Source organism: Cornus florida, unplaced genomic scaffold (assembly GCF_030987335.1).
Source record: "Cornus florida cultivar Cherokee Brave unplaced genomic scaffold, ASM3098733v1 CherokeeBrave_3.0.0_Hap2_Chr11, whole genome shotgun sequence".
Classification (NCBI taxonomy): domain Eukaryota; kingdom Viridiplantae; phylum Streptophyta; class Magnoliopsida; order Cornales; family Cornaceae; genus Cornus; species Cornus florida.
The window spans coordinates 89,267,442-89,339,530 of NW_026775581.1; the positions used below are offsets into that span (position 1 = coordinate 89,267,442).

Here is a 72,089-nt window from a genome sequence, read left to right on the forward strand (position 1 = left end):
GGAATGCATTTGATTGGTATATGGACCTCAAAGCTGGAGTTATTGACAGTTGGGAGGAGATGGAACGAGAATTTCTCAACCGTTTCTACAACACTCATCGTACTGTAAGTATGCTGGAGCTTACAAACACAAAACAGATGAAGGGTGAACCCGTGGTTAACTACATCAACCGTTGGCCAGCTCAAGTCTTGACTGCAATGATCGTTTGTCTGAAATTTCTGCAGTTGAGCATGTATGCAAGGCATGCGCTGGGAGCTTCTTTACATCCTACAAGGGATTAAGCCTCGCTCATTTGAAGAACTTATTACTCGAGCCCACGACATGGAGTTTAGTATGGAAAATCATGGTGCAAGGGAAGATGTTCCTGATATACCTGACAATCTCCAAAAAGATGAGGGAAGTGAGTCCAAAGAAGAAGACAAATATACTTCCTAACTCGGATGACGAAGTAGCTTCATCTTTCATTATAAGCATCATCTCGAGAAACTTGCATCAAGAAACGCACCATGCTATAACAATGACTTCAACAGAAAGTGCTAAATCACAGGAGTCATTAAATCAAGGAAACCAAGAAGAAAATCCTCAAAGTGACGACGAGATGGTCCATGCCTTTCAGCATAAGTTTGGATTGTCGTCTAATTCTTGCAAAGTTGAAGAACGATTAAAGTTGAAGTGCTCCCCGATACGAGCATAAATTGTCGATGACACTCTTTAATATGAGTATAAACTGTTAATTTGGGAAAAAAAAAAATCAAGAACTCCTTGATACGAGTTTAAACTGTCTCAAAAAAAAAAAAAAGAAAAAAAAAAGAAGAAGAAAGAACTACGTGATGACTTGATCGCTATTCAGGGTATGTAGGCATCTTGGAGGTCTATTCCAAGTTTAGTCAACCCAACCAAATAATAATAATAATAATCTCAACAACGCTACTTGATACTAGCATAAACTATTTTCAAATTTCAAATTGGTCTATGTCAAACTTAAACTTGGATTACATCCAAGCCTTTAAAAAAATTAGAGAAGGTAAAATCAACAACGCTTCTTGATATGAGTTTAAATTACCTTCAAATTTTAGTCCAATCAACACCGAACTCAAGTTTGGACTACATAAGGCTTTGCCAAGATAAGGTGAAGCTCCATCTTTAAAGAGCATTACACTAGTGCAAGCCGTCAACTCCAAATCAAGCTTTGTCTTCGAAACTAATGCATAAGTGCACTTGTACACAGTCAAGTTCTTATGAAGATTATGTTTAAGCCCCCTTGCGTAAGCTGTTAACTTTAAGTCAAATTTCACATTCGAGAGTGATGTCTAGATGCACAAGAACATAAAGTCAATTTCTGGTGGAGTTTTGTACTCAAAGGCGGATGCACAAGCATACTTGTGCAACATGTCAAGATTCTGATCGAGTTTTGTTGAAAGGTTTGTCAAGTTTGCTTTATTTAGGATCTTGGTCAGAACTTGATTGCCTTCACCATTCACTTCACTCGACTTTTATCAAAGTGGATTCCTCTGCATAAAATAAAAATAAAAATAAAATAAAATTTGCAGCGAAACTCATTGGTCCAAAGGGACAAACAAAAAAATGATGGGTCCTGAAAAGACAAAAGATGTATTCTAACGGAACAATGGGTCCTTAAAGGACAAATGAAGATGTGTTCCAACGGAACAATGGGTCCTCAAAGGACAAATGAAGATGTGTTCCAACGGAACAATGGGTCCTCAAAGGATAAATGAAGATGCGTTCCAACGGAACAATAAGTCCTGAACGGACGAATAAAAAATGCGTTCCAACGGAAAAATGGGTCCTACAGGGACTAGTAAAGATGTGTTCTAACGAAACAGTGGATCTAGTGGGACAAGTGAAGATATATTCCAATGGAGAAGATATATTCCAAAGGAATGATGGATTAAAAAAAAAAAATCAGAAAAGACAAAGCAGAAAAAGACGAAGCAGAAAAGGACAAAAAAAAAAAAAAAAAATACCAAAAGTCTTCAGAGGCTGCAAACTAATAAGTCTTCAAAGGTTATTAGAATTAATGGTAAACCATATAACATTGGTGGTATATATAGGCAACAAAATACCTCCTATTTGTATTAGGATTTGTATAATTCAATTCAAATTGGAAAGGGAAGTCTTACAGTCCAAAGTTGGATAGAAAAAAAAAAAAAAAAACAAGTTGGATACTTCAAGTCCCACTTGAAATAAGAGACAAGTCCGGTCAAACGTGGGACTCGAAGTGGGAGCAATTTATAGACATTAAAATTTTATGAAATTTTGTTTAAACAAATTGATCCATTAAATATGGGTCTCATGTTTAATTAAATTATTTAATTGGCCCAAACTTGGTCCACTTAAATTATTTAATTAACCCAGCCCAGATGATTAAATAAAAAGATAATTGTTCCTAATAAAATATATTTGGAATAATTATTTTATAAATAATCATCACAATATAATTAGCTCGGCCCAGTTATAATTTTGTCCTTATTAGGAGAGAACACGTGTCATCATCCTATTAATTCAAGAAGCCTATAAATAGAGACCTGGAGGAAGAAGGAACGGGTCCAGAAATGTAAAAACTCATAAATCTAGAGGGCCAGAAATCCAAAGAGGAGGATTCTAGAAATCCAGAAAATCTGTCGACATTCATCCCCAACACCTAAACCTGAAGGTGAGTCGTGCCATTCTTCATCAAAATTCTATGGCGATCAACAAGAAGTACATCAAATCGTGCCGTTCTTCATCAGCATTCCACGGTGATTAACAACAAGCACAACCAAAGTCGTACCATTCTTCCTCAAATTCAACAAAGAACAACAAGCACATCACAATCGTGCCGTTCTTTTTCCGTGATTCAACAAGTTTGACAAATCACCAGACAACACTGTTCGAGATCAAGTTTCATCAGCCCTCGATCAGAAATCATCGGCAATCTTTTTCAACTACAAAATACTTGAAGAAGATTGTAAACAACCCGATTCAAGATCATGCTCCAACAGCCTTTGAATCCAACCAACAAATGAGATCGATTCAGAGGATATTTTCTTTCTTTTGTAAAAAATATCTCAGAGGATTGTACTTATCAGTTTTCATAAATTAATAAATTATTTTTTCACTCCCTTTTTGTTTTTTATTTGCAGACTACGAAATTTGTGTGTACACTCATTCTTTGGAAAATGAAATGGTTATGTGAGACCGTCTTCTTCTTCTTCTTTATTATTATTATTATTTTTTTTTAATGACTTTCTCTCAATATTAGTTAGACAAATCCAGTTGCATTTGGACCAAAAAAAAAAAAAAAAAAATCTAATCCGACAGTAGGAGAAAAGTTGAAAGAAATTATTTATTTTTAATTTTTACTTTTATATATTAGTTTTAATTAAAATCCTTTTGAGAACATTCATAAATATGGTACTATAGTATTTGAATTTCTTAGGTGCAAGAGTCGACTTGGGCTTAGATAACATTGTTCTGGTTAATATATTATGTAGGAATGGTTTGTTAATTATCATGGAGATAGTTTATACCATTAAAAGGTAAAATAATAATAATAATAATAATAATAATTTCACAATTTTTACAACTGTTTTGACTTGAAAAGAACCATTTACAGGTATAATTTAACAAACATCAATACACACTAATTTTGCTAGCAATGTATGTTGTTTTACGATCAAATTTCATCGTGTACATAAATGGAGTTTATGTATGTTGTTTTACGATCAAGTTTCATTAATACACACTAATTTTGCTAGAGATGGTGGTCTCGCGGTTCCTAGTGGGGTGTTACGGCAGAGGCTGTAATGATCAGCTCTGATTGTTTGTGAGATAATGCTCTACTCCATCAAGAGAAAAAAAAAAAGAAAAGAGAAATCAATCGAGTTAGACTCAACTAGTTTGAAATTTAACATTTAAATTTAATTTTTAGGCGAGATTATTACTATTCTGAACTTTAAATAATTTACTTGCCATTGTATGTGAGAGCATGAAAGTGGAGATGAGGATTTTGAATTGGAGAAAAACTATTTTCTACTTTACTCCAATTCATCTCCAAAACAGAAATTCCATATTATTAAAATATGCCTGAGTCGGATCCTACCAGAGAAGCTGCCGGGGCTTTATCATCAAATGTGTAGTTTGTACTGGGTTACAAATGAACTAAGATGTTCATAGTTCAAATTCCACTCTTTAAACCTAAATTTTAAGTCGGTCATTAAGAAGCTCATTTAATGCCAAGAATTTTAGCCTATTGAAAAAAAGGTGAATTTTTTTTTTTTTTTATGGAAGGGTAACAAAATGAAGATGTCCATTTTGTTCAAAACTGATAATAATAATAAAATAAAGAAACCCATTTCGAACCAAACTGGACTTAGCTCGTAAGGGCTCGTTAATACAAGCTCATGTAAACTCGCTTTTATAAAATTGTACATGCACACTGTTGGTTCCTCAAGACACTTTTTAGGAGACTCTACTTACAAGTAAACTTGATGAGTAAATTAATTGAAAATGTTTCATTGGTAATTTTTTAAACACGAGTTCAACCCAAGTCCAAATCGTACTTAAGTTTTTAAAATGTCACAATTTGGATGCGAGCCGGAGATGAGCCCATATACGAGCGAGACCGAATAATCCAAAGCTTGACCGGGGGGGGGGGGGGGGGGGGTTGGGGGGGGGGCCTGGCAAACCAACTTCAAGCAAGAATAAAGAGATAAAGATTTGAATATAACTTGAATATTATTAGATACACTTCTGCTAACAAAGGTTCTCTCCCCTACTATCACGGGGCATTTCATAAACAATAGAACCTGAAATTTGAATACAAAGAGAGTGAAGTGATATTGTACATATAGAGAGAGAATGGACAAAACTATCCTAAATGTATCTGTGTTTTCTGTATCCACCTCCAATGGCGTCAATCTCTTCTCCTATCATTTTTACTCTCTCCACGAGCGTCTTCTCTTGAAATGCCGGTCATCATCACTACTTGAACCATAATCTACAGCACCAAAACCACTACTCTTCCTGTGATGATGATGATGATCTTCGTGATAGACGACATTTTTAGTTGCCCTGTGATGATCCGACAAGAGCTTTCGTTTCTTAGAGGCCAAAGCTTCTTCCTTTGCAAAGCTGATGTTGGAGAAGACCCTAACCGTCTGTTGCTTTCGGTGGTCTTCTCTTCCTACTCTGGCACTTGAGTTGGGTGGTGTTGCTGATGGTGGTGGTCTTGCGATTCCTAGTGGGGTGTTACGGCGGCGGTTTTGATGATTAGCTTCACTTATTTGTGAGATAGTGCTCTACACCATGAAGAGAAAAAGGGAAAAAGAAATCAATCTACTATTTTGAAATTTAACATTGAAATTTAAGTTACGATATACATATTATTACTATTCTTGACTTGAAATAATTTACTTGCCATTGCATTTGCCATTGCATTTGAAAACACGATTTTCTACTTTTACTCCAATTCATGTTCAAAACCACCAATTCCATAGTATAAAAATTTGAAATATTTTTGTTCTTAATGAAGAGACAGTTGTATATCAGCGAACAACGAAACTACCCCTGGAACAAATCAAATTGAAGAATTCAGGGCGATTTTCTTGGCCACACCCAGAGCATTTGTTTCTAATTTATTTTATTTTTTTTGTAATGCAACATTCTTGGACAATATTCTTGTATCCAAACGTATCTAAACATTTACAACATAAAAATCTAAAAAGTAGAACAATATGATGGAGAGAGAATAGGAAAGAATGGGAAGGAAAGAATCAAAGTAATTTGTGCAGTAACAGTTGCAATGGAGAGGCCGAAGTGGCATCAACAAACTGATTAAGTTGTGCAATCCTAATTGAGTTGTAAATTCTTGTATATTCAGCCCTCCTTAAACTCCATTTTTCTACAGCTAAATTTGGAAATAATAATAATAATAATAATAATAATAATAATAATAATAATACTAATAATAATAAATTGCAGAAGAATTGAACTGGCTGTTATAAAATTCCAGGTTCTAAGCTCTTTTCCTGGAGCATGAAGCCAGAAAGAAAAAAAAAATTAATACAATTTTAAACGAATAATTACATCCAATCCCGAATTAGGAATGATACAGTATTCTTCTTCCATTTATTATGGAGAAGTAGGCAAGCATTCTAATTGTCATTCGGCCAAATGGTTCCTGCCAATTTTCGCTTCTAACTATGAGCCTTTATCTGCTCACAATACATGTATAAAGAGAGGAGATGGAAATTTGAGAAACAAAAGGACATACAGGTTTTGATTTCAATGAGGGAACATCAGGATGGCTGCTCACTTCCCTACTGAATTCCCAATCTCTGGACAGATCCCTGAAGAAAGAAGAAGGAATTGAATTTATAATCAAACAAAAGGAGTATAACAGTGATTCACTTGTACAAAACAAAAGATTTTTACGTTACAAAAAAACTAAAACCATAAACAAGTAACAAGAAGCAAATGGAGCTGGTACACACGAAAAAGAACGCTAAATCCACTTCCACAAAAAAAAAAATGGAACTACACAGCCTTTCAAGTTCATGGTTTCTTGTTCCAATATCTATATATATATTTAGGCATGGTTTTTCCTTTTTCAACTAGACTTCAACTATAATAACCACCTTAAACCGCAGTTGACTTGGCAGTAATCACAGCATGCCACCAAGTACGGACAAAGCTTAGTGTTGTGTCCTACCACTTGGCCGACTATATGAAAGGGAAGGGAAGACAATCTTAAAAAAACTATGAAGCATACCTCTGAGGTGGGACAAGAGGCAACATATAACCATGTGCTCCAAATGAATTTGGAGGTAAGACACCCCAGAATGGAACATTGAAAGAATTAAACCCATAGCCCATAGAATCAAAAGCGCAAGGAGCAACACAGCCTTCCATTCCAGCTTGCATGCCAGTCCAGTATGAATTATAACAGGCGGAATGGTCAAACATCATATAGTTCTCGGCAGCAAGATCTTGAGAGGTTCCCCACTGCATCTCTGCAGCTGCAAGACATCAAAGACTTGAATGTTATGACGTCCAATCACCAAGACCAGAAAACCTCACACCATTTGAACATATTATATTTTCCAAAAAAAAAAAAAAAAAAACATTCAGAAAGAACCTAACTATTCATGAAATCTCAAGAGGTATCGAAAAAAAATCACGAACGTACCATTAAAAGGTAAGCAAGTTTTCTTCGTTTTCTTTTTATTCCCTGAAAAATGAAAGCAAGAAATAAGAAGTTGCATGTGAAAACATGATTATTTGTTGTAAATGTCTCTTGTGCAAAGTCCAATTTGGCATGCTAGTACCACATCGGACTCCCTATGGAAAAACAACATAAAACCAGGGAACAATATTCCTTGGAATTTTCAGTCTAAGGAACAGATACTTAAAAAGCATTTTATGACAAAGCCGGAATCTGTAATCAGCTATAAAGTATCACAAGTATCAAACAAGTTTACCTGCCTCACCAGAAACTGGCTTCTGATGCACTTCCTCGTCAGCCGATGGGGCACTCCCCTTTGATCCTGATTCCCTCAGATTAATAGACTCAGGCATGGCTTTAGAAACATCTGCGACTCTAACAGCCCTCTCTTCCTCCAAAATTTGCAGCGATACACCAACAGTTGTACTCTTCTCTGCAGTGTCCTTAATATTTGGAGTTTCCTCGTTTTGAGTCGGTGACACTTTCTCTCCCTTTGAGGCCGACAGCACAGGGGATTTAATCTTAGGCTGTGGACAGAATGCAGGCTTCATATCTGAAATACAACCTCGAGCACTGCTGGTATTTTCTGTACTGCTGTTATTGGATTCCAAAATACGGTTGATAGTAACCCTGACTGTTTTGTTGGGCAAAAGATCATCTGCAAGTATATTTGTGGCCCCACAGACACATGTTGATTTGGAAATGACACGATCTCTTATACCTGAAGAGAAAAATCTAGTCATCAGAATTTGAATATCCAAACACTACAAATGTGCCAACAAACAGCAAAGATTCGTAAGGTCAAAATTCCTCATGGTAGTCAACCATTAATTCACTCGAAAATATTACAAAAGAGAACATCCAAATAATTTGAAAAAAAATTTAAAACTGTAGGGAACTGTAGACATGCCAATTTGCACGATCAGAACCCAAAGTATCATGTATGGAAAATATAATAGCATTAAATCTTACATTTATTACAATTTTTCCATATAATAGTATTAAATCTTACATTTATCACAAAAGCTTTTAAAGCAACACTTGCTCGTCAACACAGCATCTTTCATTACTTCTTTGCACAGTGGACAGTGAAGTTCTGGTGGAAGATTGACAATAGAACGAGAGGAAGGCAGCCCCTCAATTTCTTTTTCAAAAATAGCCCTGTACAAAATACAATGATTAAAGCAAATTTTCTGAGCCAAAAGCAAGTCTCTTTATAACAATACGAATAAAACAAGAGCAAAAGCAAAAGAAAGAAATCAGCTTACTCATTTGGCTTCAAAACAGCAACAGCACCACTTGGTAATGCATATGAACCATCTGGGGTTTCCATTAACATAGACCTTGGAATACCAGTAGGAGGTCTCACTCTTTTGATATCAAAATTATGATCACCATTGGTAGGGCAGTGCTGAATAAAATGCCCTGAATAAAAAAATAAAAAAATAAAAACATTTTTGTTGGACCTCCTAATATGGTATATTTTCACTACATAGTCAAATTCAAAACCAGAAAAAACATTTTTGTACCAGGCTCCTTGCATCTGTGACATATGTAGCCTTGAGGAGGAGTTTTCCGCTCCAACACACCTTAAGAAGCAAAGCACAATTTTAGTATTGAATGCATAATTATTAACTAAAATATTTACATGAAAGTATAATAGCAAAGATTTATTACTAAACAAAAATCCTAGATTTGATTTAATGGCTATTCCATCAACACAACCAAAAAGAGAAACCACCTTGAGAAAATAAAAACACCAGTAGAACAGCAAAGGCAATAGAGAAGAACATTGAGAATCATCATGTTATACATATTACATCATAAATAGAAGATTGACATAAAGAGACATGTACAAGAAAATCACCAGAACTATGTCCACCCCTCATTCTTCTGGCCATATCCCGTCCAAAACCTCTGCCAGGACCAAAGCCATTGGAAGCTTGACTGAAAAATCAGACGAAATACAACAGGTAAAGTATACTGTCATCAACGACAAAAAACCTTTCATCACAATATTTGGTACAACAACAAAAGCAAGAAATTAACTCACTGCTGCCAATCCAAGGCAGGAGTATCAACTAAAGCCTTGATCTTTTTGTCCTCATCAGCATCACTAAGAGGGGGAGCATCCTGAAAAGGGTTTTTGCACTGAACAAGCGGAAGACAGGGAGCATCCTGAAAAGGGTTGTTGCACTGAACAAGCGAAAGAGGGGGAGCATCCTGAATTGGGTTGCTGCACTGAACAAGTGGAACTGGCAGGACCTCAGGAATAGTATATAAATCGTCTCCATAATAGTCTCCATAATCGTACCATTCTGAATTGTCAGGCTACAAAAACCCACAACTGAATAAATTATTATGCACAGACAACAGAAGTAACTCTGAATTCCATAAAACAAATACATTATCCATGCAGATAACCAATAAGCAACTTAGACTTACACATCTCATGACAGATGAATGAATCCCTACAAAGTCACTCTTTACTGATGGAGCGTCCTCAGATTTATTTTCCATCTTTGGCCTGTAGGACACAACACACATTCCAAAATCAGCCAAGCAATCACATTTTGTCTTAAAATGAACGGTCACAAGACATAGAGGGGGCTTTTTCAGGCTTAAAGCACCACCAAACAGAGAAGAACAAAGCAATATTGAACTCAAAGGCGGATCCAGGATTTCTCAATGGGGTGGGCTAAATCAAAATATATCAACCAAAATCAACTGTTGTTTAATTCAATTTTAGTTAATTAACAATGTTTCTTTAGACAATTGACTGATTAAGGCATAGAAAATCCTATTTGGGTAATTAATAAAAAAAAATTACCAATTTATTTCTGAACAATTCACCACTCAGTAACAATTTAAATTTATTTCTTTTGACCAATTTACTAATCCTATTTGAGAATCTACTAGTGGAAGCAGAGTGTGAGGTAGTTCTTGGCAAGCCCCTTCCAACACTACGGAATTCACTCAAAAGCATGCTTTTTGTAAGTATTTTAATTTTCAAGAAGTAACTTTAAAGCTTTACCCTATATTAAGTACTTTTGCTTGTCAAAGTTCTTGTTATGATTTTTTTGTAGTTCTGAAAAGATTTCCATCTTCAAAAAGTATGGCATGTTGATAAAAATTGTTTCAGATTCAATCTCTGTAGATTTCTAGTCCAATTCAATCCAATAATTGACCGCAAATATTAAATATTAAAAAAAAAAAAAAAAAACTTCCTAATTTTCCTTATTGTCAGTACTGTTTTTATGATTTTAATATCTATATACTTGGAACACAACCATTTACACTTGGACATATAATTATATAAATAGCAATCCTAGCAATGCTGAGATCTTCATAATCAGAAAAAGAATGGAGGGTTTAGTCTGTACGGAAGATTGAATTCTTGATTATCCAATTTATCCTGCCTTTTTTGTTCTAAGCCTGTAATGTAAGGGGAAAATCTCCTATTTCAAGCGTCCCATAAATTTTCAAAATTCTATAATCAACCAGACCAATGAAATTAGATTCAAATTGATCAAAAAGGAGATAAAGGTTTCCATAAACACATGAAATCAAGAAGGGAAAAAAAAAAAAATCAATTTCAGATTGGAAAATGCCGAAAAGGAACCCAGTACCATAAATTGGAAGAGTTACTTACTTGTAGTCTTTTCGGCACTGCTCCTGATGAAACTGAAGCTAATCTCACAAACACAAACACAAACCCAAATCTTCTCCTTTGCCTTCGAGCCTTCGAGGAGCGACAGCTGACGGGAGCCCTAGAACACAGATCGTTTTTTCAATTTTTTTCTTGATTCGAAAAACATAAAAATGGGTAAAAATTTTACCCATAAGTGGGCCCGGGTAGATGTATTTATAGGAGGGGTAGGGGTCTACTTGCACGACACGCTAAGTAATCCTGATGGAAGCGGTAATTTCCTTTTTTTAAGTTTTTTTTTTTTACTTGTTTTTTCTTCTTCTTAAAATTCTTATGTACTTGCACTTATGTATTTGCAGTGTGTATATATATATATGACTTGATTTTTATTCGGACTTTTACAGTAAAGTGGTCTTAGTATAAGTATATTACCCATAACCATAACCAAACGTTGTTTACATATTTACAAATATATAAAGTAAGTTCTATTTTAGCCTTTTATTAAGCTAAATTTATATTTTCACCTCTAGGAGTTTAATTTATGCACAATTTACCCAAAGAACAACTTATTCAGGTATTAGAATTTTGTCAAACAGCACTTAGGAATTGCTACATAGCGCTAGAATTAGAAGACACAACACGTAATCTACAAAGAATAATTGAAGAATTTAGATCTAGAATTATATTAATACAAAATATTTTAGACAGTAACGATTTTAGTTTATGAATAGACTATACTTTAATAATTTAGATACTTCTATAAAACGATTAGGAGAAAATTTAGATTATATTAAAGAACAAGTAGTACAGAATTCTAGTCCAAATAATTTAGATAACAAAATAATATTAGTCGCAATTAAAGATATCAATAGTGATATTAAGAATATTGCTGAAAAGCAGAAAATAATCATAGACTCTTAATCCCTTAAAACCGATATCCAAAAATTATTACAATTGTTTTATGAGCACTAGTAGTCCTGATTATTTAATCACATTAGTTGAACTTTACAAAATTGATAAAGAACCAGACGTACAGTCAACTAATATACATATTAGACAAAATAACTTTTTAATCTAGTTATTACTCCAGTTATCTGATAAAATTAATAAACTTGAAGAGAAATTAGAAGTAATACAAAAAAGCATTCCCAGAGAATCTTCAAAAGAATTATCTGAATTATCAGATAAAATAAAAGAAATAAAATTGTCAACCAATAACCAGTCCTTTCCTACAACAGCCAAGCGTGTAAATTTATTACAACTTCAACCTCATAAGCAAATACCACAATGGCCATTATCCTTAGAAAAGCCAAAGAAATAATGGGAGTAGAAGATTTATATGATAATGAACATGATGCCAAAAAATATATAGAACAAGGAATGAAGAAGGTAAAAAATAAAATTAATCTTTATTCTAATAATTTATTAGATTTTCAGAGCAAGATATATAATCATTTTAGCCAAAGAAAAATAAGTGCAGTTAACAATCAAGTTATTTTAGACCTTATAACACCCGAAGCATGCCAAGAACTAAATGATAATAATTTAAAACTTATGCATTTAGGCGTCATAATGATATGATTAGTAGGATTAAACAGAGCAGAAATCGGAACTAGAGTACTTGCTTATATTTATGATGATCGATGGAATAACCATCAACAAGCACAAATAGCCAGCGCCGAAATAGACTTAGCCAACAATGCCGCAATAGTAGGATGTATTCCCAATTATACGATGACTACTAGAGAATTCAGTACACATATTAAGATAGCTATATCTACAAAAGGATATAATATGACAGGACAATTTGAAAATTTATTAGTTAATACTTTATTTATGGGAAAGGCAATTAATCAGTATAACTTAAAATTTAAAGCCCAATTTAGTGAAATAGTTAAACCTTTTAGTAGCAAATATGTCCAAATGATAGAAGCCAGAAAAGTAAGCAGTATTACCTATGAAGGAACCGAATGGAAATTACCTAAACTTACTACTACACCTAAAAAGATTCCCAAAAATAATATGATATATGTATCAAATAACGGAGATGCTAGCATAAGGTTTAGTATTTATAAAAGATAAGACAATTTAGTTAATGATACTTAAGAAGATTTCTTAACTACACTAATAGAGATAGAATCTCCTGAAGAAATAAATGTTCTTTATGATAGATTAGAAGATGAAATTCTAGATAAAATAATGTACGATTTTGATAATTTAGAATTTGAAGCATTGCAAGACAAGTATTCAGAACCTAAATACCAACTTATCGAAAGTATTTATTTAGGACAAGGAAATAATGATGATATTAAGAAAAATATTCTAAGTGTCGGATTTGAATCCTTCTATACAACATTAGAATTAAATACAGTAAAAGAAGAGTTAATTGTAATAGAGCATAGAGAAGGGAAAACACCAGAAGTATCAGACACTCAGTCAATTGACCAAGAAATGAGTGACCAAAGAAAGACTAACACCTCAGGTAGTAATACCCTAAGTGATGACTTTACTACTGGACAAAGATTAAATCCCTCACATGAAACTTATGTCGAAAATAGAAATATACCAGACATGTACACCTTAACACAATATCGTCGACAATATGAAAATATATCAGCACAACCATCAGGAACAATATTAGACATAGCAAGGCACGATCCCCAAGACTAGGCAAAGGTAATCTAAAATTGGGAATAAGATTGTATTCGGCAATCTATTCTAACCAATTTTGACAATAGAACTCAAGCCTTAACCTATTGTGAAACCCTACTAAGAGAAACCATTCATGACTGGTGGTAGGCTTATAAAGTAATTTATCCCAATGACTATGCCATCTTACGTGATAATTTTACCATTCAAGGCTTTACCAGCCTCATTAAAAAAGTATTAGTTGGTGAAGATAGATTATTAGATGACACCTTAATAAAACAAAACGAAGCTTTACGTAATTTAGAATTACTACAGATTTGTGATTTTAGATACATAAAAAACTATACCAATAAGTTTTTTGAGTATTTTGCAGCCACTGGTAAAACAGATGATAAAACATTACTTGATCGATATCTTCAGAAGTTACCCGGAAGTGTAGGAACTAAAATATGGGAAAAATGGTTAGAAAACCCTAGACGCGATACGCTAACCATAGGAGATAGAGTTAATCATGTGTATAACATGTTAAAAGCAGAATGTCGACAACGTAAAGAGTCTAAACAAATCAAAAAATAATTTTATTATACGTGTAGACAAATAGATTTTCCACCCTAGTATGGGTGTATGCCTCAGAAAAATTACAATTATAAGCATAATAAACCTAAAAAATATAATCTGCGTAAAAGCAAAACCTACAAGAACTTTCGTAATAAAAAACCTTATGTCAGAACTAACCCTAGGCAATTCAGAAAGCGGCCTTGGTATAAAAAGCAAAAGATAAAGAAAGATAAAAAAGACAACAAAGACAACGATAATAAGGTAAACACTTTACCCACAAAAGAAAGACACTGTAAATGTTTTATTTGTGGAGATCCAGGACACATTAGACCAAATTGCCCTCATCGATACAAACAGAATCCTATTAAAAGGATACAAGAAAATATTAACATACTTGAAGATATTGAAGAACAGATAGAAGAATTATATGAACTAAAAAGTATTTATGACTTTGACGATGATAATGAAAGTATATATAGTATCGAGAGCGTAGATAACAATTTTGATAATGATGAAGACTTTGAACAAGGGCTTCATTCAATAGAAGAGTTCGTTCACACTATAAGTAATCCCTCATGTCAGTATAACTTAGTTTTTAATTTTCTTCTTATAATTGTAAATAATGTAATACATCTATTAAAAAAGGTCATTACTGTGAAAACCATTGTAAAACTTTATTATGTCATAATTGCTATACAAAATATGAAGATAAGTAAGAAGATATTTTAGTTGAATCTATAAATTCAATATATAAACCATCTAGTCTAATTCAATTCCCAGTAACATTAGAATTTAGAGAAAAATTAGTTCAAACATCAGCTATGCTTGATACTAGAGCATCTAAAAGTATAATTCAAAAACATTTGGTCCCAAACGAAGCCTTAGTAAAGTTAAATTATAATGTTAACATAAGCCAGTATAATAATGAAAAACTTCCAATAACCCATTGTGTTGTTCAAAACATTCCTATATTAATTAATAATGAAAAGTTTGTTTTACCCCAGACTTATGTAGTTAATAATATTCCTAGCACCTATGATTTTATCTTAGGATTAAATTTTATAAATTCACTTACCGGATGATTTATGTATACCCCTACAGGTTTACAATTTTTTAAGAAATGAACTTTTATTCCATCTAGAGATCCTTATATTTCTCAAAAAGAAAAAGGAGTCATTACATATGTTAATACTTTACCTATGACAGAAGAAACGACGAAAAATTTATTCGATGTATCCGAATTTTTAGAAAACGTTTCTGACGCCTTAATATTTCTCAGTCATCTAGATGAACCAAAGATTTTCCTTAATAATAAAGTTATATTAAAAAACCCCAAATTAAACATTGATAATCTTATAAGATTAGTTGAAACCATAAAAATTTTAGGTGAAGACCCCATAAACACTGGTATAAAAATAAAATTGAAGCAAAATTAAATATAATCAATCCTTTTATAACTATAAAGACACAAGATAATCCTCATACCTTAGACGATCAAGAAGAATTCCAAAAACAAATTAAGAAACTGCTATTACTAAAAGTAATAAGAAAAAGTAATAATAGACATAGGAGTCCAACTTTTATAGTTAGAAATCATGTCAAAATAAAAAGAGGAAAGGCTCGTATGGTTATAAATTATAAAAGATTAAATGATAATACCTACGATGATAGTTATAAAATCCCTAATAAAGATGTTTTAATAAATCGAATCCAAGATAGAAAATGGTTTTCCAAATTTGACTGTAAATCAGGATTTTGGCACTCCGGATGGCTAATGAATCCATTGAATGGACAGCGTTCACATGTCCTGAAGGACATTATGAGTGGTTTGTTATGCACTTTGGATTAAAAAATGCGCCACAAGAATTTCAGCGTAAAATGGATACTATATTTAATAAACACTCAAAATTCTATTGTGTTTACATCAACGATATCTTAGTCTTCAGTCAAACTAAAGAAGAGCATAGAAAACATCTTGAACTTATATTCAACGAGTTTATAACACAAGGACTCATTATAAGTGGTAAAAAGATGATATTAGAAAAACAAAATATTGAATTATTAGGTTTATACATAAAAGACGGAAAAATAGAATTACAATCTCATATTGTTAAAAAGATTTTAGACTTTCCTGATAAATTAGAAGAAACCAAGTTGTTACAAGCATTTTTAGGATTATTAAACTATGGTCGTAATTTCTTTCCCAAATTAGGACAATTAGTAGGACCTTTATATTCAAAATTAGGAAAACATGGTCAATAATATTTCAATTCCCAAGACATAGAATTAGTTAAGAAAATTAAATCTCTAGTCTCTCAGTTAGAACCTTTATAGCTCCCACATGAAAAAAGTTTTAAAATTATTCAAACATATGCATCAGCTCAAGGATGGGCAGGGTTACTTCTTCAAAGACCAACCAAAGAATCTTCTTGAGATGAAGAACAAATTTGTCGCCATGCTAGTGGAACTTTTAATAAAGCACAATCTATTTTACCTTCAACAGATCTAGAAATTCTAGGGGTAACCAACTCTATTGATAAATTTTAGATATTCCTTGATAAAGAATTTCTTATACGAACAGATTATGATAACATAGTAAAATTTGCAAACAAAGCAAATCAACAACGGGTGTCTGCAAAACGATGGATTTCCTTTATTGATTGTATTACTGGAAGAGGTTTTAAACCCATATTTGAACATGTTAAAGGAAAAGATAATTATTTAGCAGATATTCTGTCCCGTTTACTAATTGATTGTTAAAATTTTGCAGGAATGGAAATCAAGAACAACAATAGCTATAGCCTTATACCAGGCACTTCTAATCCTTTTTTGATTATCCAAAACCCAGCTCAATAGTTCCGCGCTAGACATAATCTTTTTCCTGACCAAAAACTTATTTTAGATAATATTTGGTTTTCTAGAAACAACCCCAATAAAACCCTCGTCAAAAATCTAAACACTTTAAGTGAATATTTCGTATCATTTAATTAAGCGTATCAGAATTTACAACAAGAACATGAGACGCTTATATCTCATTATAAAAAGTTAAATTTAGCTTATCAAAAGACGATAGCAAATTCCAAAGAACTAACCATTTCTGAGCAACGGACTAATGAAGATGAAAATCTTCAGAAGGTTCAATTTCTGCAGGTACAAACCAAGTATGCCAAGTTGTTACCCATATTTTCTCCTACATACAGAGAAATCCTGAGACAACAAGTTAAGGTCTTTTCCGATAACATTAAAGAACTTATCCTTGAAGAAATTAAATCAGATGGGCTCAAAGAATGGGTTGATATCCAAAACTACCTCAGAAACAACAGTCCACCCAAAGGAACCCGTTATAACTATACTTTCATACGATTAATACAAATAGGCACTAACATACCAATAGCCGTTATCTTGTTAAATATAGACCCTATTTTCTTTATTCCTTTTGAAATAACTAGAAAAACCATTTTCTCTACCAAGACAACCATTTGTTATTTAAGCAAGCTATTAGAACTAGGAATGATCTATAGTGTTACCATACCCAAGGATACTCCCTTAGAATATCTAAATTCTTCATGTAATTTTCCCAACCGTTTAAACCAAGCCATTGCCTTCGAACAAAAACTAATTCAAAATTTTATGCCAGAAAGTCTAATTCTCCTTCAAATCCACAGTACTCCCCCAGAATGGGTAAATGATGGAGCTATAATTTTGGGACAGCATCAAATTTACATTCATTCTGATCCTACTGAAGTCAAAATTCTTACCCAACATGTTGATTTTGTAAACAACTTTCGCAATGAGATCGAACCAACCACCTTCAACCATTTGGTGTACTATAAAACCTATCGACAAATCAACCCAAGTTACAATCCTGGTTTCAAACTCTATGATCATAATATCAACATGGAAATTTTTGTTAAAGCAAGAATTCCTCATGTCATCAAATCCCCTCCAGAGATTGAGATATCTCCGGAAGTTGAAGAATTAATAAATGAAGAAAAAATGTTGTTAGAACAGTTTAATCTTGTCTATAGAAATAAAGAAACCAGCTCACCAGAAAGTACTGATGAATACCTGGCTTGCAGGCATGCCAGAACAAGAGTTGACAGTCCAACAGCTAGCACTACCGACAGAAATTTGTCCAATATACAAGAATTCTAGTGAAAAGCAATTTGTCTACAGTAAAAAGCAGCTTCAGCATTCAAAAAGATGATTCTCAACAGTGTACAGTTAAAGGCAGATCCACCGAAAGTAGATTCTCAACAGCAAAAGCTTAAATAATTCTCCAGAAGAAGGCATCAACAGTTCAGCAATAATTCAGGCCATCTTATCTCTAAAGCATCTAAAATCTCAATCATCCATGCAGCATCTTCAAGCTCAACCGCCAATTCATCCCTCTCTTCTGCTATAAAAGGAGCCTCTCTGCTCAAGTAAAGATCATCGAGTTTTAGAGCCATCAAATCTCGAACCATCAAACATCTCAGCCTCCAGTTTCCAGTGTGTTTTCTTTTTATGACTTCCTTCAGTATATTTCCTTTGTAACATATAGTGTGAGAGTGTATCCATATATAAACAGTGTGTATCCATGTATATATTTTTCATGAAATAAATCATCCAGTTTGCTCCTGTTCAACAAATTTCTTTTCCTTATTTAGTATTTTCAGTACTTTCGGGCAAAAGACTTCTGTCGACAAATAGATCAAATATATAGATTTTATTTAGCCAGACAGTGTAGATCCTAGAATTTTCTTGAATCCAACCAGTACAAGCAGCCTTAGTTTTAATTTAGCACTTTGTTCTGTGAGTTGACTCGAACTGTTGGCTTGTTGGCCCGTTCTTTGCCGGTGTTCAGGCGTTTCTATAGGGCGTTGTCAGAGCGTTATCAGGTTCGGTAATCATTTCTGTGATTTAATTGTTAAATTGATTCTATGTTATTTTGCTTGCTTCTATTCGGGTGGATCCAACTCAATTTTGGTATCAGAACTATACTGTTTCGTTAAATTTAATTTATATATGCGATCTTTTGTCTAAAGAAGTCTATAAGTCTTTATTAAGCTACTGTATAATTTTAATTTACCGTGAGAAAATTAAAAAGAAAAGAAAATTATTAAATATTTTGTTCAATGACCTTGCTGTAATTTGATTTCATAATCTAAGGCTTTATTATTATATTAAAATATTACTTTGGGTCATTTTAGAAATATAAGTTCTTTTGTGGTATAAAGTATAAAGTGGAATTCATTTTAGATAAATATTCTCTAGGTCAATCCTTTTAGTGAAAATCAAGACTTTGTTTCCATTGTAAAGTAACATTTGGGCCTTAAGCCCATGTAGTAGTAATAATCCCATTTTTATTTGCACTTATGTATATGTATTAAGGGTGGGGTATTTTTGCACATGTATTTGCACTTATGTGGTGTATGTTCGTGTTTGAGTCCTTTTTTTTATTTTTATTTTTTTATTTGTTGAGTCTCAAATGGGATTTTTGATTCTTATATTTGTCAATTATAATATTTCTTATACTACTCATTGATTAACATATTATTTTGTAATAATTTTTTTCTCCGTCTAACCTTACTTAATTGAATTTCAAAAATATTAAGGCTCGGTTTGTTTGAACGTAAAATGTTTTCTTTGTAAAATATTTTCTAAAAAATACATTTTCATGTAAAATGTTCTTTTTATTTTTTATTTTTAGGTGGTCGGCAACTTTCGTAAGATATTTTCTAAATCAGATTTTATGCACAATTAACTCTTTATTTCTTTCTTTCTTTAGTGTTCCTCACCAACAAAAAATAGTGCCCCCAAAACCTTCCCCTTTGTCTCGTTACTTTCTCAGTCTCTCTATGCTAAACCATCCCTCCATCTCCTTCTCGTTACTTTCTCTCTATACTCTCTCTCTATACCATAATATGTTCTTGACCCAAATTTGTGTCCCTCTTTTTCTTTCCACTTTTTATCCCTCCTCTTTATATGTATATAGAGAGAAGATTGAAGATTAGATTTTTAGATTGAGAGGACTGAAAAAGATTAGTTGTTAGAGGGACATAGGAGTTTAATAAGAATATGTACGATTGATTAGATAACCCAAAGTAGCTTGCGAAAAATGACTTACGAAAATATTTTTGGTAAATCATTTTTAGTCATTTGGGAGTAAAATAATTTCTTAACCATGGAACATACCAAACACCAAAAAAATGAGGAAAATCATTTTCGAAAAATATTTTACGGTGAAACAAATGGAACTTTAATGCATATACTTTAGCAAATTACCTTTTTAGTAACCTTTTTTTTTTTTTCTTCCCAAAATTCAAGCAATTTTCATTAAATATGTAAATGTACAAATGGAAGGGCTTAGGTCTAGAAAGGAAAATAGCTAGCCTAAGACTACAACACAGGCCTAGTACAGGGACAAAACTTAAGAACAAGATAACTACCATTAATTGCCGTTAATGGATGCTCATCAATACAGTCCGGTTACATCACAGAAGCAGCTATGCCTCTTTATCTCAGTCTCGCGGTCGTGGGGGAGGCCTACAGCAAGAAGGAGATATATTCCAATCCATGAGAATCAATTTTGATGAAGTGCAGTCCTTCAGACAACCCATCTTCAAAATAGCAACTATTATGGAGGAGACCTTAACACAGACGACTTTTTGTAAAGCTTTCTACCCTTTGAAAATTCTAGCATTCCTCTCTTCCTAGGTATGATACACCAAAGCAGATAAGCATAATTTTCTATGTAGATTAGTAGGTGTGTTTGTTTTCCACTGAATACTGATCCACAATACAAGATTGTCCCAATTTGTAATTGCTAGGTGAATGTTGCTCTTGTATTTGATAAAACGCCATAGAGGGGAAATGAAGGGGCAATTAAAAAAATAAGTGATCATGAGACTCAGTTGACATATTACACAGGGAACAAATGTTATGGTGTTTAGCCATTGATTTCCTGTCAAGGGTTGACAATTTGGATTGAGCAGCCATCCAAAGATTGAACTTCATTCTTGGTATGGTTAGGGAATACCAAACCAGATTATGCCATGGGATAGTAGGAAACTGTAATACCCATAATTTTAAAAGGATAGTCTCTGGATTTATTTAATTGTTTTAATTGTATTTTTAATTATTTATTTGATTATTTGGCTATTTGTTTACGTGTTTAATTGAATTAATTATTTAAATGTAAATTGTGTGCTTAAATGGTTTATTTGAATTAAATTGTTTAACTAATGTGCTTGCTTTAATGGTGTGTTTGTTTAATTGTAATTAGTTGTTAAATTAAATGATTTAAATACTTATTTTGTTTTATGGATATGAATATGGATAGTAGTAATGGACCAACCAATTGGGTCGCATGGACTACTTGGGTAGGAGTCTTAATGGATACGAATATTTACCCATGGATAGTAGTACACACATATATATATATATATATATATATCACGTATCAGATTATGGACTTCTATATATATGTTTATTACTTTTATTTTCCTTTTATTTTTATTAGTATTAAGGAAGGAATTAGAGAACGATTAGGAGTAGGTCAAATTATAGTTGTATATATATATAAGTTGTGGGTCTGTGCAAAGGTTTAAAACCCTATTCACGTTGGTTTGGAGGTAGAGAGAAAGAGAAGAAAAATGAGATAGAGTAATGAGGGTTTTGGCCAGAACAAAGGTTGAACAAAGGAGAAGGAAAGAAGGGTTGCTTGTGGGTTAAACTAGGAGCACCGAGGGTTTCGAAAGCAGCTAAGGAGTCTCCGGAAAAGCTAGGAAGAAAAGGTTAAGATTTTAATCCGAAATTTTAAGGCAAATTCTTCTTCTACTATTTTCCTTAGATTTGTGTTCTATACATGCCAAGGTTAATTCGAGGATTTAAATAGACAGTAATTTGATCATATATGCATGCTAAATCGGAAACAAGCTTATGTATTTATATTTGTTTTTGTTTGATCTTGAGTTTTCTTACATGAAATCTGATTTTAATTCGTGTTAAAGATGCATATGGACTTCATAAAATTATTTGGGATTGTTTGGGACCTAGAACATAAGTTTAGGAACCAAACAGAGGCGATCGGAGTGTCTAAAGGTCACTGGAGACGAAGAAGATGAGGACTAGCAGGTTGAGAGTCGGCTCTCTCTACAAAAGATGCTACGGCTCTCAAGGAGAGAACCGGCTCCATAGAGAAGGGAGCCGGCTCCCTCAGGTCGAGAAGCAGCTGATTCCATAAAGGAGGAGGGAGGCGGCTCCCTTGCTGGAGCACTGCAGTTTGGGAATTTTGGGTTCTGTTTGGCGGTTTGGGGTGTTTCTAGGGTTGTTTGGATTACAATAAGTGATTTAAATAATTTAAATAGAATGGATAAATACCCAAAGGCATATTATACACTGATATGCTATAAACTTGAATAATATGAAATTTTAATTAAATTTCCATGTTGTTAACGGATGATTTAATTGCTTAATATTATTCTAGCAATTTAAATGGATGTTATATGATTTTAATCATGTATTTGTAATATAATATAATCATGTATTTATATGATTTTTATTATGCATGATTCTGGATTATTTAATGTCTTATTTTATTTGTTGTATCAAATATTGGATTGTATAGATTAATGCACAATTAAATAATATGGGAGCATTCTAGGGACGGATTAGCAGAAAAGTTAAGCTAGTCCTACCTATGTGTATATTTTAGGGACAGATTAACGGAACAGTTAAGTCCCACCTATTCGTGTCAGGCCACGGAACGAGTTGGATGGCATGCCATTGAAATAATATGGTTAAATAGTTTACTTTTCTGTTTTAGATTGGATGGATTATATATATATAGATATGAGCTTGAGTCTCAAGATCAGTGGTTAGGATATGTATATTGCCTGGGATGCCTAGTTAGTTGTGATACCCCTCGGATCCGAGACAAGGGTTGATCAGGCCCAGGCCCAAACCACAGGGAATATCAAACAATTTAAGTATTTTAAAGCGAACACAGATGACAAAATGAAATAATAAAGATAGAATAAAGCTGAAAGAAATATTAATTATAAAACCCTCCATGTATAACTGAATAATAAAACTCCAATCCTCCAAAACTTCAAGGTTACAACTTGGGAATCCACTGGTGGACCCCTAACCAAAAGTTCAACTGAAACTGAAACTGAAAAATAGATAATGCTAGAAACATCGAGAGAAGTCCTACGTAATCAGACGAATGTGAGACTGTCCTCGACAAACACGATTAAGCTCTAAGGCTGGAACCGTCCTGTACCTGAAAAGAATAATAGAAGAGTGAGTCAGGCCCACGAGCAAGTTCTAATCTAACTGCAATCTATACAGTGACCCGATACGCAGATACACCGTAGACACCTCACAATACCTATCAAGTCCATACATATAAATATATCCACACTAAGGGACATTCACTGGTCTATAATAGGAGTCTCAACCTGAATAGAAGGCAACATGTGAATACACATCCAAAGGTCGGCATGAGTACCTAGACCTAACAGGGTACACCTCAACCTATTATAACCAGCTACGTATCCACCGCATATACGCACCCTAACCAACGAGTATGAGACTCAAGTTTAACTCGTGGTACCATAAACATATATATAAAGTCCGTCCAAGTTTAGGGTGTGTAGTTCAACTATTTATTAAACTGACATACAATAAACCAACTAGTTAGTCACTCAACTTATTCAGTTGATATGACTTAACTACCATCCGTTAATCCAGGAAGCCACTCAACTTAGTTGTAGTTGATATGACTTAACCAAAATTAGGATTCAATATTTATAAATCCATTCCTTTAATCCGTTAGGTTAGGTTTAGGCGTTTTGAGCTAAACCGTCCCCAGTATGTCACCGTCCCATGCCGGTGTATACAATCCTCCATATCCAGGTAAATTATAATGTATATATAATGAACAAGTAATTTACAGTCCAAAACCACTATTCAAATAATTGCAGAAAAGTATTTAAAGTTTCAGCAATTTAAATCCAAGAATTAAACCATGCAATTGTAGAAAACGGTTTAATAGTTTACACAACTAGCATCCAAAGCATGCATAGACCCAATCTAATATATCAATAACTCTATCATGCATTTAAAATAAATTCTATAATCCTATTATAGTCCAATAAATTGCTAAATTAATCTAATCAATTTATTTCGACCCATCCGGTAACAGTGTACTAAGTTGTATGCTTTTATACTGTTTCATTCTCTATCTTAAAGACTTAAACCATGCAACAACAAGTTTAATCACACTTAGAATCAAGTATTTAGATCCTCTGTAAAGTCCCCATAATCCATTAGAAACTGTGATACCCCTTGATTCTTAGGCCACGGGTGATCAAGTCCGGGCACAGATCCGAAGGATACCAGACAATCAATATATAAACAAGCAGGAATAAAACTGAATTAAAAATAAAATAATGATATGCTGAAAAGAATTCTAATTGTAAAACCTCCAAAAATAAAAGTTTTAATATAAATTAACTTTCCAATCCGTACAACTCGGGAATCCAACTAGTGGACCCCTAATAATCTTAACTGATAAAACTTTACAGAATAAAATCCAAAACTAAAACCAGAAAGAAAAATCCTATTTAGTTGGAAGAGTGAGTGACTGTATCTGCATCACCACGATCAAACCCTAAGCCTGGTACTCACGAACATCTGAAAAATAAAGGTGGGTCAGGCCCACATGCAAGTTCCATCATACTACAATCCGTACATAAACCCGATACGCAGATACATCCTAGATAGCTCAACAATACTTACAATAGTCCATAAATATATAAATACACACTATAGGATGCTCACTAGCCTATAACATAGTTCAGCCTGGGTAGAAGGTGACATATAAAACACGCTTTTCAGCGGCCAAGTACCTAGACCTACCAGGGAACATTAGCTATATCTAGCTACTCAACCTTTGCAATATACGCACCCTAACCGTGATCAGAAGACTCAAGCTCATATCACGGTACCATAAAAATATATATAAATTCTTTCCTAATGCTGAAAAATAAAACAAACATCCGTTATGTCGTTCAACTGTTTTAGTTGACAGGACATGCATCTATGTAGGATTTAACTATTTTAGTTAATCCATTTCGTATGTATGAAAGGGGTAGGACTTAACTTTTTGATCTAATCCATCCCTGATATGTCACCATCCCATACCAGTACATATAATGCATATGATCCACACATGATGCACACTCAAAATGAACATCAAGTATATCCAGAACCAACATAATAGAAATTAGATATAGATAAGCTCCTATCATGCATCCAGTATATGATTATATTCATAGATCCTCCTTTTAAATTGTTAAAATAAGAATAAACAATTTAAACCATCTATTTCCATGTAATTAACAGAACAGAAAATTAAGACAGTTCAGCAATTATCCTTCGTAACATAATATAATGAATATCATAATTTTAAATTGCACATTATACTAGAAATCCAAAACAACACATCCATACTAGTTCGTTTAAGATGTTAAAATGATGACTAGCATTTAAATCTTCCCATATCCTTTACGGCATGCAAATTTATAATTAAATCTCATGGCATCTACGTAATTCCCATTATAAATTATGTGTCGGATATAATGACACTCCAAAGTTTAAATACATCATATGAAACTTCAAAAAGTATTTTATATGAGTTCCATTTAATTTGCTAACGCAAACTAGCAACTAATCTTCTACTACTCCCGATAATATGCAGCTTATTAGATAAGGGTACATGACGTCATAACCAACATTCCTGGAACTGAACTATGCTAAATATATCATTGATATAAATTCTAACAATAACTACAAAGTCAGTCCAAATTAAGTTGTCAAAACAACTTAGCAAAACAAGCATTCCTCCTTCCTTGACAGTAGGCCTATTACAAGCTTATGTTTTAAGACATGCATTTAGGTTTAGCACCTTAGCATAAACCAACTATTTGAAGGCTTTAACAAGTTAATTTTAATCATTTAAAACCCCCCATCACTTTCCAGTAATTACCTTTAAGCCCCTGAACTTCAGAAAAATTACAGAAAACACCCGTAGGGGTTTTTTTCCATGGGAGCCGGCTCCCCTTTATTGGAGCCAGCTCCTAGGCTTCTAGAGCCGGCTCTCCCTCATGGAGAGCCGGCTCTCTCTTCATGGGAGCCGGCTCCCACCATTCGGGAGCCGGCTCTCCCCCCTGAGAGCCCCTCTGCCTCGTCTCTACTTCGTTCGACGATTTTCTGCGTTTCCGGCGAAGTCCGACGTTCTTGTCCCAAGTATTTTAACATTCCTAGGGTTCAATTTAAATTCTTAAAGCCCTAGAAACTTCTCACCATCCAGCATGCATTAATTGACAAAAATCTAAACCAAAAACAAAACCGTATCCAAAAACGCCAATCACAGTTAACTGAACATATGAACAATCTAAAGTCTGATCACATGTGTCACAATTCCATTTTAAAGGTTAATTAACTTCCTAACCATCCTAACAAGACCTCACATTCCATTATGAATTAATTTACAGAGGTTTAATACATAATCTAACAATTTATGCAAGGAAAACCATCTTCAGTTATTATACGTTAACCAAATTTCAGACTAAACTAGTATGCATAAAATTTGTTTTAAAAGTTTTAATTAAATTCCTGGAGTCTATTTAGAATGCACAGAACACAAGTTTACAGGAAGGAGAGAATGGAACTTGCCTTAAGATTCCGGTTTGAAACCTTCATCGCCGTTGCTAAATTCTGCAACGAACTGTAGACTACCTGCAACTCTCCCACTGTTCCAGTTTTATTCCACAAGCCATCGACTCTTTCTTCCTTGATCCCACCTTCAATCCATGGCTGCAATCCTAATTGATTCTCTCAATTTCCCTCTGTTTTTCCTTCTCAAGAAACCTCTCTGTTTTTCCTCTCATAAACCCTTATGTGAATTGAGTTTTTAATTTCCTCACCCTAGCAGACGTATAAGATTTATGTATATACGTCCCAACCTTAAGTCAAATTATATAACCGTATATTTATAAGATTTACGTATAACCTAATTTAAGTCGGCGACTACACGAAAATAAAACCCTAAATCTAAACCATATATACAACACATCTAAATTATATAAGTTACCAAAAACTACACGTCAATTAAGTCACTAATAATCAAAACTTTAAATTAACCAATAATTAAATTAAAAACAATTACAATGAATTTAAACAAACACAATTATCAATTAAGCAAATAAAACCCTTAAACACATAACCAGATAAATCATATTTAAATGCACATAAATCAACTAATCAATAAATCAATAAAATGCACATAAAATAAATAAAGAAATTCCAGTTATATCCTTTTAAAAATTAGGGGTATTACAGAAACATCCAAAAGCTCAAACAGTGCCCAGAATACCAAATAGTGCCTTAGAAAACTAAAAAAAAAATAAAATTAAACATAAATTGAAGAAGGAGCCTGCTCCAAATTTTGGGAGCAGGCTCTTTCAGCCTAGAGCCGGCTCTAGGAGTCCTTGGAGCCGGCTCTACTTTGTGTGGCAGCCGGCTCCCACATCCATGGAGCCGGTTCTCATCTCATTTGAGAGCCTTCGTCCCCGTTCTGCTCTGTTTCAGTCTGTCTGCTCCCTCTGTGATCACCACTTTGTTGGGTTCTAAAACTAATCTTAGGAGTCTTAATTGAGTCTAGAAGCATCCCCAAGGTTGTTTACAATAACTGGGACCAATTACAGAGGTTAGATTTAGCCATTAAACTAGCATGTTTACAGTACGAAATTTAAACTAACTTGCAACATCCATTCCATTCCAACTCCTCTGTTCCTCTTCACCCCTGAACCTAAAGATTCTTATATCATCATAGTAACATCCCCATGATTTATTTACAGAGGTTAAAGGGAATTACAGAGACTAAAATTGCTTAACAACATAACATGCTTAAAACAGAAAACTGATCAAGACTTGAAACAAGCTTGCACGCATTATACCAGAATCAAATTTAACACGTAAAGATCATCAATATATTATATAGTAAGCATGTAAGTTCCAATTTAACAATTAAACCCTAGAGATTATCTAGGTGCACAGAAAACAAGCCAGAGGGAAAGAGGAAGAGAAGAACTTGCCTGTGATTTCAATTATGAAATCCCGGCGTTGTCTCTAAGTTTTCCGGCAATTCTGACCACCATCAAGCTTCCTACTACTCCGTCTATAATCCTTAATCAACTCCCTTGGTCCTCTCTGTACAATTCCTCTTAAGCCTCGCTCTGTTTCCTCACAACTGCTCTCTGTTTCTTTCTCTATATCTTTGGTACGTGACAGAGCTTTTGTATTCTAAAAACCCTAAATCCACACACTGTTCTATATATATATAGCGACGTAAAATAAACCTTATTTCCTGTACGTGTATAGACAGAGCCCTAATTATAATCCCCGTTGGCCCATAACAAAATCCACGCTTTAAAACAGTGTCGGCTACTCACGAATTCCATTATACAGTTAACACTATAACCTATTGTAATAAAACCTTAAACTTAATCCAATTAAAATAACCTACGAAATGTAAAATAATTAAACAAAAATAATTAACTAACATAATCCATCAATAAAATAAACACACAATTTAAAATAACCAATTAAATAAAATAACACGCAATTAAATAATTAAATAAAGAATTAAACAATTAAATAAATCCCAGGACTATCCTTTTAAAATTAAGGGTATTACACTGGTTATAGTGGATATAGGTGTGCCCTATTAGGTCTAGGTATTCATGCCCACTTTATGTGTGTTTTGCATGATACTTATTATTTAGGTTGAGGCCGCCCTGTAGTCCAGTGAGAATCATTTAGTGTGTATGTGTGTGTGTGTGTGTGTGTATATATATATATATATATATACACACACACACGGACTACTTAGTTATTGTTGAATTGAGTAGGATATATACGTATTATTGGGTCTCTGTTTGGACTATAGTAGAGTATAACTTGTTTGTGGGCCTGACCCACTATTATTTTTCAGGTGTTCATCAGTTCCAGATTTAGAGACTATTCGTGCTGAACAGAGACAGTTTTCATCACTCATCTATGTACGATTTCCTTTTTATTTCAGTATTGGAGTTATTTAATTCAGTTTTCAGTTGGGAATTTATTAAGGGTCCACATGATGGATTCCCGAGTTGTAATCTAGAAAAATTACTGGTATCAAAGGATTTGGATATGTTTGGAGGATTATTTTATTGGATTAATTAATGGAAGATTTTTATTATTTAGTTTCTTTCAGCTTCTTTATTTATTCTTATTTCTTTTTGTATTATGTGTTCATTTATTACCTAATTGTTTTGATATTTCCCTTGGGTTTGGGTTTGGGCCTGATCAACCCATGTCTCGGAGTTAAAGGGTATCACAGAATCTCACCTACTAGGTATGCAACAATGCGCCTAGATGAGTAGAGGCTTAAGGTGAAACTGTCCACTTCTTAGTGTCTCTTCTAAATGGACATAGAGCAGGTAGGGTTAGCAATTCTGGTATTGCATTAGTGAGAGTATGAGGGAAAGAATTGACAATGAATGTGTAATACCCCGTATTTTTAAAGAGTTAATTTAAATTAATTCTGTATTGGGTTAATTAGTTAATGTGTAGAATTATTCACCTATTAATTATGTATGCTAAATTATTAACTTAATCTTATTTATTTGTACATGTGATATTAATTATATGTTCTTTATATTGTAATGTTAATTGGTTTTGTTTTATATTAAGTAATATTAGTTAATTAAAGTAGTACGTTTGTAAAGTAGTGTATTATTATGTAATAATAATAACGCGTGGTGATGTCTTCCCCCGCCCGTGAGTCCAGATCCAAACAGTAAGACCCGAGCCAAACAGTAAATCCCAAGAGAGGCCTGAGCGGGACGGCATGAGCAGATGAGGGCAATGCCAGGGTTAGCGTTTGATTATTGCGCATATGAGTGCAGTAAATACGGAATGCTATAACGACTTGGCAGTATCCGAGGAGAGAACCAGATAGCACCACGAGGCAGCCGGATAGATGAATGCTTCATCGATGCTGATGTCAGGGGTGACGGTTGCTCTTGTCACAATCATCTTCATGATAATAGAGCAATAATGAAGGTGTCAACAAAAATGAAAAGCATCTTTTGCTTTTGCTTTTTGCTTTCGGTGGAGAAAAAGGACAAATAGCTTTTACCCACATGGTGAAAGCTTTTTATTGATATGACCTGCCGCGTCTTATAAAGGGGATGCTCCCTTCCTTCAGCATCTTGCGGAGGGACTGGGTTTGGGTCCGCGGAAAAATTCTGAGGCGCGATAGTATGGGATGGGTGTGAGCCCAGACCAGACTGTTCCTACTTGGGTGCCAGCCCCGTGACTTTTGTTTCTTCTGCAACACTGGTCGGGGACTGGAGCCGTTCCCCTGATGAGGCCAAGGCAGGCTAAAACCAGTCATTTCTCTTCCGAGCACAAAGTGATTTGATCCTAATCTGGGTCATATACCACCTCCGAGCATATCATGGCGTAGATCATCACTTTGTAACGACGATCTTCATTACTTATATTTTTGAGTATAGGATGGGTGTGAGCCCAGACCAGACTGTTCTTACTTGGGTGCCAGCCCTGTGACTTTCGTTTCTTCTGCAACACTGGTCGGGGACTGAAGCCGTTCCCCTGATGAGGCCAAGGCAGGCCGAGACCAGTCATTTCTCTTTCGAGGCAGCCGGATAGATGAATGCTTCATCGATGCTGATGTCAGGCGTGACGGTTGCTCTTGTCACAATCATCTTCATGATGACAGAGCAATAATGAAGGTGTCAACAAAAATGAAAAGCATCTTTTGCTTTTGCTTTTACTTTTTGCTTTCGGTGGAGAAAAAGGACAAACAGCTTTTACCCACATAGTGAAAGCTTTTTATTGATATGACCTGCCGCGGCCTATAAAGGGGATGCTCCCTTCCTTCAGCATCTTGCGGAGGGAATGGGTTTGGGTCCGGGGAAAAATTCCGAGGCGCTATAGTATGGGAGGGGTGTGAGCCCAGACTAGACTGTTCCTACTTGGGTGCCAGCCCCGTGACTTTTGTTTCTTTTGCAACACTGGTCGGGGACTGGAGCCGTTCCCCTGATGAGGCCAAGGTAGGCTGAAACCAGTCATTTCTTTTCCGAGCACAAAGTGATTTGATCCTATTCCGGGTCATACGCCACCTCCGAGCATATCATGGCGTAGATCATCACTTTGTAACGACGATCTTCATTACTTATATTTTTGGTATCAGAGCCAAGTGGCGATCAGTCAACGCCCATTTCAGCTGTGAAGATGATGAGTTTTATGGTTGCTGACAAAGGTGGAGTCATGCTATCCTCGAATCTGAGAATTCCTTATCCAATTTCGTGTTTGTTCGTAAGACGCTTGCGCGTGGTGATGTCTTCCCCCGCCCGTGACTCCAGATCCAAACAGTAAGACGCGAGCCAAACAGTAAGTCCCAAGAGAGGCCTGAGCGGGACAGCATGAGCGGATGAGGGCAGGGCCAGGGTTAGCGTTTGATCATTGCGCATATGAGTGCAGCAAATACGGAGTGCTATAACGACTTGGCAGTATCCGAGGAGAGAACCAGATAGCACCACGAGGCAGCCGGATAGATGAATGCTTCATCGATGCTGATGTCAGGCGTGACGGTTGCTCTTGTCACAATCATCTTCATGATGACAGAGCAATAATGAAGGTTTTAACAAAAATGAAAAACATCTTTTGCTTTTGCTTTTTGCTTTCGGTAGAGAAAAAGGACAAACAGCTTTTACCCACATGGTGAAAGCTTTTTATTGATATGACCTGCTGCGTCCTATAAAGGGGATGCTCCCTTCCTTCAGCATCTTGCGGAGGGAATGGGTTTGGGTCCGGGGAAAAATTCCGAGGCGGGATAGTATGGGATGGGTGTGAGCCCAGACCAGATTGTTCCTACTTGGGTGCCAGCCCCGTGACTTTCGTTTCTTCTGCAACACTGGTCGGGGACTGGAGCCATTCCCCTGATGAGGCCAAGGCAGGCCGAAACCAGTCATTTATCTTCCGAGCACAAAGTGATTTGATCCTGTTCCGGGTCATACGCCACCTCCGAGCATATCATGGCATAGATCATCACTTTGTAACGACGATCTTCATTACTTATATTTTTAGTATCAGAGCCAAGTGGCGATCAGTCAACGCCCATTTCAGCTGTGAAGATGATGAGTTTTATGGTTGCCGACAAAGGTGGAGTCATGCTATCCTCGAATCTGAGAATTCCTTGTCCAGTTTCGTGTTTGTTCGTAAGACGCTTGCGCGTGGTGATGTCTTCCCCCGCCCGTGAGTCCAGATCCAAACAGTAAAACCCGAGCCAAATAGTAAGTCCCAAGAGAGGCCTGAGCGGGACGGCATAAGCGGATGAGGGTAGGGCCAGGGTTAGCATTTGATCATTGCGCATACGAGTGCAGCAAATACGGAGTGCTATAACGACTTGGTAGTATCTGAGGAGAGAACCAGATAGCACCACGAGGCAGCCGGATAGATGAATGCTTTATCGATGCTGATGTCAGGCGTGACGGTTGCTCTTGTCACAATCATCTTCATGATGACAGAGCAATAATGAAGGTGTCAACAAAAATGAAAAGCATCTTTTGCTTTTGCTTTTTGCTTTCGGTGGAGAAAAAGGACAAACAGCTTTTACCCACTTGATGAAAGCTTTTTATTGATATGACCTGCTGCATCCTATAAAGGGGATGCTCCCTTCCTTCAGCATCTTGCGGAGGGAATGGGCTTGGGTCCGGGGAAAAATTCTGAGGCGCGATACTATGGGATGGGTGTGAGCCCAGACCAGACTGTTCCTACTTGGGTGCCAGCCTCGTGACTTTCGTTTCTTCTACAACACTGGTCGGGGATTGGAGCCGTTCTCCTGATGAGGCCAAGGCAGGTCGAAACCAGTCATTTGAGTATAAAGTGATTTGATCCTATTCCGGGTCATACGCCACCTCCGAGCATATCATGGCGTAGATCATCACTTTGTAAGGATTCTGAGTCTAGTCACCCAGTTAATCTATATAATGACTCAGTCTTCCAAGATAGTCAAAATCCCTATGATGATCCTTACTAAGGATTTTCAGGAAAAGTCAACAATGCTACAGTAATAGGTCAAAATCACTATTTCTACAGTAACTATCGGTAGAATCACTATTTCAACAGTGCTCCCAACAAAGAACTATTCATCTACAGTAACCATCGGCACAAACGACAATAACAGTAACTCACTATTCACCAACAGTTAAAAGTTAAAAGTTACTTTTTGAAAAGTCGGGAATCATGCCTCAGATGTCTCCAGCCTCGCCTATAAATGCAGTGGTCAGTCCCATTGTAACTCAGGCTTCATTCAGGCTACTCTTCCAGACTTTGAGAAAGAGAATTCAGGCTTCAATTTTCAGTTCTATTTGTAATATTCAGTTCTTGTTTATTTATCCCTTCTGAGAGTAATACTTCACCAATATGTTGTATTCTTCAGACCTTTATCAGTTACAGTAATTTGTAAGTTTATTTCAGTAACCTTTTGTTGTAATTACTTTCTGATTTTAATATCAGTTTAATATTCAGTTTAAAAAAAAAAAAAATTTGAGGATCATATGTGAGACCATATTGTTCACAAAAGGTTCCCATTTCATATTTAGCTTTTTTCCTATCATCTTGTAACTGGTTACTAATTTTCATGTCAATACACATCCTTAATCCTTCCTTTTGGATTAAGCTGATGATATTGCCATATGTGAGATTATCATAATCAATGTTACCTGTGGCTTTACTAAGAGTATCTCGAATCTTATGAGCAAAGAGGTTGGGTAAACTATTAATGAATTTTTCTTTCGAAAATGGTTTGTTACTATCGTCTCTTAGCATAACTCTGGACAGGAATACATCTTTATACCACCTGAAATCACTCATGGTTGGACAAGAGAGATTGGTTAGCTGGTCATGTATTCTAGAGGTGATGTTACTAGGAGTACCTATAAAATGGTCTACTATGGTGTAAACCAGGGTATTGACTCCGTCAGGAATGGCTCGACCTATGACTTCATCGAAAATAGGAAGACCATCATTATTTTTTTGAATAGCATTTTTGATTCTTGTTCGAGAATCTTTAGTCAGATGTTTTTCCCACCAAGATTTTAACATTCCTGAAAATCCTGAAGTAAGAAGATTAACTATTTCGGGTTGACTAAGATTATGTATGGTAACATAATTATTAGCCACCATGGAAATATGACTGAGTTTATTAAGGATTTCCTGTTCTGATAAACCATCAATATTCCATTCATAGAGTTTATCAGAGGAAACAGAAAATTGATTTTGAATATTTCTTTCTTCATATTGAAGATCAGGAGGTGTCGGTCGGGGGTACCAATTTTTGGTAAGACTAGTAGGATTAACCCGTTTGTTGACTAATCGATTAATTTCTGAATTAGAAAAAGCATGTTCAAGTTGTTGAATATCAGAGGGGTAACTAGAGGAAGAAAAAGAACTATCAGAATCATTAGTATTATTGATGACAGTGAGTGTTTTATCTTCTTTAATGGTTTTGCCTTTCTCCATGGTTTTGAGAAGAGTCTCAATCTGGAGAATGACAAAAGGCGTTGTTCATCAAAGTTTATTCTAACTGTTCCATCAATATATTCCTGGACTCTATCAAGACTACAGATATCATTTTGTATTTTTAATGAATGATTTTCATTTTCAAGGAACCACTCATTTGGTAAAGAAATATCTTTCCAAGCAATAGTTTTCTTGAGTTGAATATTAGCATCAGCAGAACTACTTTCAATTAATAGAGTATGACCCTTAGCATCCTTTTTGATGGTTTTAATGTTAAGATTTATTCCTCTTGTCTTATAATAAATTCGGTAGATAAGACTTAGAGGTTGTGAACCAGGAAGCATTTTGTAACCAGAAGTTTTAATATTAAGGGTTAAGGCTTTTAATAAATGAGGATCAGTTAGACTGAGGGTTAGATCAGGGTAGCAATTAAAATGAACTAGACCATTACAAAGACTGGTTTCAACTATTCCTAGGAGACTATCATCATATTCTAGAAACCTAGCATCACGAAGAGCTAAGAGTATTGAGGCATTGAGACCAGTACCACCAAAGGGATTAATAGCCACTTGGACTAATCCTATGTGAATAAAATTAGATACACGATCTTTGTGTTTTTTAATTGCTTTACTAGTTAGTAACTGACATCTTTCATGTTCTTTGGATAAGGAGTAGATTTGTTCTATTGTTTTAACTGTGTAGTCACTAAGAAAGGTTGACTTGAAGAAACTAGTTTTGTAGATTTCTCTGGTTGGAATACGAGGAATACTCCAATCACTAAAATCTAAACTAATGTCTTCAACTTGGTATTCTTCTTCGTTAACTATGTTTAGAATAGGGGGTAGGCTGGTTCTGGATCTAGAACTCATTGAAGAGGAAGATCTGAATAACCTATTCATGGTTACTTATCTCAGACTACCTGTGGTTGAATGACTGAATAAAACATACTGTTTTCATGACTCTCTTAAAGCGATATCTAATTCCTATCCACGCACTCATCCGCTCATGCCGTTCCGCTCAGGCCTCTCTTGGGTCTTACTGTTTGGCTCGGGTCTTATTGTTTGGATCAGGACTTATAGGAAGAAATAAGAGTACAACAATTTAAGAATCAATGAACAGAATGATTTAAACAGAATAATCAATCAAGATAATTAGGAGAGAAGACACAGAATATATTATACAAATATTCACAAATAAATGGCTCTGATACCAATATGGGAAGCACACAATAACTTAAAATAAGTTAAACATTAAATTAGGTAAGGTGGTGTATAACCGACCAAGTATATATATATAACAAAGTAAATTAATTAAGGCCGTATATAACCGACCAAGATATACATAACAAGATAAATAACTGAATATTAAACTAATATTAAAATCAGAAAGTAATTACAACAAAAGGTTACTGAAATAAACTTACATGTAACTTTGAGATTACTATGTCATGATGTAACTTTGAGATTATGATAGAATCTCATTTACTATGGCGGAATTTTATGCTAATTATTTGACTTAGATTACATGGCTTAAAGTAATATAGGTGGGAAGGTTTTGATAGTTATGATAAATTAGTTATTTGTAATATTTATATTATATAAGTTAATATATATATATACGTTAGTTAGCTTATCAATTGAAGGGGATTCATGGAAGTAGGATAGGAAACAAAAAAATAAAAGTGAGCTATTTTATAAGAGTAAAAGGAATAGGGAGAGAGAAAGAAGCTTGGACCGGTGTAGGTGATTTTACCCGACTACGCGCAACCGGCGGATTTGTTTCAAATCCATAAGGCAAGTTATTATCTACTTTTCCCCTTTGAATCCATAAATTAATTATTTAATTTATTTTGGAGTATCGAAACCATGCTAGGAATTTTAATAAATTAATTGTTAGTTTATTAAATTAATGAAATTTTAATTATTAGGCTATTAGATATTTATTTATTTGTCTATGTAATTAAAATATAGCTAAAAATAATTATTTAAGGCTTTAGGGATTTTTTTAGAATTTTCTGGAATTTTTCGGGATTTTTCTGAAATTTCCGGCGAGACTCCGGCGAGATTTCCGGCCACCGGCAGTGAGGAAGGTGACCGGAGTAATCCGGTGTGATGCGGCGCACTGTAGTTAGTATGCGTACGGATCAGTGGCCATTGGATTAGTTTTGGGTCAACAGATTGATCCAGTGTAGCGCATCTATAGGAGTATGTTACAACAGACCAATCAGAACACCCCGCGTGAGCAGGGACTTAGAGCGCCCGCGTGGCTGATGCCAAACGCGCGTGGGGGAGCGTGTAAGCACGTGCGCGTGTGAGGAAGGTAGCGGCGCGTGTAGAAAGCTCTGGGAGGTGCGTGAGGGCGCATGTGGGACTCTGTAGCTGCTGGAAAAGTCCAAAATACCCCTAGGGACTGATTTGTAATTTCCAGAACCTTCAACTTGCATTTTTGGGCCTAAGGTTGGTAGTTACGGGTTTAACGGGATATTAAATTATTATTTTTATTACCCATTAATTATTATTATGTCCGATTAATATTTTTAGACATCAATGGTATCGTTTATAGTACGGATCGCTATTAACGGATGTAATTAATTTAATGACATATTTAAATATTAATTGTGTTATTATTTTAAATGGTATTAATCATTAATGTTAAATTAAATGATTGCATGATTTTCTTCATATAAATTGTCCATTATACATTATGGGATTATTTATGCTGTTAATGAAATATAAATCATTATTATTATGCTGTGTGCATTTCAGGTGGTAAATGGACTACTTAATAAATTATGTCGCATTTAGATTATATGGATGTATTGCCATATAAAACCATGTGAGTTGACTAATAAGTTGAGACTCATTTATACCTTATGCATTCGTTACCATAGACAGCTGTGTGACTGTCGGGGTATGTGGTTTAATATCATTGACATGTGTTGCCTAAGTGATATGCTCAGTATATTCATTAGTACCTTGAGATGTGTTACCACTGTGTAGGACTTCTAGTCTGTGTTGTCAGTACCGTGCACCATGTATTAATAGCTGATTTCCCAGGTAGGGAAAGGAGACACTTAACCACCTTGTGTGAGTCTAAGTGATCACCGTCTATTCTGGTTGAGGTCATATTATACATTGTATAGTTTCATTAGGGTGTATACAGACATAGTATACTTCCGAATAATAATGATTAATTTATTTGATTCTCTGATTTGGGTCATAGTAGAGAGGACTTGCTCGTGGGGTTGACCCACCATTGTTGTTATTTCAGGATACGGTCAGTACCCGTTTCCAGGTTGAGGCTTAGTAATGTGGGACCACCATCCGAACTCATCTACTCTTACGGTCTTGTTCAGGGTAGAAGTTTTATGTATTACTTTGATTTCAGTTTTATTTACTTCCGACGTTGAACTTTCATGTTTATATTTAGGGATCCTTGACATAGGATTTTCAAGTTGTATAAAGGAGTATTGTATTTAATAAAGGATGGATGGATGTTTTATTATTTAGTTTTTTTCCTTTCCTGTCTAAGTTCTTCTATTATTATCATTTTGTATCCCATGCTTGTATATTACCAATTGTTTTTGATACCTCTCATTTTTCGTGTATAAGCCTGATCAACTTATGCGTGGAAAATGTGGGGGTATCACAGTTGGTATCAGAGCATTCCAGATTCGAGTATCTTAGGGATCTATGGTTACTATACTTCCGCGTTGTGTATTCTGATAATTAGAGCCTAAGTCTTAGGATTCTTTATACTCTTTTAGTCAGTCCATTATAATGTACTGACGTTAGATTTTCTAATTCGACAGAAGAATGGTTAGACGTGGGACAAGGAGTGCGAATAGAAATCGCAGTATTTCCCCAACTCAAGATGAGAATCAGGAATTTACTCCTCAAGTTGCTGATATCATTGCACGAGCTGTAGCAGCAGGAGTAGCATTTGCTTTACAAAACCAGCAACCTCCTCAGATGGCACCTGCTCCTGAACCAGTAGCATAACCAATGTCATGGGATAAAACTTGTCACTCATTCATCAGAGGGAATCCACCATCATTTGCAGGGTCCACAGATGTCATGTTAGCATATCAGTGGAAACAGGAGAGCGAACGTCATCTTCGGATGGTAGTCTGTACCGAAGTGTAGAAACAGGTGCTAGCTACTTTTATGCTGATAGGCAATGCGTTGCAGTGGTGAGAGTCTATCACTACCATTGAAGAGAGGACCAAATTGACATATGCTGAATTTTAGACTCGCTTTGATAGCAAGTATTTTCCCTTGTCAGTAAGATCAGCAACGAAGACCGAATTTCTGGATCTACAGTAGGGGTATATGACCGTGGCCGAATATGAACAGAGGTTTATTAATTTGTCTTTATTCGCACCAAAGGAGGTGAATACAGAAGAAAAGAAGAGAGATCGTTTTGTTAAGGGGTTAATATGGCCAATTAAAATGGTGATCGTAAGTAGTCCTGCATATACTACTTACATACAGGTGGTTAATACCGCTTTACAGCACTGCCAGATAAGGAGTGATTACAGGAAATCCAAGAGAGATAAGCGGGTTGACCGAGACTTCACTCACCAGATAGTGGAGAGGGGAAGCAGTAGTGGTACCAAGTTTAATGATCGGGGCAGAGTTCAAGGACATCAACATTGGAAGAAAAACAAAGGAAACACAGAGGTGTAGAGAAATGGGGGTCCTAATCAGGGTAGGCAAGTTGGGGTACCTCGAACTGGACAAGAACAGTTTTCGGGAAATCAACAGAGGAGGCAGACAGGTCCTTTTCAGGGACGTTGCTATCACTATAGGGAGATTGGGCATCCAGCCAAGATGTGTCCCAAAGCTAAGCAGGGACAGTATGAGCAGTCGAGACCTAATCAGCCATTACCTTTACTGGCCCCACAGATGCCACGTGGGCAAATTCAGAACTTTTCGGCACCTCCAGAACCACCACTTCCTCAGGGACAACCTCCACAACAGTTGCACCATGGCAGGGTATATAACTTCATGCCACATAATATGCAGTCTCCTCAGGCTATTGAAGGTATATTTTCTATACATGGTAGATCTGCTCGTATACTGTTTGACACTGGTGCATCACATTCTTTTGTGTCTAGATCTTTTGTTATCTTATCTGGTATGGCAACTCAGTTTTGTGACCAACCTCTCAATATTTATACACCATTGGGAGTTGGCGCAATTTTACGAGAGCGTAGCGGTGATATCCTTATAGATATGGGCCGGCTTTGATTTCTTGCAAATTTATTAGTTTTAGATATGCATTCTTATGATGTTATACTTGGGATGGACTGGTTATCTCAGTACCATGCTCAGGTTAACTATTACGAAAAGTTTATTGTATTTGCTATACCAGGACAGGAGATGTATTTTATTGTTGTACCACAACCTGATGGAGGGCCTAACACTTATTTATTCGTTATTGAGGAGGACTTACAGGAAGAGACCGCGGTATCTCTTGACAGTATCCCGATAGTGCAGGAATTTCAGGATGTATTCCAGGAAATTCCAGACTTGCCACCGAGTCGGGAGATAGACTTCGTCATCGATTTAGCTCCGAGCACTACGCCTATTGCTAAGGCGCCATATAGAATGGCACCAGTGGAGATGCGAGAGTTGAAAGATCAAATTCAGCAGTTGCTCAGCCAGGGATTTATTCGCAGGAGTACTTCACCATGGGGAGCACCAGTATTGTTTGTTAAAAAGAATGATGGATCTCTTCGTCTTTGTATTGATTACAGAGAACTGAACAAGGTCACTATTCACAACAAGTACCCGTTGCCCAGAATTGATGACCTGTTTGATCAGTTGAAGGGAGCTACTTACTTCTCGAAGATCGATTTGAGATCTGGTTATCATCAGCTACGAGTCAGAGAACAAGATGTTCCAAAGACAGCATTTCTCACAAGGTACGGATCTTATGAGTTTCGTGTTATGCCTTTCGGCTTAACTAATGCCCCAGCTGTCTTTATGGACGTGATAAACAGAGTATTCAGAGAATACTTAGATCAGTTTGTCATTGTGTTCATCGATGATATTCTGGTTTACTCTAAGTCGGAGAAGGACCATGCCAGACATTTACGCACCATTTTACAGACACTTCGCTAACATCAGTTGTTTGCAAAGTTTGAGAAGTGTGAATTTTGGCAAAAAGAGGTCAAATTTCTGGGCCATATAGTGTCAGAAAAAGGGTTAGCAGTAGATCCAGCCAAGGTTGCGGCAGTTATGGAGTGGGGACAACCTACCTCACCGATAGAGATTCGCAGTTTTCTGAGATTGGCGGGGTATTACCGCAGGTTCATTCGGGGATTTTCTAAAATTGTGGGTCCACTTACTCATCTGACCAAGAAGAATGTACCATTCGTATGGGATGATTCTTGTCAGACCGCTTTTGTTGAATTGAAGAGTAAGTTAACTTCTGCACCTGTCTTAGCCACACCTCAGAGCGGAATCGAGTATTTAGTAAATACTGACACTTCTCTGAAGGGTTTGGGTTGTATGTTGATGCAAAAAGAGCGACTAGTTTCTTATGGGTCCCGAAAGCTTAAGCCTCATGAGCTTAATTACCCGACTCACGATTTGGAGTTAGCAGTAGTGGTTTTTGCCTTGCGTATATAGAGGTATTATCTTTTGGGGGAAACTTTTCGTTTGTTTAGTGATCATAAGAGTTTACAGTATTTGTTCACTCAGAGGGAACTAAATATGAGACAGCGTAGATGGTTAGAGTTCGTGAAAGATTATCACTTCTCTATTCAATATCATCCAGGGAAAGCGAATGTAGTAGTAGATGCACTCAGCCGCCAACCCTATGTCAGCCTTTCAGCTTTGTTTGCAACAGAGTGGGATGCTTTGAAGGCTGCTGATGAGTTAGCAGAAGCTTTTATGGCATGTGTGGTAGTAACTCCTTCTATCATTCACCAGGTCATTAAAGCTCAACTTACAGATCAACAGTGTATTGATCGTGTTTTGGAGTTAGCTTCAGGAGATGTTCCTTTTTATTCCATGGGTACCGATGGAGGATTGAGGTACAAGGGACATTTAATTGTTCCTTCAGCTGACAATTTGAGAAATGTTGTGATGAGAGAGACACACACTTCTCAGTTCTCTGTACATCCAAGGGGAGACAAGATGTATCAGGACATGAAACGCCAGTTTTGGTGGGCCGGCATGAAGAGAGATATAGCTATCTTTGTCTCTAAATGCAGCACTTGTCAGATGGTTAAGAATCATCAGAGACCGCCAGGATCTTTACAACCACTTCCCATACCAGAGTGGAAATGGGAGAGTATTTCCATGGACTTTATAGAGGGATTACCTACTTCACATCATAATCACAATTCTATTTGGGTCATTGTTGATAGATTGACCAAGTCCGCTCATTTTCTGCCTGTTCGTTCAAACTTTATGTCAGAACAATATGCTAAGCGTTATATTGCAGAAATGGTGAAACTCCATGGCATACCATTGTCTATCGTATCAGATAGAGATTCGAACTTTGTATCAGGATTTTGGAGGAGCTTTCAGCAGGCTTTGGGTACAGAACTGTATCTTAGCACTGCCTATCATCCTCAGACAGATAGACAGACGGAGTGAGTTAATCAGATTTTAGAAGACATGTTGCGGGCATGTGTTCTTGATTTTAAGGGCAATTGGGAGGAATATTTGCCGCTTTCAGAATTTGCTTATAACAATAGTTATCAGAAAACTATTGGTATGGCACCATTTGAGGCTTTGTACGGTAGACCGTGTAGGTCTCCTGTTTGTTGGCTTGGAGTTGGTGAGAAGAGCTTTTTGGGTCCTGAATTTATTAAGGACACGTTAGAAAAGATCGCTATCATTAGGGATCGGATGCGTATAGCCCAAAGCAGACAGAAAAGTTATGCTGATCGTCGAACTCGTGTTTTGGAGTTTAAGGTTGGTGATCAGATTTTACTTAAGGTTTTTCCCATGAAGGGAGTAATGCGGTTTGGTTCAAAGGGTAAGTTATCGCCTCATTTTGTGGGTCCTTTTATGATTACAGATCGGATTGGGGCAGTAGCTTATCGTCTGGCTTTACCAGATAATCTTCATAGGGTACATAATGTCTTTCATGTATCCATGTTGCGAAAATTTCTACGGGAAGAAGACAGATATCAACACATTGATGTGGGTGAGATTGAGTTGCAACCCGATGCAACCTATTTAGAACAACCTTACTGTATTCTCGATCGTAGGAATCAGATACTGCGCACGAAGACTATTCCATTAGTACGTGTACAGTGGAGTCATCATAGTAAGACAGAGTCTACTTGGGAACGAGAAGATATTATCCGTGCCAAATATCCAGAGCTCTTTCATACAGGTATGTAGTGAATTTCGGGGATGAAATTCCTTTATTAGGGGGGGAGAATGTAATACCCCGTATTTTTAAAGAGTTTATTTAAATTAATTCTTTATTGGGTTAATTAGTTAATGTGTAGAATTATTCACCGATTAATTGTGTATGCTAAATTATTAACTTAATCTTATTTATTTGTACATGTGATATTAATTATATGTTCTTTATATTGTAATGTTAATTGGTTATGTTTTATATTAAGTAATATTAGTTAATTAAAGTAGTACGTTTGTAAAGTAGTGTATTATTAAGTAATAATAATAATAACAATAATAATAATAATAATAATAATAATAATAATAATAATATTATTATTATTATTATTATTATTATTAAAACTATGTCATCATGTAACTTTGAGATTAGGATAGAATCTCATTTACTATGGTGGAATTTTATGCCAATTATTTGACTTAGATTGCATGGCTTTAAGTAATATAGGTGGGAAGGTTTTGATAGTTATGATAAATTTGATATTTGTAATATTTATATTATATAAGTTAGTATATATATATATCTGTTAGTTAGCTTATCAATTGAAGGGGATTCATGTAAGTAGGATAGGAAACAAAAAAATAAAAGTGAGCTATTTTATAAGAGTAAAAGGAATAGGGAGAGAGAAAGAAGCTTGGACCGGTGTAGGTGATTTTACCCGACTACGCGCAATCGGCGGATTTGTTTCAAATCCATAAGGCAAGTTATTATCTACTTTTCCCCTTTGAATCCATAAATTAATTATTTAATTTATTTTGGAGTATCGAAACCATGCTAGGAATTTTAATAAATTAATTGTTAGTTTATTAAATTAATGAAATTTTAATTATTAGGCTACTAGATATTTATTTATTTGTCTATGTAATTAAAATATAGCTAAAAATAATTATTTAAGGCTTTAGGGATTTTTTTAGAATTTTCTGGAATTTTTTGAGATTTTTCTGAAATTTCCGGCGAGACTCCGGCGAGATTTCCGGCCACCGGCAGTAAGGAAGGTGACCGAAGTAATCCGGTGTGATGCAGCGCACTGTAGTTAGTGTAGGCACGGATTAGCGGCCGTTGGATTAGTTTTGGGTCAATAGATTGATCCAGTGTAGCGCATCTATAGGAGTATGTTACAACAGACTAATCAGAACACGCCGCGTCAGCAGGGACTTAGAGCGCGCACGCGGCTGATGCCAAATGCGCGTGGGGGCGCGTATAAGCGCGTGCGCATGTGAGGAAGGTGGCGGCACGTGTGGGAAGCTCTGGGAGGTGCGTGAGGGCGCGTATGGGACTTCTGCAGCTGCTGGAAAAGTCCAGAATACCCCTAGGGACTGATTTGTAATTTCCAGAACCTTCAACTTGCATTTTTGGGCCTAAGGTTGGTAGTTATGGGTTTAACGGGATATTAAATTATTATTTTTATTACCCGTTAATTATTATTATGTCCGATTAATATTTCTAGACATTAATGGTATCGTTTATAGTACGGATCACTATTAACGGATGTAATCAATTTAATGACATATTTAAATATTAATTGTGTTATTATTTTAAATGGTATTAATCATTAATGTTAAATTAAATGATTGCATGATTTTCTTCATATAAATTGTCCATTATACATTATGGGATTATTTATGCTGTTAATGAAATATAAATCATTATTATTATGCTGTGTGCATTTCAGGTGGTAAATGGACTACTTAATAAATTATGTCGCATTTAGATTATATGGATGTGTTGCCATATAAAACCATGTGAGTTGACCAATAAGTTGAAACTCATTTATACCTTATGCATTCGTTGCCATAGACAGCTGTGTGACTGTCAGGGTATGTGGTTTAATATTATTGACATGTGTTGCCTAAGTGATATGCTCAGTATATTCATTAGTACCTTGAGATGTGTTACCACTGTGTAGGACTTATAGTCTGTGTTGTCAGTACCGTGCACCATGTATTAATAGCTGATTTCCCAGGTAGGGAAATGAGACACTTAACCACCTTGTGTGAGTCTAAGTGATCACTGTCTATTCTGGTTGAGGTCATATTATACATTATGTAGTTTCATTAGGGTGTATACAGACATAGTATACTTCCGAATAATAATGATTAATTTATTTGATTCTCTGATTTGGGTCATAGTAGAGAGGACTTGCTCGTGGGGTTGACCCACCATTGTTGTTATTTCAGGATACGGTCAGTACCCGTTTTTAGGTTGAGGCTTAGCAATGTGGGACCACCATCCGAACTCATCTACTCTTACGGTCTCGTTCAGGGTAGAAGTTTTATGTATTACTTTGATTTCAGTTTTATTTACTTCTGACGTTGAACTTTCATGTTTATATTTAGGGATCCTTGACATAGGATTTTCAAGTTGTATAAAGGAGTATTGTATTTAATAAAGGATGGATGGATGTTTTATTATTTAGTTTTTTTCCTTTCCTGTCTAAGTTCTTCTATTATTATCATTTTGTATTCCATGCTTGTATATTACCAATTGTTTTTGATACCTCTCATTTTTCATGTATAAGCCTGATCAACTTATGCGTGAAAAATGTGGGGGTATCACAGAATGTATCCATTGTTGTAGCATCATTGAATCCACCCTTAATTAGTAGATTAACTGGAAATCTTGAGCTTAGAAGTCCATCAGGAGCCTAATTGTCCAATTAGAATGATGTGCTTGCACCATTGCCTATAGAGTGCTTTATAAGTAGTCTTGTAGGGTGCCTAAGTTGAAGGATTTTCCTCCAACTCGTAGAGCAAGGCTGAGGGTAGTTGAGTGTCCATAAGTTTCTGGACTTAAGGAAGTGAGAATGGCACCACATTACCTACAGTCTATTTGACTCATCTGTTAGGAGGGCCCAAATGTATTTGATTATCCCAGCCTTATTTGCAATCTCTAAATTAGGGATCCCCAACCCACCTGCAGTTTTAGGTCTGCAAACCTTACTCCAAGCAACCTTTGAGCCAGAGGATTTCATTTCTGGCCCTTACCATAAAAACTTCCTAAATATTTTATTGAGTTTATTAATCCCTTTGGTAGGATGAAGATGTTGCACCAGTAGTTCTATGTTAAAATCAGTACTGATTTGATCAATTGGAGTCTACCTGCAAATGAGAGAGATCTAGATGTCCAGTTAGCGATTCTGTGAGTGATCCTACTTACCAATAAGCTACAATGTGGAGCCTTTAAGTTGGTAGATATCAATGGCACTCCTAGATATCTCACTGGGAGTGTGCATGCATTAATACCAAGTAACGAAGAAATGTCATGCTGTGTGTGGTCATTAATTCCAGAGAAATAAACTTCACTTTTTGATAGGTTTTTGTTACAGCCATACATTGAGCAAAATAAATCAAGAGCTGATTTAAGGACTGAGACTGAGGTTATATCTCCATGACAGAATAGTAGTAGGTCATCTGCATAGGACAGATGGGTGATTTTATGTTCACTGCACCTCCAATGGAATTTAAAAAAGGACACCATTTCCACATAATTGCTGACAATTGATGAGAAAACATCCATTACAATAACAAAAAGGAAGAGAGTTATTGGATCCCCTTACCTAAGTCCTCTTTTACCTTTTTAAAAAACCTTAAAATTTACCATTTAGAGCAATTGTAAATGAGGGAGAAGAGATGCAAGCCTTAATCAGAGAGATAAACTTGGGAGGATATTTGTGTAATGATAGGCAACTAATGATGAAATTCTACTTCACTGAGTCAAAGGCCTTTTTGAGGTCCTCTTTGATTGCACATCTAGCAGGTTTTCTATGTTTGTGATACCCTCTAAGTAACTCATTGGCTAAAAAGATAGGGTCTGTAATCCTCCTACCATGGACAAATGCTGATTGGGGTTGGTCAATTAAGTGGGGCAGCGTAAACTATAATCTGGTTGTAAGTAATCTGGAGATGCACTTGTATAAGGTGTTGACACAAGAGATGGGCCTATAGTCATGAAGTGTGGTTGGGTTTTGGTATTTTGGAACCAAGGCAATGTAGGTGTTGTTTGCCTCTGCTAGTAGTTTACCATTAATAAAAAATTCTGAGATGGCTTTTATAATAGACCTACCCACAGTGCCCCAAGCTTTTTGGAAAAATAAGTCATTATAGTCATCTGAACTTGGTGTTCTATCCTTATTTAGTCTCATCATGCAAGCCTGTATCTCCATAATGGTTGGCATGTCTTCTAGATAAGAGTGTAGGGTAGGGGGAACTTCCTTGGTGATGAATGGTGCTAAGTCAGTGATGTGGTGAACAAAAGGAGGAGAGTGACCTAGTAAGGCTTGAAAGTGGTTGACAACTTAAAGTTTTATTTCTTCCATATCATGAATGGTTTGGCCATCATCCAAGGCGAGGGAGATTATCTTCTTCTTGTTGTTTCTGGATGTGATTAACCTGTGGAAGAAGGATGAATTGCAGTCCCCATGTTTCAGCCCAAGTCATTCTAGACTTTTGCCTAAGAATATCCTCTTGGATTCTCCCCAATCTCAAGAAATCAGTAGTTAAAGCCCTTTCCAACACTCTGAGAATGGAGTCACTATGTGCTGAATCGAGGTCCATTTGACATGCTTGGAGTTCAAGTTGCACAGCATGCATTTTAGAATCAATGTCTATAGATTCTTTAGCATAAGAATTCCTTAGGACAAGTTTTAACAATTTGAGCTATTGAACAACTTAGAACATTGCAGTTCCTTTGATGTATGTGATCCAAACCTTTTGAACTGAAGAGGGAAAATCATGATGAGTGGTCCATGCATTGAAGAATCTAAAGGGGGTGTGCCTTTTTTGGTATATTAAGGTCAATTGTAACCAAAATAGGGCTGTGGTCAGAGATGCTTGGGGTGAAGAAATTGCATTCTGAGATTAGAAATGAAGATGCCCACATTTGGTTTACCAAAGCCCTATCAAGCTTCTTTGCAATACAAGCTCCCATGCTTTTATTAGACCAAGAGTAGAGAATACTACTGAATTTAAGATCCTTCGATTCAGCATTTTGAAGACATTCCTTGAAATCTGTCAGAGCAGTACATCATTTTCTAGAACCACCATGTTTTTCTCCTATGTTGGGAATGACATTGAAATCCCCCATTAAAAACCAAGGGGAATTTGCAAAGATGGCTGCATGATGAGTGATAAAATCCCATAAGATCTGTCTTTCAATGACACAGTTAGCAGCATATATGAATGTAGTGAAAAAAAAGAGATATTTTGACCAATAACTGAGATGGAGCACTGAATTGCTTGTCTATTGCAATTAATAACTGAGAGTTTAATATTGTTTGGGTTCCAAATAATCCAGATTCTTCCTAGTTCTGAGAAAGAATAGTTGTCTGTAATAAACCAATTAAGAGCAATAAATCTGTGAATAACTGCCACATTCAGGTGAGCCACCTTGGTCTCCACTATAGAGACCAGATCTATTTTTTTGTTCCAGAGATTAGTTTCTTAATCTCTGATTGTTTAGAGGGTTGGTTTAACCCTCTAATATTCCATGTGAGGAGAAAGATCATAAGAAGGGTGGAGAGAAGTGACCTCCAAGATGCTTTGGGCCAACTGAATAACCCTTTGGCATCAACCCTGAAGTGGTATTCTCTTCCATCCTTGCAATTTTCTTCAAGCTTCTAGTTGTCGTTTTCCCTTTAGGGACTGGCTGATTGCTACTACTAGGATTACTCAGTAAGGATATTGGCTGAATGGAGGTAGAGATGGTTTCTTTGACATGAGCAAACAATAGGAAAGTTGTTGTTATAGTAACATTGTTGTATCCCACTACAATGGCCTTAGAAAACTTGGATTTCATGTGCTTTTTGTGTTAGGGAAATGTGGTTGGTGAAACAGTGACTTGGTGGATAGTAGGGGATGAATAATGTGGGGCTGGCATGGAGGATGTGGTTTGCATGTGAGAGGTGGATGGTGTAGTTGTTGGTGAAGAGAAGTTAAGTTTACTGCTGTATAGAGGAAATGTGGTGGTGAATGGGATGAGGTGTAAAACTGTGATTCAGAGATGGAGTTGTTGACCATTATATCATTTGAGAATGAGGTTTGTTGTGATGCAGATGGTGAGTTAAGGTTTTTTTTGGTATTTGTAGTGTTGGTGTCTTGGGCTTGATAATGTAGTGGGGAGAATTGGTTGGAAGTTGAGGGCTTGGCAGTGGTTGGAATGGAAGGTTTAGTAATAATGGAGATGCCTTTATTTCTGTTCTTCTAACTGTTACCCGTTGCTGGGCTATGATCATTGTGAAAAGGCCTGGTTGTATATGGGATAATTGCGGTGCCTTTTCCATGAGTTGGATTAATGTAGTTGAGAGGACAGTTGGCATCTGTATGCTTGAGTTGTCTACATTTACCACAAAACTTTAGTAACCATTGGTACTCAATTCTAATATCCACAAAGGACATATCATCCATTTTGAGTTATACATCATGTTTAAGTGGTTTGTTTAAGTCTAGGTTGATACAGATCCTGGCAAACTTCAGCTTTGTCCTTGTTTCTATGACTTTATCAACATATAATGGCTCTCCAACAACACTTGCAATGTGACTTAGACCTTTGGCAGTCCAATAGTTTGGTGGAATATTGTAAAATTTGGTCCAAATAGGTAGACTACCTAAGTGTGCTGGTTAAGATTAGTTTAACTGGTTCCACTTCATTATTGAGGAAGGATGTCCAACTATTGACCATGGACCATTAGGCAGTACATTGTCTACCTCTGCAGGGGTCATGAAACTGAAAATATAAGTGTTGTTCTCCCCTAGGATGGCATCAAGTAACCCAAATGTTTCCCACATTTTTGTTGCAGCACTCTGTACTACTTTGAAATAAACTTTCTTATGGATGGAGAAACCAACCAAGTGGTAGGAGCACTAAAATTTCAGCCCTTCATCAACAATCTCTCTTGGTGGGTCAATCACATTTGAACATTCAAAGGTCAGAGCAATGTATTCAAATTTCATTTTGTTTGTACCTTATTGAATTACATTTGACCAAGTCTTTTTCCCTGGCTGATGGTTGGGGTGTAATGGTGGGTTAGTTTGTGGAGTTGTGTGTGTAATATGATGTGCCAAAGGTGGTAAATTATCTGTGTTGTCTGTTGGTAAAGCATGTGAGGGTAAAGTAACTGTGATATCTAGTGTTAAAATATGTGAGGGTGGTTGGACTACAGTTATAGGGTGAATGTTGGGGTTTGGGGTAGGGTTATGTGGAAAGTATGTCTTATTATTTCCTCTTTGGTGGAAAGTATGTCTTATTATTTCCTCTTTGGGTAATATGTGATGTGGGAGCCTGCAAAGGTGAATTGACCACTCCTAAAGATTTGAAATTCAAATTTGAATTTGAGTTCGAACCTGGGACCACCAATGGTGGAGCCTCTGCTGTTGAAGGAGGTATGATAGTGGTGAAGGTTACTGGCAGTGGTTGAAGTTACTGGTGGATGAGCCACTGGTGCTGTTGTAGTCTTGTTAGTGGTGGAGGAAGAGACAACAGGTGGATGTGTCTGAGACTTTCCTGCCTTGAGCATTGCTACTTGAGCTCTCAATTTTGAGATGATCTTATTCTTTTCATAGTGCATGTCCATCGATTTCCCCAAGTTTTCTTTAGACCATTTAAGTTGTTCTTGCAACCTATCAATTTGGTGACATGGGGAGTCATATAGAAGAGGGTTGAAGTTCCAATGTGGGTATGTATAGGTTGTTGTAGGATCAGGGTTGGTGGGGTTTTTGTTGTGTAAAGGAGGTTTTGACTTCCTTGAAGTGATAGGGGATTTGTTTGGGATTTTGCTTCTTTGCAGGGTTATAGATTGTTTAGGTTGGAAATTTTTGTGCTGAATTTGTATTGAGTTTGGAAATGTGGCATGCTGGGCAAATGGAGTAGTCTTTGTGTATTGTGGTTGTGAAGGTTTGGGAAGAAGCAGCTGTTTGGAGGTTGATGCTGCTGTGGAAAATTTGTTCTTGAGGTTTGTATTGTTTGGGATAAATGGAGGTATAAGATGGTTTAGTTTGGAATGTCTAAATATAGGTGGAAGGAGGTTATGGTTTTCCTGTTGGAAGATTTGTTGGTTGAGAGGATTCACGAGGTTGGTTTTTGTTTTTTTCATTGGATGATATGGTTTCCCTCTTTTTCTTTCCACTTTTTATCTCTCCTCTTTATATGTATATAGAGAGAAGATTGAAGATTAGATTTTTAGATTGGAAAAACTGAAAAAGATTAGTTGTTAGAGGGACATAGGGGTTTAATAAAAATGCGAATGATTATAAATATTTTTTAGTAACGTTTTGTTGCCGTATAGAATGGTGTGGCTTGAGACGCTGCAATTGCTTCCTCTAAGATTTAGTTTGGCATGAGCTGAAAATGGGACTTGTGTGAGACACCTGTCTGGTGCCGGTTTACATAGCAGTGCTCATGTGAGTTCATTAACAATCAAGTCTTGACCCACTAAGTCCCATAACCAAATTGGGGATCACAACCTTCACTTTATACTATATTAATATGAAAACAAAATTTGAAATTTATTATAGGTGGAGAAACTTCATTTTTTTCATAAATTTATGAACATTTTAATGCAAATTTAAAACATATCTATACAGTATATATTTTGGAATAAAATTTTAGAAACCCCAACTTAGATGCAGAACACACTAAAAAAGTAAAGGATCAAGTGACAAATTAATGAATTTTGTTGCACCAATGATTGGTAACAATATAACGTCGGAAACTTTTCTAGTCCCACGCCACATCCACTAAATTTTCCCCTTTATGAGGTATTTGGTGACATGACAAATATAACATGTTCCGACCCTTGCCCTTATCAAAAAATAAGACAAAAATGCGAAAGGCAAATAAATAGACATTTTTATTTATTTATTTATTTTTTCAATTTCCTAAAAAAAAATAATAATAATAACATTAATACAAATGAGTATAGCAAATGAGAAGCCTCACGCGATCAGGGCTTTGATTGAATACATTCAGATGAATAAACTTGTGTCTTTACAATTTCAACGCAATAAACATTTTCATTGATACCAAAAACCCTGTGCTTCTATTATTTAATTTTATTTAATCTTACAATTTCAGCTCTATAGGTGTTAAAACAAAAAAAAAACAAAGAAAAAAAAATAATCATACATAGGTCAAGATTAATGATGACACGATCATAACATAAGCTGGAAAGAAGAATATGACTTTCTGCATGAAAAACTTTGGATTTTCCCTCTTGTTTGGAGATGTAACCGCCCTGCAAACCATAAAGTAATTTGGTTGTAAAACCTTGAAGAGAATGATACCTACTTGTATACTTTACACATACACATATATAGAGAGAAAGGATCGAATTTGATTGAAATAACTCTATACCATTCAGATAGCAAGAACAAATCAAGCATCAAATCCCTCACGGCAACCCAAAAAAAAAAAAAAAAAACAAATTACCTAGCAATATATGCGTTGAGATAGCCTTTGGAAGGGCAAGCTCTGAATGAAGACAATGCCTGGTCCTGTTAGAACAGCTGTTACGAGATTGTCACCCTGCAATTTCACATCCACATTGATTGACACCAGGTTTTTGTAGAATTGAACTTTTTATCACAAAGAATGACTAGAAAAAAGATAATAATAACAAAAGAAAAGAAAAAGAATTTGCCCGTGTACTCATTCTCTAAACTCCATGAGTAACTCCACTGGTATATAAAACAGGAGATCACCATCAAAATGGTTTAAATATATGGAGAATAAACCTATAACAGCAGTGATCACCAGAAACTGAAGGACTTGCATGGAAGAGAGGAATGTTGAAAGAACATGGATAAAGCATAAACAGATAGAAACCTAATATTCGAGCTTGCAATTTTTAAGCAGCAAGAACTGTGGAGTGGATTCCTATGACGGAAAATATTTTAGAGTAGGCAAGGTAGTCTAACGGTATCAGCCTTTTACTTTTCAAAGGAAGGTCGAGGGTTCAAGCCTCCATGGAGGCATGCATGTGTGAGTAGCAACTGTGAAAAAAAACAAAATAATTTGGTCCGAATTGTCTACAATAAAAGAATGGATTCATGTTATTGGCCCCGACTTTAAAGTAGGGATGAGGCACATTATCATTGGGATGGGTTAAAAATCAACAACCAACAATTGCAACCCAAGGGTTTTTATGCAACCCAAGTGTGCGCCATATCAATATCACTTGGGGCGTGGGCTACGTCCTAAGTCACATGATCCTCATATAAGGGGTATTGCTCTTAGCGAGCTCAAATCGACACTTTGAAAACAAATCTTTCTCCAATCATCAAATTCACTTTTGTAAATCCATGAACTCATTTTGCGAATCTGCATATTCTAGACGATTTTCTTCCAACCAAGTGTCTCACTTATTACACCAACGAATTTAGATGAGCCTTATACAAAATAAAACTTGCTAGAAAGTTGTACAAATAGAATTGAAAGTTGAAACTACAACATTGAGAGAGCGCTTCAACATCCTTGACATATTTTGTATCTTTTTATCTACTAGGGATGCGTTATAATTACAAGACCCATCTTTACAAGTTCTTGACATTTATATTCTAGTCCAAAAAGTGTTAAAAGCGTATATATATATGAAATATATTTATCTATATATTGGATAGACACTTGTTACATTCACTTTATTTGCCTAAGATAAGATGTTTATACTTTTACTGTGATGCATGGAATATATGAGTCCATGACAAAGGTGGAGCATTTCTATTGGATCGAAACAATTTCTCCTGATAGGTCGAACTATTGGTGCAAGAGGGAAAGACTGGTCGCTTCTACATCGAAGATGGACTTGTATTTTTATTATAACATTTATATATTTTTAAAAAATATTATTATATGTTATATATCTCCAAACATTAAAAAAGTACATTACTAACCATATCTTGCGAAAATGAAGTGACTACTATAAAACATAAACCCATTTTCTCACGCTTATTAAGTTTTTATAGTTTTACCAAGCAACGTGCCCCAACAACTGAATAAAAAATATGGAAGTGTTATGATGGGTATTTCTATTATGTATAATTTATAGTAGCATACAAATGTACAACTCTACGTACAACTCTATCACCCTGAATAATTTTTTTTGTTATGCCCCTCTCATGCTTCACCCCCACATTTCTCGGTGCTGTTGGCCTCAAGCTAGGCCTGTTTAGGGGCATTTTTGTATCTTCAAAAATAAAAGTCGAAACTCTTAAAATAAAAAGAAAATTTTGATTTTAGACTAACAATGATTCAGGCAAAGGGAATTGCAATATGATAATTTCCCAATTATTTTTTGTAATAAAAAAGTTCCATCAATTCATAACCTTTTGAACGAAACTTGATGACAGACATGAGGGACCCACAAACTTTTATAATAAAAAATTACTTGACAAGAACCTTGAGCTTGCCACGTGCCACCTCAAAACTCTCATACTGGATTGACGACTTTGGCGTGTCAATCTTAGAAACCTTTATCCTGGTTCCTCGAAACGGGGAGCCGAGAGAGCCAAAACAAAACAAGTACAGAAACCTCCACGACCCCCAATTATAGCAAAACCTTTATTCCATCACCAATATCAGAGTCCATCCATTAATTTCCCCTTCACTGTACATCAAATCCAATGAAGCTTTCACATCAATTCGATCCTCAACACCTTAAAAACCTCTGGACTAAGAAGTAAAAGTACAGGCAGACAAAGCAACATGGAAAATCCTAAAAGAGTTGTAAGAAAATACAGGTTCCTGAGCGAAGGTAAACAGAAAAAGATTGAGGTCACTAGAGACAATATAGGGAGGAAAGATGTTTTGTAGTTTCATTTTATAAACAAAAAGAATGAAAATCTCTTCAGATCATACTCAACAGAGGATGAATATCCTATGATTAGCTAGAAAGCAAAAACCAAAGCATTGCCATTACCAACTTTTCGTTTTCTTTCCCTTTCAGGCAACTTCTCATAATATATTATGCAAAGATTATAGTACGAGTACAAAAGAGTAGATTGTCCCTTTGTGTCAAGATTAATTGATAGGATAGTACTATTTCCGAAGCATCTTATGATGTTCGTAGAGAAATTTAAAGCATATCTGCATGTCAATTATTCAGGAAGTACCAAAAGCTCTGGCTATAACATTACCTACTTGAAAAATCTTGAAGATCGTCACCACAAAATGTTTTTAGTGCAGGTCTAAGTAATACCTATTTGTTAATGAATAAATAAATAACCAAAAAGTAGAGAGCTGACTGAGAATAATCCACTGAAAAATAAAAGTATCTGACTTTAAGAGAGTGACACTCTTGTAAACATAAGATTTCTTTGTTTTTCACCTCAAGGCTTAGGCATGAAGATCCTACACAGAAGAAGTGAAAATGTCCCAAGATTTGAAGACAAATCAAATCCTCGGTCTCTTTAGTTTGCATCTTAAGATTCTTAACAATTTTTGTTATAGATTGAAATAGAACTTCCTACCAATGACCAATGGAAAGAAGTCTAGCAAAGAATTAAGAATAAAGTAATAAATAATACATTCATGTGCTAGCTCTTTGAATCCAGATACTATGGCATGCAGGGCAGAGCCAAGATTGCAAAGTACGGAGGGTTAAAAATAATTAAACCAATGATTACTTAGTGTGTCATCCATGCTATAAATACATAATTATCCTGCATCAGTTATTCAATTAAACCCAATAATTTACAACCTTCTAACACATTTACACTTCCAAACTCTAACGTATTTTCACAGTCAAGAATTCATTGAAGTTTACTTCATACAAGTATTAAAATAAACAACTACAAGAATGCAAAATATATATGTTCCTTATCAATAAATTCACATTAGAAAGTAAGACCTAAGTGTTCCGCCCCTGACTAGTTTATTAATCCATTATATAGTAAATTACCCAATTTAACAATAAATTATCAAGTCATCAACAAAGCCCATCTTTTTTTTTTACAAATATAAAATTCAATATTTCACTGGATTAACAATAATAATTCATGATATCCATCTACCTATGCCTTAGTGCCTTATACACGAAGAGTTTAAGTTTTCTTCCATAAACTGATAATGTGTTTGATTTACTTGGTTGGGCCTATTATATTTTATTATAGTTTATTTTAAGATTGGACATGTCTATGGTTCGTGAGTTTGCTCATATTTAAGGCTTGACCTTTGTAAATTTTATAACTCTTTTTATTTATAGAAATACTATGGATTGAGCTGGGCTGATAAGAAGAAAAAGAGTAATACATGGGCTTATAGGAACAATATACTAATTTTTTTTTTTTAATTGGATCTGGGCTATAGTCCAGGTTAGCCCATTACTAGTTCCTCCCTTGATGGCATGCCTCAAAAAGCTAATGCACCAAGATACACATAATTAAGTTTTCACCTACTTTGGGATTACATTCATTATTAATTAAGGGTTTGCTTCCTATAAATAGATTGCAAAATAAATCTAGAAAGTGAATAAATAAGGCTCAGCATTGCTAAACAAGCACCACCACTGCTCACACAAGACACATCACTTAGTAAAACCCATAACTCAAAAGGCCAGGTCATGTTTTGTCCTAATTGCATTATGGGACTGATAGTGAGGCGAGTTCTGCATATTTAGGCAAGACCTAACCTCTAGAAATCCAACATTAGTGCTTTATGGGACTGATAGTGAGGCGAGTTCTGCATAATCAACAGAAGTGCCAAGAATTAAGCAAAAAGACAGCAAGTTAAAAGCAGATCCATTATCTCACTTCGGCACCGGCAACAACATTACGTGCCCTCTGATCAACTGTATTATTGACTTTCACATCATTGATAGAGCAAAGGAATGCATCTGGCTATAAAATAATATTAACAGAGTAACGTAAGTATCTAGTAAAATCAAAGGCAGGCACGGTAGCCTAATGGTATTTCCTCACCTAATTCCAAAGTAGAAGGTCAATGGTTCAAGTTATATGGACACTTTCTACCGACAACAAAATGTAATATTGGTGAGCCATAATAGTCAATCACTGTAGCGCCAACTAGCTCTTACAACATTCATTATTGCATTTCATATTAAAATGTGCATAAATTTTTGTCCATCTTCATTATGGAGCGACCATGAGAAAAAAAATCATTTTTAAGACGAACCATCAAGACAAAAGATTGCATATTGATTTGTATTAGACGTCCTAACTAAACATCAACATATATAACTCTATATGTATATAAGCCGGATAGTATTCTAAATTCATTATGGTGAGAATATAAACTGGCGGTGGAAGTGCGAAGAACCTAGCTTAGTGGTGTTTTTTAGTGGGACATAAGGAGAATGACCGCAGTTATAGCAGTTTCAAACATTTTACTAGGATATCAGTTTGCCACACTACTCCAGCTTCAGCTCTGTTTCGTTTTAAGCACCAATATAAACTTCATCTAAAAATAATAAATAAAATACATGAATTAGTTATATTATTCATCAATGAAGTCAGTTTATTCATTGCATGATTTTTATGATAGGATTGCTCTTTTAGAACAACACTTCAGAATAACCTATTTATTGTCCACTCTACTGGAACCAAATATACTTTTGCTTAGTAGCCATCCTACTCTATTCTAGTTCTCTTTTTCATCAATACAATTTCAAAACGTACTCTTTCTAGGTCTCTTTTTCACCCTCCACTTCTTTTTTCACATTCGTCAAGAAAGTCACTTTAGCAATAACCACATATAAATGTCAAAACATTTTCCTGCATGTACCAAAGCTGTCGTATCACACAATTGGTTAAGTGCTGGTGGACATCTAAGAAGAAAGAAAAAAAGATAGCTTGCATCTCTCTAAAATAAAGGAGTACTAGTGACGTTACTTAGATATTAAGTCATGAAATTTAAGAAAATGGGTAATAATAAAGTCGTAGGACTTGATAACATACATATTAAGGCATGAAATATTTTAGGAAAAATAAGAATTGAAAGGTTAACAACCCTATTTAACAAAATTCTAAAAGAAGAAAGAATGGCAAGTGAATGGAACAACAGAGCAATATTGAACTCACAGTGTATCTTAAACAAAAACCAATTTAAACAATACAATTGAAATACAACTGAGTGGAAAAGGATTGAGATAGTACCCTTCTGGTTCAATAACTTGTTTGATAACAATGGGCTCGTCTGGTTCAATAACTTTTTTTGATAACAAAGGGCATGCAAGGTCAAGGAACTCGACCAATTAATACAATCGGCTTCTTGTTAGGTCTGAATTCTACAATGGAGCTCTTAATGAAATTTTTTCTTGAGTCAATTTTCTGTCTTTATTGGCTCGAGGCTCTTGATTTTTTTGTTCTATGAACAATTTCATTTAATTATGGATGAATCACAGTATTGATGCTTTATCACACTGCATTTTATGAGATAATTCATAGACCTTACATATTGGACCCATATATTATTGATATTCTTTTTCTCTCTTTACAGACATGTCTATTTCACCGAGCCTTTCCCCAAGACAATGCCCAGATAGTTACACCTTTCGTGCGGGTTGAAACTTACACGACAAGGAATTTCGCTGCCTTAGGACAGTTATAGTTACGGCTGCCGTTCACAGGGCCTTCGGTCGCCGACCCTCCTGTCATCAAGTCACCAACTTAATTCCTTGACCATCCGGCACTGGAATCAACAATGCTTCATCAGTATAATCGGAAATGACAAAATAGCTAAATCAATCCATAAAAATCCCAAGAGGCATGTTCTCCTGGTCCTAACTGTTGGGTTTGTGACTCAAAATTCGTGTGCAGAAAATTAGTTTCTTTTTTTCATTTTGGAAGATAGAAATTTGTGAAATAAGTAGTCTTATTAAATTTCTAAGGAATTGAATTTGAAGACTCTATAAATTGAGATGGATATAGATTTGGTTATGAGGGGTTTAGAGAGAGATAAGAGAAATAAGATGTAAGGGGTTTAAGGGTGAGTGTTGTGAGGAGAGAGGAGAGTATATGTAATTTCCGAGTGTATATGTATATTCTCTTCCTTAATTCATAAGAGTGAAATCTGTCTCCCTATTTCTCTCTCCCATGACGTAACCCCGAGTTGGGTAAACTATGTAAAATATTGTGTTGTGTGTGAATGTGTATGATTGTTATATCCATGTATGCTTATGTTGTGTGATGGAAGGATTTAACTCTCACAATGACAGTCAACCGTTGAATGGGCTAGAGGAAGTTGATTATCACTGCCACTAACAAATCAGCTAAACTATCCAATACAAACCCCTAAACCTCGTTACTAATATAACAGTTCAAATAGGCTAACTTGACCCTAGCAACCTCACACTCATATTCATGATATGCAAACTCTTGACCATAAATTGCACAATTAAGCAATTTCAAGATCCACACCACTTATAGTTTATCTCTGCAGCCATTATTTATTTATTTTAATCATAATAGCGCTAAAATTTGCTTAAAATCATATCAAAGACTCTGAATTAAAAAGCTGATCAAAGCGTCGTAGACAAATTTCTTCCATACAAATTTCTTCACGAATTATTCTCTTCAGATTCTTGAATCGAAAAGCTAATGAAAGCGTCATAGACAAATTTCTTCCTGATGAGAGGACTTGGTCAAATTTCTTCTTGATGATGTTAGTTTCTCCCATATTTCATTTTAATATTGACAACAAATATTAAAAAAGAAAAAAATGTTTGTTGAACCATTAAAAATAAAATTGCATTGTTCACTCCTACGGGTTAAAGATTAGAAAACACTGAAAGCATGTATGAAAACCTTCGTGTTAAAAATAAAAAATGTAATGAACATACAAATTTAATGATAATTACATCACATGACAAAGAGTTACCCATTCTAAATCATTTTTTATTAATCCTCCTCACTATTAATTTTAAGTTCTTTTCGGATAAGCTTTTAAATTTGAGTAACTGAAACTGATTTCACAATCCATGCCTAGAATTAGTCCATTTACCTCTCAAAATAAATAGTAAGGGGTCAAATATCCACAAGGACAAATAGAGAGACTACCTATATGTTCACTTCTTTTCACACTACTAATGAGAGTTAGATATTTTTTTTTTTCCTGAATGTAGAGATTTTATAAATAAAAATGTACATTACAATAATTTTAAGAAGGCCTTCTTTTACAAAACATGGGCTAGAATAAGTCCATTTCCAGTAGTCACCAAACAACATCAAAAACATTATAATGAAAAAACAGTTAACAAATCATGTAAACTAAAATTGAGATATGCATGCATATCCCAAATGATGGATTGAACAACATACTCAGCCTCATCTTTGCAACCATTGTGGATGGCTGAGTTTCTCATTAACCAAATCTTCCATATAGTAGCAGCGAAAAGAGCACACAAAATCTTAGACTTAATATTATGTATGCTAGTTTGCACCACAAACCAATCCACAATCTCACTAAGAGAGCTGACTATGAGAGTTAGACTTCAAACCTTCGCACCAACTAACTTATAATCTAACATTCTTATCATGAAAAAATATATAAATGTTCACCTCTTTCCTCAGTTTTAATCATGACATTAAGATTCTTCTCTCTTTCATACGGGCTTTTCTCCTCACTGGACTCCTAGAGACTGCAATTGGGTGGCCCACATCATTAGCAAACGGGCCCTCCAAATTGATTTGCACTGCTCAACCTGGCCCAGCTGGCTTGTCCAATCTGTAATTGTTTAGACCTCTGGTCCTGTTCCTTTTGTTTTGTTTTTTTTTTTTTTTTTGAATGACTCTGTCAATATTAGTTAGACATGTCCAATTGCGTTTGGACAATTAAAAAAAAAATCTAATCCGACAGTAGGAGAAAAGTTGAAAGAAATGATTTATTTTTATTTTTTAATTTTATATATTAGTTTTAATTAAAATCCTTTTGAGATATATATATACATTCATAAATATGGTACTATAGTAAAAGATTTGAATTTCTTTGGTGCAAGAGTCGACTTGGGCTTAGATATCATTGTTCTGGTTAAAATATTATGTAGGAATAGTTTGTGAATTATTATGGAGATAGTTCATACCATTAAAAGGTTAAAAAAAAAAATTCACAAAATTTTCAAGCCAGTTTTGACTTGAAAAGAACCATTACAAGTATAATAGAACAAACATCAATACACACTAATTTTGCTAGCAATGTATATTGTTTTACGATCAAATTTCATTGTTTAGGGTTTTTCTTAAAAAAAATTTACACAAACTTTGATTATTTTGTAGTAGTAGTTTTTAATTATTAGACTTTGTATCATTTCTTTTTCTTTTTTCTTTTTATTAGGTTTTCTTATAGTCTGTTCTGAAGAATTAATCCTTCATTAATAATATTTTTTTAAATAATTATTGCATTTGGTACCACCAAATCGGAAGTGATGTTTCCGTTTATGTACTCAATTATACCACGGAAGTAGGACATAATCTATTTTTTATATTTTATTTTTTATTTTTTTATGAGTTAGGAATGACAGGATGGATTTCCAAAAATGCCCAATGAATTTTATGAGAGTTTGCTTTCAAAATGTAAAAACCACTCAAATACAATTATAATTGTATTTAATAAGAATTTACTCATCAATATTTTGATTCTTATATCGTATTATCATTGGTAGTTATTACAAAGAGAAGTGACAATAATCACAAACGATGATGTTGAGTGCCATAGTAAACACCCTATCACAGGAGAAGGGAGTTTAGGAGTGGCATAAAGATTATGTACCCAACAAAGAAATTGAATGGTTTATTTAAATGGTGCTTAAGATATAATTGTCGGTGCTTCTAAGGACAAAATAATTATTTTAATTAGAGAAGAGTTTCAATAATTGTTTTTTAAACAGACATAAAAATTCTTCTCACATAAAAAGCTATTATAGAATATATGTTTCAAACACTAAATTATAAATCAAATAGAAGTGATAACTTTTGTTTCTCTTTTTCTTTTGTGTAAAAGTTGAAGCAAAAATTATGCCAAACGAACCATTAGTCTCCTCCCATATATATCTTAAAATTATAAATAAATCTGGAAAGATAAAAGCGAAAAGAAAAAAACATTGTTGTAAACATTTTTAAAAAAAATTACATGTTTCTGTCAGTTAAAAGAATAAAATGGAATACATATCAAACATTTTATAAAACAAGAAAAGTACAAATGAATTAACATAGAAGTATAATTTTAACATTCTTTAGGCATTCATGAAAAACATAGTTCCATTCATAAACATTTGTTGTTTAAACACATGAAGATGGCTTTTAGAATAAAAATGAATGAATTGGATGTGTTATCCGTTTATTTGCAGATACAAAGCTTCGTACATTTGGGCTTACATACCTAGATTCGGCCCATATACCCACAGATTGCCATTATAACATCAGGTCATGTAGAAGGTGAGGAATGCTAATTGCAATCACGCAAGCGACTGTCCATTCATAGTCGCAATTTGGATTGGTTAGTTTTAAATAAATTAATTATTTTGACTTTCTATTTTTATGGGACTCTACTAACATTACTTTTTTGACAAAAATACCCTTTTAAATTATCTAATCTTTCTTTTTCTCTCCTCTTTTAATCAAGGATGTGTGGTTAGTTATGTGAATGTATTCTGAAAAAGGAAAAAAATATAGATAGGATGATGGATAGTTATTTTAATTAGAGAAGAGCTTCAATAATTATTTTTCCAAACAGACATAAAAATTCTTCTCACATAAAAAGCTATTATAAAATACATGTTCCAAACACTAAAGTATAAGCCAAATAGAAGTGATAACTTTTGCTTCTTTTTTTCTTTTGTGTAAAAGCTGAAGCAAAAGCTATGCCAAACGAGCCCTTAGTCTCTTTCCATATATCATCTTAACATTAGAAATAAATCTGAAAAGATAAATGGAAAAAGAAAAAAATATTGTTGCAAACATTTAAAAAAAAAAATTATATGGTTCTGTCAGTTAAAAGAAAAAAATGGAATACATATCAAACATTTTATAAGACAAGAAAAGTACAAATGAATTAATATAGAAGTATAATTTTAACATTCTTTAGGCATTAATGAAAAACATAGTTCCATTCATAAACATTAGTCGTTTAATCACATGAAGATGGCTTTGAGAATAAAAATGTAATGAATTGGATGTGTTATCTGTTTATTTGCATATACAAAGCTTTGTACATTTGGGCTTTAGGGATGTACAACATCCTTGAGTTTGCGTGTGGCTTGATGAGATTAGAGTATTACCATTCATGCACTTACTAGCATGATTTTGTCTTATTTTGGGTTTATTATGTCAAGACTTGTAATTTCTATTAGAAATATGTAATAAGTGCCTTAACACATCATTTGAGACTTATTTGGCATGCATATGATGGAGCTAAGGGCCAATAACCTTATGCTTTACTTTCATGCTATTTGACATTGTGCTTAAGTATGAGAAAAATTGGAAAATACGAAACTTTAGCATGTCAATTTCAATGTGGATGGTGGGAATTGTGTTTTATCACTTTTCCAAGTGCCCTTTTATTATATATGACGTGTGGCCAAGGACAAAATGACTCTTTGAATGCATCTTGGGTAATTAACTTCATAATTTGTTTTAAAAGGACATTTTCATGATTTTGGGGTTTAAATGTGTCATATTTTGCATTGGGGCATATTTTGGAGTCACGGACCATTCTTTCATGTTTTAAAACACTTATTACGTTTGCGTGCACAATCATTTTAGCACATAACTTCATATTTGACCATTTGAATACTTGAAGCAAAGTTGTATTTTTAGTTTTTGTCAAAACTGAGTATAAGGGCATTTTGGAATTTCATGTCTAAAATAAATTTTCCTTCCATCATAGTAAACTAGAAAACGTGATTTTGAGGGGGGTTTCTTCTTTGAGTTTTTTTTATAAAAAAAATCGTTTAAACCTTGAAAAATACATTTTCCAGTAGCTTCCGTCCAGTTTGGGTCACAACTGGTCGACTGGTTTCCCATTTCGGCCGACTGAAGCACATGGCTTCATTTTGGCAGCACCTTTTTTCCATTTCGGCCTGCCGAAGTAACTGAGCTCATTTCGGCTGATCGAAATGCCCCTGGTCCTCTGCTCTCTCTTGTTTTGGGCCAACCTTGTTGTTTAAACTTTAATCAATCATATTTTTTACATTTTTAACCCAAATGGGGTCATTCTTGAGCCTAAACTCAAGGATTTTGAGTTTGTTTTCCACTGGTGTGCTCGGTAGCACCCATAACTTCTTGAAAATTATGATTTTGTCCCTAAGACTGAACTGGTCCGTTTTTAAAACTTCGCTTCCGCATTTTATTCTCTTTCAAGTTCCGTGGCTTCACGGGAAACCATGTTTGTGTCTTAGGGATGACGTGTGATACCCCTCGAATCCGAGACACGGGTTAATCAGGCCCAGGCCCAAACCTGAGGGAAATATCAAACAATTAATATTTTAACGAACACAGAATACAAATTGAAATAATAAGAAATAAATAATAAATGGCTGGAAAGAACTCTAATTGAAAAATCCTCAAAGTATAATCATTAAAATCCATTAATCCAAAACCTCCAATTAATTAACAACTCAGGAATCCATCTAGTGGACCCCTTACTAAAAATCCCCAATGTAAATGAAACAACTGAAATAAAAAAAGCCAAAGCTGATAAGTAAGCAGTCCTACGTAATCGGTGGAATAGAAGTTTGTATCAGCTCTGCACGACCAAACTCTAACCCTGGAACTGACGAGCACCTAAAAAATAAAAGAGTGGGTTAGGCCCACATGCAAGTCCTGATCTACTACGATCCAAACAGGAATCCGATACGCAGATACATCTTAGATAGACCCAACAATATCTAAAATAGTCCATATATGTATATATTACACACTATAGGACGCTCACTAGTCCAATAGGTCTGTCTCAGCCTAAATAGAGATACCATGCAAATCGCACATTGCGTGGTCATGTGTACCTAGACCTACAAGGGAATAACACCTCTGTCCAGCTATCCATCTTAGGCAATATACGCACCCTAACTATGGTCATGAGACTCAAGCTCATACCATGGCATCATAACATAAATATATAAAGTCCGTGTCCTCCCACTACAGAATATCATCCATCTGATATAGTGGCTCAATATCTGTATAACAATTCATCCCAGAAATCCAATTATGTCATTCAGTTACTTACTGACCTGACACTAACAGAAGTCGGACTTAACTTTTAGTGTTAATCTGAACCTCATTCCAAATTAGGTAGGCTTAGTGTCTGAACCAATCCATACCTAGTACGCCACTGTCCCATACCGGTGCATACTATCCTCCAGTTAACTTAGTTAACAGAATTAGTAGAATTAACTATCAACGCATTCCAAAACAATCATAAGTATAGTTTAACATGTGTGTCACTAAACCATGTCTCCACTGAAAATTCAGAATCCAAGTTTCAGTCTATCAAATTGATAAAACAGGTTTATGCAATTTTGCTTATCCAAACAGTACCCTGACTGGTGCACTTTATGTACAGATTTAAGCATCAGTTTAATCCAACTAAGCATACACATTATTGAATAAAAACATGCTTAAAACACAGTTGTAAAACATAATCCAAAACTTAAGACCATGCAAAAGCATCAAATCTCCTCCAAACAGTGTCCTAACAAAGATATACAACATATTTAATTGTCCGTTAATTCCAACTAAGCATACATATAATTCAATAACAGAATGCTTAAACCTTAGCTACACAACATAATTTAAAACTTAGGGTCACGTACAGGCATCAGATTTCTAAAACAGTCTGCACTTCAAATCAGTTGTTTAATCTTTCACATACAGCCCTTGTTTATATTATGTTAATTCTATCCTTTATTCCAGAATATAAACTTTCTTCTCCATCATTTTATAAGTCTTAAGCAGTATATTACATCATTCAACAGCCTTTAAATAGTTTTAGAAACTCAAATTTAACCAACCAGACCATTTAAAACTCAGTATACATGATATTTAAGAGAAAGAGAAGGCTCTGTGTTTCAGAGAGCATTCTCCAAATAAGTAGAGCCTTCTCCACTCAAGTAGAGCCTTCTCCACTTCAAGAAGAGCTTTCTTCACTTTAAGTAGAGCCTTCTTCACTTCAATTATACGTCTGTTCTTCTTCTGTTGTCTTCTCCGACTCCGGTGGTTTCCAGTCATTGAACTTAGTTTTATTTCAGGTTTTAAGATCCCATCCATATCCCAGAGTAATCACAAGACAGAGTTATATAAACAAGAATTTAATTAAACATCAGTTTGCAATGCAACGACAATCAGTTTTCAAACGGAACTTGTAAACTACTGATAAACAGATTAAACTTAATGATGCTAGAAACTGTTTCAACATGTATAATCGATGTAATTAAGTCTTATTTTAATTCCTGGAGTATAACTAAGCATGCACAGAACACAAATTCCTGGGAAAGAAAAGAACAGAAACTTGCCTTTTGAAAGTTGAAACACAAATTCCACGTCTCTGAGTTTTCCCTTGCTCTGCTTTGCTATGCCCCATTGCCCACTCTCTGTTTCTTAGCATTACTTTATGCTACAGACGTAAACTTATGTATTTCTAAAACCCTAAACCCCAGTAAGCGTATGTTTTTATAGGCTTAGACATTAACCCAAATCCATGCATAACTCGGCCCATAGAACAATCTAGGTTAAAATACAATGTCGGCTGAGCTTAAACCTAATATAACTTAAACCTAATATAACTCTATGTGCCACCTTCCATACAGTCACATGGAAAACAAAATTAACTGTTAATAAAACAATTCACTTTAAACAATTAAGGTAAACTCATTAAACCATTTAAGCTTAGTAAATTAAGTTAAGTCAATTCAAAACAACTAAAGAAAAGCAACTAAATAATTAATTTCAATTACAACAATTAAATGAAATTAAATAAATGAAATTAAAGGAAGTAAGTAACTAAAACAATTAAATCAAACCAAAGAAATAATCAAAAGCAATTTTAAACAATAAATTATATACCAGGACTATCCTTTAAAATTAGGGGCATTACATTCTTCCCCCCTAACAAAAGGAATTCCGTCCTTGGAATTCGCTCTTACTTTCTTCCAAAATTTTAGGAAAGTGCGAGCGAATAACGTCCTCCCATTCCCAAGTAGACTCAGCCTCATTGTGATGACTCCACTGGATACGAACTAAAGGGATAACCTTGTTACGAAGGATTTGATCCTGACGGTCAACAATCCGAAACGGTGGCTCCAAATAAGTTACATCCGGCTGCAACTCAATCTCCCCAACATCTATACTCTGACACCGATCCTCATCTCGCAGAAATTTTCGTAACATGGAATACATTGTGTACGCGGTCCAAATTATCCGAAAGTGCCAACCGATAAGCGACAGCTCCAACGCGATCCGTAATCATGAATGGACCCACAAATCGCGGAGACAACTTCCCTTTCTTCCCAAAGCGCATTACCCCTTTCATAGGAGAGACTTTGAGAAAAACCTGATCCCCAACCCAAAACTCCAAAGCACGTGTGCGACGATCCGCATAGCTCTTCTGCCTACTCTGGGCAGTATGCATGCGATCCCTAATAAGAGCTATCTTCTCAGAAGTATCCTTGATGAACTCAGGACCCAAGAATCTGCTCTCGCTAACCTCCATCCAACAAACAGGCGATCGACACGGTCAACCGTATAACGCCTCAAATGGAATCATTCCAATAGTCTTCTGAAAACTATTGTTATAAGCAAACTCCACAAGTGGCAAATAATCCTCCCAATGGCCCTTGAAATCAAGAACATGACCGAAGCATATCCTCCATAATCTGATTCACCCGCTCAGTCTGTCCATCAGTCTGAGGATGATAAGCAGTACTAAAGTGCAACTCTGTACCCAAGGCCTGCTGAAAACTCTTTCAGAATCCATACACAAAGCTCGAATCCCTGTCTGATATAATAGACAATGGAATGCCATGTAACTTTACAATCTCTGAAATGTAAAGTCTCGCCAATTGCTCCGAAGTGAAGTCAGTGCGAATAGGCAAGAAGTGAGCTGATTTCGTCAGTCTGTCCACGATAACCCAAATAGAGTTGTGATCCTTGAAAGAGTTTGGCAATCTCTCTACAAAATCCATAGAAATGCTCTCTCATTTCCACTCTGGTATCGGCAATGGCTGCAGAACTCCTGGCGGCCTCTGATGATCAATTTTGACCATATGACAAGTATTACATCGTGAGGCAAAAAGAGCAATATCCCTCTTCAAACCTGCCCACCAAGACTGCCGCTTCATATCTTGATACATCTTGTCGCCTCCTGGATGAATAGAAAACTCAGAGTGGTGAGTCTCAGTCATCACATCCTTCCTCAAATCATCAACAGAAGGTACCACTAACCGTCTCTTGTACCTCAAACCCCCATTAGCCCCAACATAGTAGAATGGAACCTCTCCGGAAGCTATCTCTACAACCTTGTCAATGCACTACTGATCCGTGAGTTGTGCCTTCAAAACCTTATGAATGATAGAAGGCATAACTACCATACAAGCCATGAAAGCTTCCGATAACTCATCAGCTTTCTTCAATGCATTCCATTCAGTAGTGAATAGAGCGGAAAGACTACCAACAGGTCGGCGACTGAGTACATCCGCCACCACATTCGCTTTCCCTGGATGGTACTGTATAGAAAAGTGATAGTCTTTCACAAACTCTAACCACCTGTGCTGTCTCATATTTAACTCCCGCTGAGTGAAAAAGTACTGCAAACTCTTGTGATCGCTGAATAATCTGAAGGACTCACCCAACAGATAATGCCTCCAAATCCGTAAGGCAAAGACCACAGCTGCCAACTCCAAATCATGCGTTGGATAATTAAGCTAGTGAGGCTTAAGCTTCCGAGATCCATACAAAATCGGTCGCTCCTCCTGCATCAAAACACATCCAAGACCCTGTAATGAAGCATCCGTGTAGACTAGATACTCTATCCCGCTCTGTGGGGTAGACAAAATCGGTGCAGAAGTCAACTTCGTCTTCAGCTCATCAAAAGCTTTCTGACAATATTCATCCCACACGAACTGTACACCCTTCTTAGTCAGATGAGTAAGTGGTCCTGCTCTTTTTTTAGAACCCCTAGATGAACCTCTTGTAATACCTTGCCAGACTGAGAAAACTCTGAATCTCGGTAAGTGATGTAGGTTGTCCCCACTCAACCACTGTGGAAACCTTGGCTAGATCCACCGCTATTCCTTTTTTTGACACCATGTGACCAAGAAACTTCACTTCCCGCTGCCAAAATTCATATTTCTCGGACTTGGCATACAACCGGTGTTCACGAAGCATCTGCAAAACTATCCGTAGATGTCTAGCATGGTCGTCCTCTGACCTCAAGTAAATCAAAATGTCATCTATGAAGACAATGACAAATTGATCCAAGTAAGCCCTGAAGACTCTGTTCATCAAATTCATGAAGACCGCTGGTGCATTAGTCAACCCATACGGCATCACCCGAAACTCATAAGATCCATATCTAGTGAGAAACGCTGTCCTCGGAACATCCTGCTCCAGAACTCGAAGTTGATGATACCCAGACCGCAGATCAATCTTAGAAAAATAAGTAGCTCCCTTCAACTGATCAAACAAGTCATCAATCCTGGGCAAAGGATACTTGTTATAAATAGTAACCTTGTTTAACTCCCTCTAATCTATACATAAGCGGAGTGAACCATCCTTCTTCTTCACAAATAAAACCGGTGCTCCCCAAGGTAAAGTATTCCTGCGAATGAAACCCTGGTTGAGTAGTTGCTGAATCTAATCCCTCAGCTCGCGCATCTCCACGGGTGCCATCCTATAAGGTGCCCTAGCAATAGGAGTAGTGCCTGGAGCTAAGTCTATCACAAAGTCGATCTTGCAACTAGGCGACATCCCTGGAATCTCCTGAAATACATCCGGCAAATCCTACACGATTGGCATATTATCCAATGATATAGTATTCCCCTCCTTTGTTTCATCTTTCACATGGAACAAATAGGTGCTAATGACCCTGCTAGAACGTGGCATAGCGACGACATACATGTCCTGACTAGGTATGGTAAACACAATAGACCTATCAAAACAATTTAACTTAGGCATGGTAATGAGACAACCAATCCATCCAAAGTATCACATCATAAGTGTGTATGTCCAGGACCAATATGTTGGCTAGAAATCTAAGTTTGCCAATATCTAGTGTCATAGGTCCATCACTCTCATGTAGAATAGCTGTATCGCCCAATAATGTAGAAATACCCTGAGGTCTAGTGCATACCCTCGTCCTCATCCCAGATAAAATAACAAATGATCTAGCTACAAATGAGTGTGTAGCACCCATATCAAACAGAACATGTCCAAGTAAACCATGAATAGGAAACTTACCCTCAACTGCCCGAGGTGCCTGAATATCCTGTGGCATAGGGTTGTACACCCTACCATAGTGCAACTGCTGCGGTGTCTGTCCCTGAGTCTGCGGCAGTGCTAGTAAAGCCGGATAAGTCTATCCCTGAATCTGTGGAACCTGTGGAGCTGGTAAAGGCACTGGCGCCCTCTGCCCCTGCTGCACATGCTGCCCCTGTCCCTGTCTCTGTCCCTGTCTAACTGTAGGACACTGTCTGGAAGTGTGACCATACTCTCCAGAAGTGTAGCAACTACCCTGGAAAGTACCAAATGGTCTCCTTTGTCGGTTAGCCTGTGGTTGACCCTGTCCTGCCTGTGGTCCCCCATTCTGTTGTCGCTGAACAGGTGCCACATCCCTGGGAGCATCCGAACCACCCTTGTGCTTTTTCGAAGGCTGCTGTCCCTGGAATTTGCCCCTATCATTCTGTCGATGTCCATTCCCATTCCTCTTCTCAGCTGACTGGTTAGCAGAGTCCTGTCACCCCGTTTCTCACCTTTGGCCTGTCTGATATCCACGGTTAACTGGTACTGCTGTAGAACGGCGTCTACCACCTGAGCATAGGTAGTATAGGCTGGACTACCTGTAATAGCTCTCTTGATAGACCACATTAGTCCCTTGACGAAACTGTTGTGCTTCTTCTCCTCTATATCCACCCCCTCCGGTGCAAAGAGAGACAAACGTGTGAACTGCTGCTCATACTCCGCTACTGTCATGTTCCCCTGCTGCAGATTAAGAAACTCAGTTTTCATAGCTTCCCTGACTGCATAAGGGAAGTACTTTTCTTCAAAACATGCACTGAACTCATCATAAGTCAAAGCCATCCTCTCCTCTATGGTGGTAACTGACTCTCACCACTGTAGTATATCCCCAATTAGCTTGAAGGTAGCAAGCATCTGCTTCTGAACCTCCGTGCACTGAACCAAGCGAAGATGCCGCTCGATGTCCTGTTTCCACTGGTGAGCTGCTTTCGCATCGGTGGAGCCTGTGAACTCAGGTGGGCCCCCATTTGTGAAAGAATTCCTAGCCTTCTCCCAAGTATCAGTCTGAATAACTGGTGCTAGTACCGGTTCTGGTAACGGTGCCGGCTGTACCTGAGGCTGATTCTGAAGTGCAGTTGTTACCCCTGCTTCTATAGCCCGAGCAATAAGGTCATTGAGGTGAGGAGGAAACTCTGGATCTCCTCCCTGATCCCGAGTCAGCTGAACTTCCTCCTGCTCCCATAGAACTGACCTTCATCCTCCTGACGCTACCTACGGGCCGCTTCTCTTCGTTGCCGATTGTTCCGTCTGGTTCTTGCGTTAGCCATTCTGTCAACACAGAAAGACAGACATCAACACGATTAAACCGAACCGTAAAAAATACAATGAATCCTAATATTTAAGCTCTAATCAAGAGAAAATGCTACGCGGAAGTCTTATACGATAGAATCCTAGAGACACTTGAACCTGAAGTGCTCTGATACCAACTGTGATACCCCTCGGATCGGAGACACAGGTTGATCAGGCCCAAGCCCAAACCCGAGGGAAATATCAAACAATTAATATTTTAGCGAACACATAATACAAATTG

General features: G+C 35.9%; 1 protein-coding gene across 1 annotated transcript; it reads right to left on the minus strand.

Moving 5' to 3' along the window:
• Positions 1–6,045: 6,045 nt before the first annotated feature.
• On the minus strand, positions 6,046–11,041 carry LOC132283906 (E3 ubiquitin ligase PQT3-like). The gene is made up of 11 exons (XM_059785942.1): positions 10,878–11,041; positions 9,671–9,752; positions 9,279–9,556; positions 9,093–9,172; positions 8,755–8,814; positions 8,494–8,650; positions 8,238–8,386; positions 7,482–7,946; positions 7,190–7,231; positions 6,773–7,019; positions 6,046–6,350 (listed from the first exon to the last, which is right to left on the minus strand). Exons 2-11 carry the CDS (start codon positions 9,743–9,745, stop codon positions 6,212–6,214), a joined length of 1,692 nt encoding a protein of 563 aa, XP_059641925.1. The 5' UTR covers positions 9,746–9,752; positions 10,878–11,041; the 3' UTR covers positions 6,046–6,211.
• Positions 11,042–72,089: the final 61,048 nt, after the last annotated feature.

Excerpts from the sequence above, each read along its gene's own strand:
- LOC132283906 (XM_059785942.1), bottom strand. The coding sequence starts at position 9,745 with ATGGAAAATAAATCTGAGGACGCTCCATCAGTAAAGAGTGACTTTGTA. Across the intron at positions 8,815-9,092 it reads GAGGGGTGGACATAGTTCTG|GTGTGTTGGAGCGGAAAACT; the intron begins GTGATTTTCTTG and ends TTGCTTCTTAAG. Across the intron at positions 6,351-6,772 it reads CCTCTTGTCCCACCTCAGAG|GGATCTGTCCAGAGATTGGG; the intron begins GTATGCTTCATA and ends TTCTTTCTTCAG.